The following is a 71,810-nucleotide window of genomic DNA, read 5'->3' as shown; positions in this document are numbered from 1 at the left end:
CCAGCTGGCCACCCTTGCCAGGTTCTCACGTAATCATAAAATGCACCCGGTGAAGACAATTAGGGAAACTGTGCGGCATGCACCCAGGTAGTTAATAAGACAGTCTGACTTATTAACCACCAAAGTGCATGCAGACCTGGTCCACCTATCATAGTGATAGCCATGATGTTGATATAAAGTCAGCAAAGTATAGTAGTAATTGTTGTCCATATAGATATACACACATTAGCATATTTATACTCTAGGTGGCAGCAAAGGCTTATTTTTCTATGACCCTAGTCTCCAATTCTGTATATATAGATAGGACAAAGTTAGTATTATTCTTGCCTTTCTTATCATTTATATTATAAGACCTTCAATCTACAGGGTACACTGCAATCTTTCTTGTGTTTACCTTCACAACAACCTTTCTGAGGTCGATCACCATTGTTCCCATTTTGCAGGTGGGGTACTAGGGCTGGAATGGCTTGCCCAGACTGGTCCAGGATAGAGGTGAAAGTTCATAGAATCATAGAATAGCAGAGTTGGAAGGGGCCTACAAGGCCATCGAGTCCAACCCCCTGCTCAATGCAGGAATCCACCCTAAGGCATCCCTGACAGATGCTTGTCCAGCTGCCTCTTGAAGGCCTCTAGTGTGGGAGAGCCCAACCTAAGTGTCCCAAATCTCTATTAGCCAGACCACATGCCAGATATTTAAGCTGTGCAGCCTGTGCAGCATTCATGTTTTTCTGTTTTAATGTTCAGTGTTTATTTGAAAACTAAAAGGTGTTTTTAACCGTTAAGATATTTTAAAAACTATTTATTGTTAGCTACCTTGAACTCTTCGAAGGAAAGGTGGGGTATAAATGTTTTAAAGTACATTAATGACATGTTTCCTAAGAAGCGAGGCCTGCTTAGTTCCATGGTCCTCTACTCCCAAGTAAATATGTGTAGGACTGCAGCCCTAGTGTGATGCTCATATGTGTCTCTTTGCAATTACAGGTGTGCTATATACCTAGCCCCCATATAAAAAGAGAGACAGTTCATCTTCATCTTGTTGCAGAGGGATTGGACTGAGACAGAGTTCAGCCAGTAAAACTGTGTTCTGACAGGCAGCCAAGTCAACATGCAGTGTTTAGCTATATGTGATGCTAGCTGAGATGTCTCTTAGAATGCAGCTGGCATCCCCAAGATGCCATGAAATAGTGGAGCTAATTTCAAGCCAAAAGATGGAAGGGGGCCGTTTACTCTTCTCCCATCCATTCACCTTCTGCAACCCCCTCCCTCATGTTCTCTCCTGCTTGAGCTGGCTGGGAGAAAGGCAGCTGGGGCAAAGCAGTGCTGGGAGAAAAAGTAGGCAGGGGACAATTCAGCATTTCTTTTTGCCCACAGTTTGACTTGAAATTTTCCATCGGGTACCCACCCCATGCTCTGTTGCTTTACAACACTTTGGCGTGGCCCATATTCTCAGACATAGACTTCAGTGATTTCACTCTGGCACCGCATATGACTCACCTGGTTCTGCGATGGCACTGCCTCTAACCGACAGCAAAATAATAATAAAGAGACTTGTGGCACCTTAAAGACTGACATATTTATTTGGGCAAATGTTTTTGTAGACATTATTCACTTCATCAGATGCATGAGGTATTATCAAGAATTTCAGAGGTGTGTATGCTGCTGGGAGGCACTGGAAAACGTGTTCTGGCCTTCGGGAACACATCTCTACCAGCCTTTTCCCCGGTTAATTGGAGCTCAGTCCCGGTTGCCTGAGACCTCCATTCCCCCCCCCCCCCCAGGTTTCTGGGGTTTCCTGGTGCGAATGAATGAATGAATGAATGAATGAATGAATGAATGACCTTTATTGAATAAGTCTTCTGACCATTTCAAAAAAATCACATAATCATTAAGAACAAACAGACATTACTTAAAATTTATGATTTAAAATTTTAAAACAATATACAATTCGTATATGATATATTATATATGACTAACAGTTAATAAGACCCCTTGTATATTACAACATTTGATAAAAACTTATTAATTAATCCATTTTTTCTAATTCTTTTTTCCTTATGCTGGCTGCTTTAAGAGCGAAGAGAGCAACCCTCTGGGTCACAAAATAGTTAGAACCACGTAAGAGAAAGGACAATTTATCCTTGGCTCTCCAGTCTCTCATGCATATTAAAAACATAGATAATGTTCTCTATATTTTGAATATAAACAACATTCAAGTAAATAGTGGGCTAAATCTTCTATTTCAGGGTTGCCACATATACATAGTCTATCTTTCGATGGAATACCTTGGAATCTACCCTGTAACATCATTGTGTGCATCAGCTCAAATCGAAGCCGGGTAATGGACCCGTTTCATATCAAAGAACAAATATTTTTCTTCTTTAAAGTGGAATTTTGTTCTGGCTAGCTATTTCATGGCCCTTGATTTTAACACTGCAGCTATTATCAGTCTGACTTCTAATGTCTGAAATCCTAAGTTTAACGCATTTCTTATGTTGGTATAAGAAATTATACCCTAAATTAAACAAAGGAGGTATTGACAGTAACAATCACACTATTATCTGTGGCCATCCACAGTACATTTGCTGCTGATAGCCCAAACATCTTGGCAGAAGGTAAGCCAATTAGCACATGTACTGTGATAAAAACACACACAAAAACATTCCTTCATTCCGATTCAAGCCTCTGGCTACAGAATTGAACCTGTAGATGAATTCTGACTTGCAATCTCTCTTTCTAATCTCCCTTTGACGTTTCTCTGCTCCATAATGGCCACTTTAATGTTAATCAGATAGAATTCATCAACAGGTTCAATTCTATTGCCAGAGGCTTGAATGGGCTTAAAGGATCTTTCTTTCTCTTTAAAATATAACACTACATGTGTTAATTGGCTTACCTACTGCCAGGATGTTTGTGTTATTAGCAGCAGCTGTTTTTTTAATAGCCACATTTAATAATGTGATTGTCACTGTTAGTTCTTCATGCATATAATTTCCTTGTGACTTCACTGTTTACAGTTCTCTCCACACACACACACCATATACTATTTATACCTGACACTCTTGATAACACTTCATCCATTCTGATGAAATGGACTCCATAAAAGTTTATAGCATAATGAATTTGATAGTCTTTAAGATGCCACAATACTCTTTATTGCTTTTGCTGGAATAGACTAACTCAGCTACCCCTGTGGGTTCACCCTGGAACGTTTCCCTATGCCCTCCTCCACAGGGTAACCCTGTGCTGGAAAATCAAAAGTTGGTAGCCCCAACCATGCATCATGTATTTTTCAAGCCTGAAGAAGGTTTCAGTGTATTCTGAAAGCTTGCTTTCAGTACTCTAAAGACTTAATTGTTCATATAAGATACTGTCTCAGTGTCCCTGCATTTCTCATTCTCTAGGACTAATGAAGCTACTAAAATGCTGACATTCTCTATTAGGCATTTGTTATAGTTTTAGCTCCGTCATTGTTTTTGCTTTGAGTCCCAAAACTGGTAAAGGCCCCAGGGAGGATTTCAAATCCGTTCTGTTGTTAGGAGCCAAAATCCTCAGCACTTCTCAGACCTCACCAGCAAGTGTCACTGAATCCATGGGATATAAGAGGAAAACATTTCTTCTATTTGAAGCTTTTTATAAACAAACAAACAAAAAACTCCTGCTGTTGTTTTCTCTCTCTAGTGCAGATTTTATAGTTCCTTCAGTGTGTGCAAAATAATCTCCAACAACACAATAACAAACAAACAAAACCATGTAGAACTGATGTTTGTGCATGGGTGCTAAGTTAAACATTTACTGTTTTGCAGACAAGTATCTGTGTCTTAAACATGGCACACGACAAAAATGCTTGTTTGCAGAAAACCTATAGATTGCATACATCTCTGTCTCTCGTTGTGCTCCATCACACCTACTTCTTTTATCCAGTTTTCATCCGCGGTTTCCCAATTCATGTGTGCGCACTGTTGTGCTCTTTCAGCTCATGTATCTTTTTACCTGGAGCGCTACTATGCTGGTGAAATCTTCCGCCCCGCCCCCTATGTTCTCCTTTCCCCTGCAGTTAATTTTTTATATTTAAAAAATATTTATTTATTTCTGCCAAATACAAGAGTATAGCAGCCTGAAACTGCGCAATTATGATAAAACAACACCCTAAGCTCAGATTAAACAAACTCCAAGGAAGGGAGGCTGTTTGTTGGAAGCAGGAGAGAGGCATAGCCGAGACTGCCCCTTGGCTTGGGAAAGGTTTAGGGTGGGGGGGGGGGGGGGGGACTGGGACCTAGGTTTGTTTTGTTTTGCTCGTTTTAAAAGAAAAAGAGATCAAACTTGGCAGTGATAGCTCTTAAGTAGAGCTTTCAGCATGCCAAGTTTGAATCAGATTGGGTTCATCCCTTGATTTTTTTAAGGTTTTTTTTAAAAAAACCTCTTAAACCCTTTTCCTGATAGTCCACCAGTGCGAAATTCCACCTGTTTGCATTAGTGAAGGGTTGATTTTCCTTTGCTTTGATCATGCGAAACTGTGCATCTCCAGTTCATAAAATAGAGATATGGAGGTTCCCTTACTCAAGAGTAAATCCCATTGGTTTCAACTGCATTTACATCCAAGTCATACTAAAATCCCATGCATGCTTACCTTCTAGTAAACCCCATTGAACAGAGAGAGACTTACTTCTGAGTAAACAGAAGTAAGCATAGGGTTACAGAGCATTTCTTTCCAGTTTGCTGGTTTGGACTTCTTTTAAAAAAAGCTTCTGAGTGACCACACTGTTAAAAGTCAGTTCTATATGTAGGGAAGAGGTGAAATGAGCACAGGACAGGGATGACGTCATGTGCAAAACCACATACCAGGCATGGCAAATCTGTGATAAATCACTGGTTTGATGGATGTCTCTCTCTCTCATTTATTTATTTATTACATTTATATCCCTCCTTTTTTCCTCCAAGGAAGCCAAGGCAATGTACATAATCCTCCTCTCCACTTTATCCTCACAACCCTGTGAGGTAGAGAGTCTGTGACTGGCCCAAAGTCACCCAGTGGGTTTCCATGGCCGAGTGGAGACTAGAACCCGGATCTCCTGACTCCCAGTCCAACACCTTAGCCGCTACACCACACTGGCTGTCTCTTGAGAATATCCATTATACTAGCTCTGGATATCAGAGTCTGTGTTGGCAGTGTCATTTTGTTTGCTTGCTTCCTCCTCCCCCTTCTTCTAATATTGGATTTTATATTTCCATATTTGGTCCAAAATAACAACAACAACTTCAACTAGACTCACTTCCACTGGAGATTCTTGTTAGAAAAGTAAGTTTCAGATGACTATGATAAGGATTATGTGACTTTCCTTCTTTCTTTAAATTAAAAAACAAACCCATATTAACCCTCATGGTTGTTGGCATATGCTTGAAAACATAAAAAAAGTCCTGTATTCAAAACAGCATGGGGTTTTGACCTTTCATTATGCCTTTAGACAATTTTCTTTACCCCAGAGGTGGGGTACCTTTTGCCCTCCAGATGTTGTTGGGTTACAATGCTCATCAGCCCCAGTCAGTTTGGTCAATGGTCAAGGATGATGGGAGCTGAATCCAACAAAATCTGGCCACAGGTTTCCCACCCATGGCTTACCCCTATACCTCTCTATGGCCTTTCACTCATCCGTGCTTCTTTTTCTATCACCACAAATCTTTTCTTATAGAATCACAAATACATGGTTCAGAATAGAAAACCTGCACTTTATTTATTCCTTCAAGGGGCTCCTGACAGCATGCATGGGATTGCTCTTGTGCTAACCTCACAACAAGTCTCTGAGGTAGGTTTGACTGAGGGCTAACAACTTGCAAAGTGTGACTCATGGCTAAGGAAGAATTTAAAGCAGGGGTTTCAAACTTCTTTCAACCCGAGGGCCAAATTCAATTTTGGAGAAATCTAGCTTCACACCAGGGTTATACGGTGCAATCACTGTGAATTGTGTGCAAAGGACTCCAAAGTTTTCCAGTTTATAATCTGCTTTGACTGAAGTACTCCCATGCATCCTGCTTTAATTGTGCTTCTTAGCCAAAAGAACCGACCTATTTAACTACATCTTTAGGAGCAAATCTTTTGTTGTTCTCCAAGCGCATGAGAATGATTTGATATGTTTAAAGTACAAATTAAACAAATGCTTACATCTGTGAAAGTTTTAAAGATAAAGACATCAAAATTGGCACAGTAATAAATATTAAGGAGGGCTTTAAGCATACCAAATTTAAATCAGATTGAGTCATCCATTGATTTTTTAATGATTTTTTTCTGGTATGCAAAGGATTTTAGGAGCGCTGCCATTCGGGGTGTGATTTAGCTAACAACAACAACAACAATGACAGCTTTATGCTACGGGGATAATTCGAGGGAAACGGATGAAGCCCATTGTCAGAGATGACATTCCAGTTTGGGGCATGGCCAAAGGCAAAGGGGGCACATCCAAAATACCAACATATTTTAGCTTACTGGTTCAATCCTATCCAGGTACACAGCAGCCTCCGAATTTGGAGGCTGCCAAGTATCCAGTGCAGGGTGGGAGAAGAGTAGCGGCTCTGTGCTCCAGCCGTCTTGCATTTCTGTTAGATGGGTGATTTTGCCCATCTAGCAGTGGTGCCTCGGAGTTGGAGGGAAGGAGACTGGGACGGTCATAGGAAATGTGTAAGGCAGCCACCCTGGTCTCCTCCACTCCCTACTCCTGGGAATGCCCCCTTTTCCCCCAGCTCTGCTTTTCATTTTTCAAGTACAGAGAGGTAGCTGGCATGGTTCTCTGTGCTAGCTACAAGGGGGATAGGGAGGAGAAAGGGAGTGCAGTTTCCGGTCTCCAAACTATCCTATGCTCCCCCAGATGCTGTCCGGTGGGGTCTCTAAAGGTCGTACTGCCTGTAATTAAGCCTTAGGAGAGGCATTTCAACCTTCTAGGTCATCTATGTAGCCCCAGAGGGCTGGACGGGGACCCCAGGAGAGCCAGATTTGTCCCCTGGGCCTAAGGTTATACACCCCTGGTCTAAACCCAAATCTCCTCAGGCCAAGTTCCAATCATTATCCAATACGCTACACTGGCTTACATGGAGTGATTTCATGAGATGGAACCTCCACATTTACAGGAAGGATTTCCAGGTGCTGGGGACCATCTACAGGGAGGGTCATTGCCTTAATGCCCTGCTTGTACCCCTCCCAGGAGCACTTGTCCAGTGACCACTGTCAGATCAGGATGCTGCACTGAATGGACCTTTCTTCCAATCCGGTCGGACTCTCCTTATATCTTTATGACAATAAGGCCAATGTGTTTGCCGCGATAAAAACATTCTTATTCACAAGGGCTTATCTCTTTCACACAACCATGCCATCATGTGATAGGTGCCATTTTCTCCGGAAAAACAGCTGCTGTGCCTGCTCGTTTTTATGGCTTGTTTGCTTCTCTCTTGAACTTTTATCAGCTTTCTAAAGGGGAGGAGCCAAAGCCAGGCACTTTCTCACTCTCTCTTCCAGCCTGGGCATTTACAGGAAAGTTGGATCCCATTGCCCTGATAGTGACACCGCCGCTTCCTGGCGTTCTGTCTCCTTCGCAGGTGAGCCAGTGGCGTGGCCAGGAAGCCTGGCATATCCTCTTCTTGCGCTAAATTCACTTTCATTACTGTTTCTAGGAGATGTTGCATAAAGACTGACAGCACACAGACAGCCCCAGAGGAGGATCCGGCTGTGGCGCCGCTGCATTTGCCAAGGGCAAATCAGCCTCCGCTCCGGCACTGACTCATGAATGCAACCATCGATCTGGCGGGGCTGAGCGCCTCATTGATCCTACTGCCAGCTCGGGAGGAGTGCCTGGGAGCTCCAGCAGGCAGCTTTTGAAGCACTCCCTGGAGCCCCACGTATGTGGAGGCGGGTGGCTGGGAAGGGAGGAGGTTTCCCCAAGATGTACTGGATAACTTGAGAGGTCAGACAATGCAAATATATCAGCCATGAATATCCCCATCTCAAAAAAAAAAAAAACAGGGGAGAGAGAAGACTACTGGGAGGCCCCGTTCCCTCTGAGGTTTGAAGGAAAAACTGATGCTTTAACCAAATATAGTCATCATAGGCACCAAAGCCATCACAGCACATGATCCAGCCAATCTTAAGCAGTTCTACGACCCACAGATTTCAGTTGTAGGCCTTTGCATATTGTCACACTCACTCTACTACTCTGAGCAGGTAGTGAAAACCAGGGCCGGCATTTAAAGCACGCATGATTGAGCATCAATTGTAGGGTGATCATATGAAAAGGAGGACAGGGGCTTCTGTATCTTTAACAGTTGCATACAAAAGGGAATTTCAGCAGGTGTCGGTTGTATGCATGCAGCACCTGGTGAAATTCCCTCTTCATCACAACAGTTAAACCTGCAGGAGCCCCGCCTAGTGTGACCAGATTTAAAAGAGGGCGGGGATCCTGCAGCTTTAACTGTTGTGATGAAGAGGGAATTTCACCAGATGCCGCATGCATACAAATGACACCTGCTGAAATTCTCTTTTCAATACAACAGTTAAAGATACAGGAGCCCTGTCCTCCTTTCCATATGGTCACCCTAAAATGAGGATCCACATCCTGTCAGGGACCCACTGATAAGAACCCTGCAGTCGCTCCTCCATCTCACCATTGCAACCTGTTTGTTCACCCTCCTCTCGCTGTGGCCCGGACCACGGCGGCGGTGAGAAAGAGGAGCAGGAGATGCTATTGCTACAACCTACGTGGTCATTGGCTCCCTGCCCATCATGGAAGCAATTGGTAACAATGAGGAGAAGGAGGTTGAGGAACTAGAGCAAATGGTGACAATGGTGGCGAGAAGCAGGAAGACTTGTTGAGGGAGGGGGCCCACTGAAGGTCTCTTGCCCAAGGGCCCTAAAAAAATCTGGAGCTGGCACCAGGTGAGAAGTCCCAGGGGGTGCGGCACTCAACCAGGGTTGGCTTTCTTTGGAAAGCAGTCAGTCATTGGAGGTTTATGGCATTTTAAAATATTTGAGTTTATGTACAAATCTACAGGCTTAGCACTAATGGAAGGAGAGTTTAGGGATTGGGGGTGGGCTTTTTTGGCCCAAGGGCTGGATTCCTCTCTGTCCTCCCCCCTGTTCCCACCCTCTTGCTTGATCTCATACAGTTCATTGCTGCAGGCTTTTTTGTCCCAGTCTGCTCTGAAACTGAAAGTGAACATAAGCCATACCAAAACTCCAGGCCTGATCTCCTCCACTGAGAGACATACCGCAGCACCTCATCATGCCTAGAAGCGGTGAGATCAGCTGTCTTCAACAGAGCTGTTTTGGTTTAAGTTTGATCTTTGCAGCCTGTTTGTTTTATAATGGCACCTAAGAGACCAGGGTAACTGAAGACCAAACAGAGCCCAGATTCATTCATATTCACACACAAACCATAAGCAAAGGGAGGGACTGGCCCAAGGCAATCCAACATGTTTGTGTCAGAGAGGAAAGTCTTTTGTGTCCTTACTTGGGATGCTACGCACTAAACATTGCTGCATCCTTTCATTGGATGGAAATAATTATAGCCTTGGCTGACACCTTTTGCCTGGTTTCAGGGTGCGGCTGAAAATTTAAATGGCACATTTCATGGCTACACCCATAGTTAATTGCATCTGGTTTTTATAAATAGGAAAAAGCAGGCCATGCATGTCAAATTAGTTTTCACAATGGCTGTCCCAGCTCTAGCATTTTTTCTGTCTCTAGACTAGATAACAGATTAGATTCCTTGATACTTAGATTCTATACTGTGCAGCTTGGTGGTAGTGATTGTGGTGGGAAGGCAAGAGACTTAACTCAGAAGAAGAAGAAGAAGAAGAAGAAGAAGAAGAAGAAGAAGAAGAAGAAGAAGAAGAAGAAGAATCATTTTGGTGCAGCACAACTGAATATACAGAACAGCCATCCCAACCTGCTGCCCTCCAGTTGTTTTGGATGTTAACCACTGCCAACCCCATCCAGCATGACCAATGATCAGGAATGCTGGGAGTTGTAATCCAAAACATCTGGGGGGTACCAGGCTGGGGTAAAGAACTCTCTCTTTATCTCCCTCCCCAGTTTTTAAAAGGGTAACTATTGGAGATTAGATAGATAATAGCTAGACAGATAGATAGATAGATAGATAGATAGATAGATAGATAGATAGATAGATAGATAGATAGTCACTGGGTGACTTTGGGCCAGTCGCAGACTCTCAGCCCAACCTACCTCACAAGGTTGTTGTTGTGAGGATAAAATGGAGAGGAGGATGATTATGTACACCCCCTTGGGTTCCTTGGAGGGGGGAAAAGGTCAGATATAAATATAATAATAAAATAAAATTTTAAAAATGTGGAAATCAGAATGAAAATTTTACACTATATTCTTTCAGATGCCAGGTGAAGACCTTTTTATTCTCTCAGCATTTTGTCTATAAACTTAATTTTAACTTTGCTGTTTTAAATTTGTATTTTAAATTTGTATTTCTGCACTGCTGCTGATTTTATCCTGGTTGTGCTTTTATATTGTATTTTATATCATGTTTTTATACTGTTTGTTTTATACTTTGAATGGTTTTAATTTTTGTGAATGACCCAGGGAGCTTCGGCTATTGGGCGGTATAAAAATGTAATAAATAAATAAATAAATAAATAAATAAAATGTTTTGATACCCATTCACTCCTCTTTGTGCCAGGGACGATTCATGCTCTGTTACTAGACTTGAGTCATTACCTGCAAAGCATTGAGGAAGATCAAGAGTTGAAAAAATGTGTTCAGCTGGCATATGGATTGGACTGAGTGTATGATTTAAGAATCTTGTAATAGTTGTTTCAGAAAACTTTATCGCTTGTGAGAATTGGTGTAACAGTTTTTATTGGGTTTTTTTTTAAAAAAATGTGTATATAAATACCTTGCTATAGTAGTATGATTGTGGCTGAGGTTTTGAGGGCAATGGCCATGAGGCTAATTACAGACTTGGGAGGAAAGGCATGACTTTTGAAGAGCAGTGGTGCCTGTTTGGAAGCACCCATTCACTGTGTTCAGTACAAATGTAACTTTCTCCGTGGCTGAGCTTTGAAGAAACTGGTTCTATACATTTGGAGCAAAAGTCAGTTGTGGATAGCAGAAACTGGTTGGCGCCCATGATGACTCTAAGGCACGCCCTCGTTTGCTTCTGTTTTCAAGAGTTTCCATTTAAAAGAAGGGAGAAACTAGGGTGACCATATGAAAAGGAGGACAGGGCTTCTGCAGCTTTAACTGTTGTGATGAAGACGGGATTTCACCAGGTGCTGCATGCATACAAATAACACCTGTTGAAATTCCCTTTTCAGCACAACTCTTGAAGCTACAGGAGCCCTGTCCTCCTTTCCATATGGTCACCCAATTAGGCTAAACTTTGAACTGAATCAATATCTAAGTTATACTACAAAGAAAGGTAGGTAAGTCAGCCAGAAACTAGGGGAGAGGGGCTAAACAAATAGTTGACCCATCATTCAATTTGATAAACTGTACATTGTTATGCAAATAGAGAAACAAGCTAAGCTCTCACCATGGGTGAAGAACCCACTGCAGTTTCTTTTTAAATAAAGAAAACAACAGAACACCCTCTCTCACTTCTCTTTCCCAGCTTAAACAACTCCAACAACCATCAGTGATCTACAGCTCATCTCACAAGCATTGAGAGTAGGCCTGAACTTGCTTACAGACAGATCCTCAACCTAAAGCAGCTACTCCTCAGCAGCAAAGGACCACTTAACGAAGATAGAGACATGGGAACCAGACCCTGCGGCAGAACCAGATGCCAACTCCACGTACGCTGTTCATCTTCAACGTGATACATGACGTCATTCACTGCAAAATGGAAATGCCCTTCTGCATTCTACATAGGACCAACAGGCCAGACTCCACCCAAAAAAATAAATAGATAGAAATCTGATATTAGAAATGGCACAATTCAAAAAACAATGGGAGAATTAAATTTTGATTTCATTTATTTATTACTAACTTTTATAGACTGCTTTATCTGCTAAAAAGCCATCAAGGAGGTATGCTTAGATTATAGTGATGGGTGGGACTTAATGAAGTTGACAAGCACCATCCCCTGATTCATAAGAACATAGGAAGAGCCACCCTGGATCAGACCAAAGTCCTATCTTGTCCAGTATTCTGTTTCAACAGTGGCCAACCAGCTGCCTATGGGCGATAGCACCCTCCCGCTCATGTTCCCCAGCAATTGGTATGCAGAGGCATACTGAACTGGTTTACACGCAATGAGACACCACCGTGGGTGCATTTCCCCATGGAGCTTCTTGTTTCAGTGGGGACCATTTTGAACGTTCGAGCCACAACAGGGGCATACTGTAGCTTCTCACTGTGTATGAACCTGGTGAGGGTGGTTTCTTGACAAACCACCCACAGAACCTAGGGGCTGTTTGGGGATTGTGGCTTGTTAACTAGCCCAACAACCCACCTTTGCCGGGTTAGTACGTAATGAACACTTGGGTGCCCCCTCCCCAGGGCCAGTGCCAGACTACTTTGTGCCCTAGGCAAGGTGAGCTACTTTCACCGCCCCCCACCAAAAAAAATGCCAACTTTGATTTTTAAGAACATATGTTTCCTGGAAAAAATAAGAAGCACAAAACTTGAAACTGCTAAATTTATTTTAAAGTGCAAGAAATACGTCATGCCAATTGTAGCAAACAAATTGGAAAGGAACTTCTATGGGTCTAAAATGCATTATTTAATAGGAATATCACCTCCAAATCATTCCCCCCCAACTCACACACGTGCGCACACACACACACACACACACTCAGCATCACTCACTCCAAACAAACACATGCATGAACACATGCATTCACTCAAAGACCCCATGCACCCATACATTCTCTCTCTCTCTCTCTCTTCCGGGCATGTTCCAGAAGTCCGAACATGGAGCCACCCCACCCCACCCCTGGCTTCACTTCAGCTGAGCGGGTGTGGGGCGCCATCTCGCCCGCCCAGGCCCAGCTGAATCCCCAGGCCGGGTTGGCTCACAGCCAACCCGCGTGAGTGCTGTACTGTGCCCGGCGCCCCTCTTAGCTTGGCGCTCTAGGCGGCCGCCTGAGTGGCCTCTATGGTAGCACCGGCCCTGTCCCTCCCCCTGCTGCACCCTGCATATTCAGAAGGGCCACCGCTGTGATAAGCCCCGCAGGGCTACCAGTAATATATAGCCATAATGACTAGTAGGCACTGATAGCCTTGTCTTCCATGAAACTCCCGACAAATCCTGATTCCCTGTTAGCCTTTGAGAACAGCAGCTTTCACAAATGGCAAGAGGGCCAGCCCTCCTCTGGTGCCCCCTAATTTGATCACTGCATGTACCCCTTCTGAGCGTTAAATGGCATCCCACTCCTCTTTGAATGCAACCGGGACAGATCCACAATTAGAGACACAGGTCTGCTAGAGTGGTCATATGTAGTTTGGCCCTAGGCCTCCTTTGCCTTATATTGCCAGCATTTTGTGACTACACAGTGAATGTGAGACTGAACAGAACCACAAACAAATGAAAAAGGTAGTGTAAGAGGAGGAGAGAAAGAAGCTGACAAGGCAGTCCTAGCTGGTTTACAACTTTGGCTTGAGATCAAAGATGGAGACTCATCCCTTTCTCATTGAAGTCACTCCCCCTGGCGTCACTCCCATCCTGAAGATCAACATCACCACTGCACACTACTTGGAATCAGGAACTCTTTGGTGGTTTAACTTGTGTCTGCTTTTGTGCGTGGATTCTCAGGACAGAACGAATGAGGCCACCTGGCTCCATGGCTGCCAGCAATGATTAACATTTTGGAAGGGATGTGAATTTGAAGGAGGAACAGGAATGCCCAGCATCCGGAGAATACAGATTTTGTAGTACATTAGATGAAGAGACTTTACTTGGAAGCAGTAAAATGGGGGTGGGGGAAAGTAGCGGAAGATAGATATCCCTACATTAAAAAGTCAACTGCTCAAAGCGGCAAGACTTCCCACTCGCTTTGAAGATGTTTTTACTAGGGTTTTGAATATTCATATCAGAATGATGCTCCACAATGGACTTTTAAGTACACTTTATGGAGTGCTTCCTAAACTTTTGATATTTGCTCCCCAACCCTTCTGGATTAAAATTGAAGGCATACTTCACTTTTGGGTGGAGTCTACACTGGAGCCTCTTTCGTTTCTGAGGCATCACTGCGCTGGTATTTGTTGCAAATACAATTGCTGCTCTGTGGCCTCACGTCAATGAATACTGTGAAGTATCCTCTGTTTTTATAACGTCATTCTGTGCCACATGCCAATGTATGGGGTTGCAATTGTGGTGCAAATTGGAGGCGTGTACTAGATCACGTGTGCTGCATCATTTGTTTATAATGCAATTTCATGCCATGGAGGATAAAATGGAGAGGAGGAGGATTATGTATGCCACCTTGGGTTCCTTGGAGGAAAAAAGGTGGGATATAAATGCAATAATAAATATTGGAATATAGAGGCAGAAATCACGTGACTACAGCTTGGTGAGTGCAATGTGAGTGAGCCAGATGTTGCAGCAGTTAATAAAACCTAAGTGAAGATTGGCAGTTATACTTTAAAAAAAATCCAATCCAATCTCAGAACAATGGGAAGACATCCTCTTTGCAACTGTAGGTCAGCCCAGTTAATCATTGTCTTCTGTCCTTTGCCCAGTCACTCAGAGATCAAGGATGGGACTGTGCTTCCTGGGCAATAGTGATGCAATGGAAATTCCCCTGAAAGGGTTATTTGGATCCCAGGTTGTACTAGGGAATCCCAGTGCTTCCTTTGTAATGATGGGGTTGTCCATATATGGGCAGAGAGAAAGGGGGAACAGTCACACTTTAGTCTTTAGAAGTGCCTAGCACATGGTTTAAGAATCAAAGCTTAGAGTGTACTTTAGTAACCTTTAGTACACATATATGTTAGGGAATGCCTCCTCCTGTAACATTCCTTCCCTATGCTCTTAGACTAGGGAGTGAAACCTGGCTTTGCATACCATCTTTTAAGGAGGTTTGTTCTTATTCATTGGCATACAAAACTTAGCAACACCACTTGCTGGCTATTTTTCATTGGATGGCATAGAACTTTATTGTTTTTTTCATAGTTTTCACAGATTCACCTTTGGGTGGTTTCTTTTAGCCAGTCCTTGTGTTTTTATTCATCATTTCAATTTTTTAAATGTTATTTCAATCTATCTGTTCTTTATTGTGATTTGTTTGTTTTTTCTGGTGGGTCACCTTGAGCACCAGGTGGAAAGGTGACAGATAAACATGGTAAGTAAGCAAACAAAAGATGAGCCACTGCTGTGTAAGCACAGAGTTTTCTTTTCATCCAAGGGCAGTGCGATGTTTGCCCCAGGTTGCGTAGAGATATACATTAAAAAACAGGGTTGGCGCTCTCATGAGGCAAGGTTGAGACCCTTGGTTTAGGTGGATCTGTTGTATACTTTTATAGTTGTATGCTTTTCTATGGATGTATTTGTCATGGCCTTCGGCTAGCACAATGAACTGATGATGATGACTGGTTTAGGTGGATTGTGGGGGGACTGGAAAATGGGAATGGGACCCCCGCTAGGTTGCAGCCAATGCTACCAGCCACTGCCAGGTTCACAATCACATTTCAGCTGCCAGACACACCCTACCCTGCTGCCTTCCTGCCTACTTTCCATCACAACAAGGCCACCCTTTGCCCTTCCTGCACAGGGTTAGCCCCACTATTAAGCAGAGTGAAGCTACCGCTTCAGGCAGCAGAATTTGAGTGTCATGAAAGGGCAGAAAATGGTTATTTGCCTCAGGTACCAAAATAACTTGGCTGGCCATGGGTACTATGCACCTTGACTGCAAACGGAATTTACTAGCATTCATAGGACTGGCGTCAAGGGTAGGCATAGTTAGGCATCTGCCGAGGGCCCACACCTCAGCAGGGGCCCACTGAAAAGAGCCCCATGGAGTTGCCCCTCCTCTTCGCCATGGCAACCTCTTTGTTCATCTCCCTTTTGTTCTAGCCCAGACAACAGTGGTGAGAAGGAGGAGCAATAGATGCCATGGCCTATATGCTCACTGGCTCTTTGCCTGTCAAGCAAGCAAATGGAAGCAAGTCTGATGAAGAGGATGAGGAACAAGAGCAGCTGGTGGCAAATAAGGGAAGTAGTTAGACTCATTGGGGGTGTTTGGACAATCACCGGCGGGGGGGGGGGGGGTAAAAGAAGCCATTGTGGCTTCTCCCCCTGTGCTGTCTGCACAACCATAATTTGCATAATTACCGCAATGCGGCACAAACTGCTGTGTCATTTGAACCAGGCATGGTGTGTGGCAGGTGTGGCTTCTTACCGACACCACAAACCGTACTTCAAGTGAAGAAGCCACCCCCAACGACGCCCTGTGCCAGGTTCAGATGATACAGCAATCCACGCTGCGTCACGGTTAATGACGCAAGTTGCAGTCATATGTGTGGGAGTGGGGAAGAAGCCATGATGGCTTTTTTAAACCCCTGTGATCATCTGAACCCAAGAACTGACTGTGAGTGGCTTGTTAACCATGGCAATAGTACATTCTGGCTTCTTCTTCTTATTATTATTTATTTATATAGCACCATCAGTGTACATGGTGCTGTACAGAGTAAAACAATAAAATAGCCAAACCCTGCCGCATAGGCTTACATTCTAATAGAATCATAATAAAACAATAAGAAGGTGAAGAGAATGCCCCAAACAGGCACAGGGTAGAGTAAAACTAACAGTATAAAAGTAAAATCAAAATCAAGTTTTAAAAGCTTTAGAAAAAAGAAAAGTTTTTAGCTTTTCTGCCATCAGCAGGGGGATCCAGGGCCGCTGGGAGGCTGCTCCCCCTGCCTTCGAGGAAGAATATAATGGCAAGGGGGAGACCAACCTGGCCCCAAACATTAGTCAGTGAAGGAGCAGCTGCAGGGAGCTTGTTTCTGTCCTTACCAGAAAGAATATTGATGATGTCTTTGTACCTTAGAAGTAGAGCCTGAGTTTGCTTTTCTCCTCCTTCCTCCTAATCCCCTTTCCTTTAGTGTTGTGACTTTTAGGTTGCATGCCTGAGGGCAGGGACTGTCTTGTTAGCAATCTTTGTAAATTGCTCTAGGAGCCTTTTTCAACAAAAAAGTGGGATTAAAATGCTAGTGCTAACAATAACGCTGAGGCTGGTCATAAGTTAAATGGGTTTACTTTGGGGTTTAAATTGGCCTTCCTCAATCTGTTGTCCACGCTGGCTGGGAATTATGGGAGTTCCTGTCCTACACATCTGGAGGGGGCCAGGGTTGGGGGTGTCTGGTTTAAGCTTTCCATTAGGCTAGGAGGGATTTGCCAATGGGCAAATCATTTTAAAAAGACAGCTCCTTCAAGCACATGTTGAATGCCCCCCACCCACCCATTACAAACCAGCATCTCCTCGCTGGCGCAACCAATCTGGGATTAAGCATCGGAGCTTCAAGGGCCAGATAGCCTGATCTTCAGGCTGACTTAAGCCCTGGCACTGAAGGTTTTGAAATCAAGCACAAAGTGTAAACACCCCTTATCGTTTCCAGAAGCAAAGGCCTCCAAAGCTGTACGCTCCAACTTGTGGGCGGGCCTCTCTCTCACCCAGCCTCCTCTGTTTCTTCCCCCTTCAGTGCTTAGGGAAGAACACTTGGCTCCAGCAGATGGGGAAAGTTCATCCCACACCCCTTCTGTGCAGGGAGAAGATAAGGCGGCTGCATCCGTTCCTTTCCCATGCCCTCCCTTCCTGCTGATCAGAATGACAGAGTGGCTCATGCAGCTGCACCATCCTATTCCTAGCAGGGCTTCTATCCTCTGAAGGTTCTTCTCAAAATGGCTCCTATCAGTTGTTCCTGCTCAAACCACACAGTGAAGCAGCCAGCCCACAATTAAAACATTAAACTGAGAGCAGTGGGGGGTGGAGGAGTCCCCTCCCCTCCCTGCCTCCCTTATTTGCCTGCCATCAGCAACATAAGTCAGGCTGAAAACATCAAGCCAGTGTGCAGTCTGAACTGGGGGTTGGGGAGGGTCTAGGTAACCCATCTAAGGCAATCATTCCACATACTCAGGGCCAGCCCTACCATTGGGCAAAGTGAAGCAGCAGCTTCAGGCGGCAGAGGCTGGGAGATGGCAGCAAGGTATTTCAGGAGAGAAATGTGGCCTGCTCTGCACTCCTTCAGTCAGCCTGTTGCCTTCACATGTGGTGGAAGATGCTGTCCCATCATCAGCCTCAAAGACAGATTCTTCTACCAGTCCAGTCAGCTTTGGGGCATGGGATGGGAGGGGTGCCATCTCGTTTCCTGCCTCAGGCAGCAAAATATCTTGGGCCAGTCCTGCACACTGAACTGGACCTTTTGGGCTTGAGGTTATGACTGCCAAGTGCATCTATACTGCATTAAAACGTATGAGAAACCATAAGAATTCTGCCCCTGATGAAGAGCTCTGTTCAAACAAAGGCCACCCAAATGCCTCAGGATAAATCTGCAGTGCTTGTTCTTCTGTTGGTATTCCTTAGGACTGCGGAAGTAGACCTTCTGTTTTTGTTTTCAATGAAATGCTCATGAGTGGCAGATATGTCCATATATAGCGGGGGTGAATGCTGCATGTGTGAACGGGGACTGACTACTGACAAGGTATTGCAAACAAAACAAGTAAGTCTTTACATTTTCACAAGCCTCCACTTTTTCTTTTTTGATCCCAGTAGTTAAGAACCAATTCCAGGCTACGTGCGGCTGTGTCCCGCCGCTGACTGACCCCTCTTCTAATACTCTGCAGGGATACAATGCTGCAGCCTAATAACTTCCCTTATTTCAAACTGTTGATCTGGTAACCCTAGTGCCGGTGGACAAACACAAGCCTATGCCTGTCAGAGGAATCTGAGTAGGGTTGCCAAGCACATTCTCTGCCTGTATTTTGCTGCTGACGGCGTGCTGCTGTCTACGCCCTTCCCTCATGCTGAAAGGTAACATTATCAAACAGCTGCTTGAAATAGCCGAGCCCACCCAGTAGCTGCCGGGTTGCATCTGCACGCCTCTCTCTCTCTCTCTGGGCACGTCGGAGCAGCTCAGGTTGATAAACCACACCCCATGCGCAAGGCTCACTGGTGGTTTGTTAGAAGTCCTCAGCTTCCACACTAGGCCATCCTCCTCTCCACCCCGCCTGTCTCTGTGGGCTGGCTCAGCTTCAGGAGGGAGAGAAAAAGACGGAGACACTCTGGCTATTTCACATGGCTTTGCTGCCTTCCTTAGCAGACTCCCGCTGAGAATCATCAGTCCACTGAACTGAGATGCTGTTTCCTAGCAAGGGAGGGGATTGCAGTGGGCTTGCTTTATCCTTATGCAGACTAAGATGAGTTTACCCTTTAAATTTACTGCGAGGGCTGGTGGGAATTGTAGACCGAAAGATGGAGAGGGGCCACAAGTTGCCCAACCATGGTGTTGTAGGAGCTGCTTTTCCGTGGGTTCATCCCATAAGAAACATAGGAAGCTGCTTCATAACGGGTCACATTGTAGGTCCATCTAGGTCAGCATTTGGCTGGTCGCCCAGGGAGGAGATGCAGTTAGACTACAACTACAACATATTATTAATGCATCTCTCAGGGAGGGGAGTTTTCCACCATGTTTAAAAGAAGCAGTGGTACGGCCGCTTCTCAAAAAGCCCTCCCTGGATCCCCTGGACCTTAATAATTATAGACCAGTATCAAATCTTCCATTTTTGGGCAAGGTGATTGAGAGGGCAGTTGCCTTCCAACTCCAAGCAGTCTTGGATGATACAGATTTTCTAGACCCATTTCAAACTGGCTTTAGGGCAGGATACGGAGTTGAGACAGCTATGGTCGCCTTAGTGGATGATCTCCGCATGAGCATTGACAGGGGGAATGTGTCCCTGCTGGTACTTTTGGACCTTTCAGCAGCTTTCGATACCATCGACCATGGTATCCTTCTGGAACGCCTGAGGGGTTTGGGAATCAGGGGCACTGTGTTCCAGTGGTTCCGGTCCTACCTCTCAGGTAGATTCCAGATGGTGATGCTTGGGGATAGTTGCTCCTCAAAAAAGGAGCTGTTGTATGGCGTACCACAAGGTGCCATCCTATCCCCAATGCTGTTTAACATCTGCATGAAACTGCTGGGAGAGATCATCCGGAGGCATGGGGTGGGGTGCTATCAGTATGCTGATGACACCCAAATATATTTCTCTATGCCTTCAATAACAGCATCAGCTAAGGATAGTGTGTCTCCTCTGAATGAATGCTTGGAGGCAGTAATGGGCTGGATGAGGAAAAACAAACTGAAGCTGAATCCAGACAAAACAGAGGTGCTTGCTGTCAAGGGCTCTGACCTAGGTTTGGAGGTGTGTCAGCCAGTTCTGGATGGGGCTACACTCCCCCTGAAAGACTGTGTTCGCAGTTTGGGGGTGCTCCTGGATCCGTCACTCCAAATGACAGCCCAGATAGATGCGACAGCCAGGAGTGTCTACTATCAGCTTCGGCTGATACGCCAGCTGCGCCCCTTCTTAGAGTCAGAAGACCTAAAAACAGTAGTGCACGTGCTGGTAACCTCAAGTCTTGACTTCTGCAATGCGCTCTACATAGGGCTACCATTGTACCTAGTTCGGAAACTTCAACTAGTTCAAAATATGGCAGCCAGGTTGGTCACCGGTACACCTAGGGATGACCACATTACACCAACATTAAAATCACTCCACTGGCTGCCAATTAGTTTCCGGGCAAAGTACAAAGTGTTGGTCATTACCTTTAAAGCCCTAAATGGTTTGGGTCCAGGTTACTTGCGGGATAGCCTTCTCCCATATAGTCCGCCCCGCACACTCAGGTCCTCTGGGGTGAACTTACTTCAGTCGGCTAAAACTAGGCTGACATCAGTTTCCCAGAGGACATTTTCTTCTGTCGCCCCCAGATTGTGGAATGGCCTGCCAGAGGAGATTCGTAAAATTAACTCTATGTGTGACTTTAAGGCAGCTTTAAAGACTAGCCTTTTCTGGCAGGCCTATTCAGATCAATGTTAAATCATGAATTTTTAAGATGTATTGATTCCTGTTCTAATGTTGTTCCCCGCCTCGATCTAAAAGGAGAGGCGGGTAAGAAATAATTTATTATTATTATTATTATTATTGTTGTTGTTGTTGTTGTTGTTGTTGTTGTCCTGTGATTGGCAGTGGCTGTCCAATGTTTCAGGCTGGAGCCTTTCCCAGTTTGGAGGTCCAATTTCCAGAGGGGTAGCTGTGTTAGGCGGTTGTAGCGAAAGCAAGCAAGAAACCTGTTGTTGTTGTCTAAAAACAACAACAACAACCCAAGACACTCTGTCAATGACTTTAAGGGGACAAAGGAATTTCAAAGGCAGTTGTCAATGTGGAATTGGTAAAGTACTACTCAGCTCTATTTCATGTGGTTTTATTTTTAAATCTTTAAAGTTGCACTGCAAATGTTAATTGGCTCACCATTGCGATGATGTTATTACCCAACAATGTTTTCTCAATGGCAACCATTAACATAATCATCACTATTACTACTTTTTGCATTTCAATTCTCTCTGACAACACACTTTACATTCCTCTCTGTCTCCCCACAGCATAAATCTGTCAATCAGAAATTGACACTTCATGCATCTGATGACTAGACAGTGTCTCCAAAAGCTTATGCTAAAATAAATTTGCTAGTCTATGCCACAAGACTGTTGTTTTTCAAGATGCCTGTGACCTTTGACATGCAAGGCATGTGTTCATCCACTGAACTATGGCCCTTCCCATGTCACTGCTATAACTTTATGCGTCTATTCATAGATCACAACAGCCCACTGTGGCTTAATTTGCCTGCAGGAGTTGTCAAGTTACTCCAGGTGCCTATGAGCACCCATCTTCTCATGTCACGCAAACCCAGGCAGCAGGGGTTGTTTGAGGGTTAAAACAGACCATGGGTTACTTGAGGGTTGCTGAATCCTCAAACAAGCCCTGCCACCTGGGTTTGCATAACACAACATGCCATGACAAGCCAGGTTCCCACGTGTGTAAGCCTATGCGGCAGGGTCTTGCTATTTACTGTTTTACTCTGTACAGCACCATGTACATTGATGGTGCTATATAAATAAATAAATAAATAAATAAATAAATAATAATAATAATAATAAGAAGAAGAATGTCAAACCACTCAGGTACCACTCAATTGTGTGGGTCCTCATCACAAAATTATCACCCCCACGATTTGCCTAGATGGCATTTTCTGGCAAAGACCTTTACAATTGATTCCACTGATTGAGTACCTTTAAATGCTACAGCAGTGCCATGGGATGAATTCAAAGAAAAGTGGCTCCCATGGTTCAAAAACGTAACTATATGTTCACAGTGTTGGGGTTTCTCCCTTTTTAAAATAAAAAGTGGTATATCAATCCTAAGATAAATAAATTTAATGAAGAACCCGATTCCATTCTCACAATTTAGCCACCATTTCACAGCACAAGGTACACACATGAGATCATATTGTTTATTCTGGTTTAATTACTTTAAGTAACCACATCATGGAAGAAAACAAGATGTGTTAGATTCAGGAAGAGGCAAAACACTGGAGAATAAAGGTAATTTAGCTGAATGTGGTGAGATTCAGAATGAAAATCTGCAGTCTAGACATGCCTGCACCCAAATGTTATTTTATTTATTTATTACATTTCTATACTGTCCAATAGCTGAAGTTATAATTTTAGCACATTAGGCCGCAGTCCTATACACACACATGAGTAAGTCTCATTGAACTCAACGAAGCTTACTTTTGAGTAGAAATGGATGGGTTTCCACTGTCAGAGGATAATTCAAGTTGCTGTTCAATAAATTTGTAATTCACTCAGTATAGTTTTGTATTTTACATTTCATAGTTACCTTGCATAATTTCAAGCAGCTTCTGTTACTGGATTCAAGGGCTCCAAAATTTGTCAGCCTTTCTCACCCTCCTGACAGCAAACAGGATGCAGTCCCCTGATTCCCATTTCTTTTTCACTACATCCTTCCTCTTCTTCATGATAATAATTATTTAATGTAATAATAACAGTGGAAAGCAGCTTAGCTCTGCAACACATCCCCATGGAAGTATGGTTGTTGTAAAAGATGCTAGGTAAAAATCTGCATTTTCAGTAAATGGGCAACTACTTGCAATTATGATTTGTCAGCTCTAGACTAGTCAAACAAAAGCTTCTTAAAAGCAACCTAGATTACAAAATCCTCTCTATGGCTGCTACTCTCAAACTGGAGCTGGAAGCAGTTCTAGATTAGGAATGCCAGGTCCAGACCATGCCTGTGGGTTCATGAGGCAACAGAAGCAGCGTCTCCTCCAATCCTGGTGCTCATATGATCCATTCTGTCCCATCTACTTAACAAGCTGGAATCTAGTTGCAGCCAAGGCAAAAAACCTGGATGAAGATTACTTTGGGTTGTGACAGGTCCAGCCCAAAGCTAGGGATGGACAGACCAGCTATTGCAGCACGGCTGGCTCCAGATTTTTGAGGGCCCTTGGACACCCTCTTTTTCATAATTGATATCACTTTCTTGTTTAACAGGAAGTGAGATGTTGACCAAGTAGACGGTGGCATTTATTGCTGCTTCTCCTTCTCTCCACCATAATTGCCGGGCAAGAGGCAGGTGAACAAGCAAGTTGCTGTGGTGAAGAGGAGGAGCAATTCCAGGGAGCTTTTGTCAGTTGGCCCCTGCTGGGGTGTGGGCCCTGACCATGCCTACCCTTGACACCAGCCCTACATACAAGATACCAGACCTGGTGTACATGTTCTCCATTCCAGGAACCTGAAGTGCAGCAGGCAGAAATTTGCTCCTCATTGATCAGGCAAGAGTAGAAGGCCTAGTATTCATATCAGTCCAGTCCAACCCAAAGGCCTTGTACTACTTTCCAGCCACAGAGGCCGATATACCCCGTTCTGTATCCAAAGAAGGCTCTGGGACTGAAGCACACACGATCCTGGATCAAACTGTGGATCCCTAAACACCTTGTGGCAGTAGTACTGAAAGATATTAAAGGTCTTCCCAGTTCCCTCCTTCCCAAAACAACTTCCATGGGCATTTGATTCCTAGATATTTAAATCAGGAAATTGCCCCTACTAATCCTCCAACAATCAGCTGGTAGCTCAGAGTAGCCTGAAAAAAGAAAAGCAGACTTTCCTCCTGGAATCTTCCTTCATGAGGAATCTTCCATTTCTGGCTTGCACATTGCATGTTCAGTCACAAGCTCAGTCACTGAATCATAGACCTGGTTTGCATGACACAGCAGACCATCAAGTGTTAATTTACCATTGAGGAGCTGTCCACATGTCAATGGCCATTATGAATATGCAACCACCGTCCGGGTGTTGCTGTGTCATGCAAACCCAGACGGCAGGGGTTGAGGGTTAATCAAACTTTGCATAGAGTTGGAAGGTAATAAAAGGCCAGCTACCCAAGAGTCAACCCCTTCAGTACTCACCACACTCATCCTCTACCCAGCATACAAATGGGGAAGGCTCTTGTCACTGCTGGCCTGTAGATCCAGGCCTTTTGATTTGTCCAAAATGCAGTATGCCCACCTTGTCAAAGACCTCAGTGCTTGCTACAGTACCCTTTGATGGTCTTTCTGGGTTGGCCATAATAGCTCCTGCAGAATCCTGCCTTTCTCCACTTCGCTCTTGAATCATGCACCAGGATGAATATGAAACCAGACAGCGGAAGCAACAGCAGAACTGTTCATATCAACAATCCATATTGTTCCACATGTTACATGGCATTTTTGTCTAGTGGACTTTTTTCAAAACTTAAGCTAAGAAACCCTGCAATTTTGGCTCCCCTCTGATCTCCAGGAACGAAATGAATACAATTCCCACAGTTAGGAATGGGGGTGTGAGATCATGCTTGGTAAAAGCTGAATTTCCCAGCTGCCAATTTAACACGGACGGCATCTGCTCTCACGTTGCATTTGGGGCTTCCTACAAGAGGGTTTCCATTGAGAGGATGAGAGCAGAATTTTGCTCTTTGTCCTTCTCAAAGCATCCAAAATCAACAAGAGTTGGGGTAATCATTCTATCTCATCTGCATTAACAGAATTTTATGAGGTAGTGAGAGAATTATATTTTCTTATACTGCAGAGCACTATAAGATGAGAGCATTATTTCTTCAACATCGATTCACATGATTTTGATGTAGCGCAGCCATCTTATTACATTTGTTTACATGGATGCAATTGTAGTTTTGGGGGCTGTTTTCATGGTGCCGGGTTGGCACCTTCTCCCTCTGAAGCCCCACGTTTTCCCTCTCCTGGGGTGGTGTCAGGTAATCCCGATGCCGAGGAGCCCGGGGTTTCTGGACGTCCATCTGTGTACTTCCACCAAGCACCACCCCTGGATTGACCCCAGACCACCATACTGACATTGCTCTAATTGAAAATGCCGGGATAAATCCTTGACTTTTTCTATTTGCAACTTCGTGGGAAATTATTATTATTATTATTATTTATTTATATAAAGCCCCGCAGTGGCTGCGAAGCTGCGCTTGCATCTTCTAAGCGACTCAGCACAGATCCACAGCCACCGCGGGGCTTTCCCTGCGTATAGACCGCCACCGGGTTAGATATTTACTTCTCAGCCCAACACATCCTCCCTTCATTTGGTTGAGGAAATAACACTTGACCCTAATGACCTGGACTGAAAGAGACAGTGGGTCCAGAGAGAACCCACCCCGAGATTAACTCAGGATGACACCTGATCAATGTTCCTTTTAACTTGAGGAAAGAGGAAGGAAAGGGAGATAGTAAAATGAGATGACTCCTACTGAATTTCAAAATTATCTGACCAAGGTCAATGGCTATAAAGTTCTGCAAAGGGATGTTGACCTTAGAATATGGAATAAGAATCAATTGTGCCTTATCCTTGAGAATCTGGCAAGCCCAGTATGGCTGGGGCAGATGCAGTCTTCCTGCTTCAGAGAGCCCTGTAAGTATCAAGCTGGTGGGCCTTATAGGGACTTAACCTAGTAACTGGAAGCCCTATACCAAGCTGTAGATATGACTCGGCAGCAGTCACTTTGGGAGACTAGCAGCCCCTCTATCATCCCAATGCTCACCAAGGTTTCAGCTATTATAAATTGGGGGGCGCGGGGAGTGCAGTCAGGGAAACAAGCAGTTGTGTGGGTGTTCACTCTTGTTAGTGCTATTTGCATCTGTATTTCTTGAAGCAGCTCTGAAGATCCAGTGAGTAGCAGGCTGAAGCTCAAATGGAAATCCTGTTTGTCAGCACATATCTGAACTACTATGCTAACACATTTCCTGAATTGTACATTGAACATTAGTCCTTCTCTAAGGAGCAGAGCAGAATTCTGGGCCAGCCCCAGGTTAATGATGTCAACATGAATCCACCTTTGTACCATTTACTCCGATAGTGATCATATCCAGTAATTCCATATAAATGCAGAAGACTACGGAAACAAAATTATGGAATAATCATTTTACTCCGGTGGACTGCTATTAACATTTAATTATTTATTGTATTGAACCTGCTCACTGTTATTTCCAACTTAAAGAACTGATACTGAACGATAGTACGAAGAACTTGAATTCAGGTTTCTAAGACCCATGATGAGCTCTGTATCTATCAGATTGCTACCTTATTTACCCACTCCACACCATTTACAGCACAAGCCTATGTATATACTCAGAAGTCCTACTACGTTCAATAAGACTTACTCCCAGTTGAACGTGTATACAGTTGCAGTCTTACAGTGCAAGCCTGCCTACTCAGACACAAACCTTTAATTGAAGAGGGCCTGCTCCCAGGTAAGAGGGTACAAGATTGTAGTCTTAATCCAAGTTTGTATACTCCTGATCAAGATTGTTAAGGATGACAATGCAAAAGATCCTTCCAGCGCGTTTACTCAGAAGTGCCCACTCAGTGCTATTAATTACATACATTTCCCACCTTTCATCCAAGAAAAGCAAAATGATTCTATTTTATTCTCATGGTAAGTCTGACCAGTTAGGCTGAGAGATGTCGACTGGCCCTGGTTCATTCAGTAAGTTTCATGGCTGAGGAGGGTGTGTGTGGATTTGGACTGGAGTCTTCATAGTTGTAGTCTGACACTCTTTTAACTTCTACAATCTCGAAGCTTACAATTCTGACCACGCTTAAGGTTTATTGACCTCAGTGGGCCTTTCCCCCTGTGTAAACACATTTAGGATGGAAAAATATGGCTACAACTTCACGCACATTTAAACAGGAGTAACTTCCATTGAACCTAGCGGGGCTCGCTTCGAAATAAACATGCTTAGAACTGTGCTCTTTTAACTGGTTTTCGTAAGAAAAATAGAAATAAGGGAGAAGCTAGCTTGCCTTACGTGACCTCAAGAGATCCCTCCCTTTGAGCTGTGTCTTCGAGCATGTGCAGAGAGCTTCCCTGCTAAAGGATTTTTGAAATATTTGTTTTTAAAGTATGTTATAAACTTTATTCAAATAAAAAATAAATGACAGACAATTTCTCTTTGCCTTTTTTTTTCATCCTCCTTGTGCTGATAATTAGCAAGATTTAATTCTATTTAAATCGCAAAAATTAAGACCGGATGTAAGCACCCTTTCACCGATTCCCAAGAATGAAAAGTACCAGCGTCACTTCTCCTTACATAACTCCATCGTTAAATGGAGGAAAAAGGCGGGACATCGCCCTCTACGCCCGAACTAAAATGGCGCTAACATCCGTCGCCTTTTCCTAAAACCGACAGGGACCGCCGTTCCCATTGGCCAATTTTATAACGTCTGTTCTCCTCATTGGAGCAGACAGTTTTCCTCTTTTCTCTTCTTGTCTCTGTTTGGCAACTGTTTGATTACTCTAAATCGCATCCTCCCATCGCTGATCTCTCTGTGTAGGCTGATTGGCTATGTTTAATGTCATTTCCCACTTTATTCCCGCCTTCTCCTGCCTAATGAAACGCTCTTGAGGCCCGCCAGAGTTCTGATTGGATTAGAGGCAACTCAATAACGAGTCAAGTTGCGCAAGTTCATCATACGGGTTCAACCTCAGAAACCTCGCGCGATCATCGATTGGCCAACTGCAACGTCAATTATTAGTTTGGTCTCGCCCTTTCCTCGCCCGTCGCACTCGACACGCTAGTCAGAAGAACGCACGCCTCAAGCTCCTCCTCCAGCCATTGGGCGGAGCTTTTTTTAGAGGCGTTTCCCGAAAGGGGCGCCGCCGCGGAGCTTTTCGTAAACTGCTCCCACTCTCCTCGCTTTCTACCCCCTCCCGCGTGAGACCCCGCCTCTCTTTGCCTTAATGGTTGGAAGTCACGTCATTCCCACTCAGCCCCTCCTTCCACGGCTCCCTTGTGGCTCTGTGATTGGGCGGCGCGCCGAGAGGCGTGTTCTTGGGCTTGGGCCGTGTCGGCGCAGCTCCCTCCCCTCGCCAACCCTTTGGCGGTCACCGGTGGGGTTAGGCTGTCTCGTCACCGACTTCGCTGCCCCCGCCCCGCCCACCCCTCCGGCGCCACTTGGGTTCGCCTCCCCCTTCAGTCAACATGAGCGGTAAGGATGGGACCATGGTGGCCGGGCGGGGGGCGCCGCCTTCCTTCCCTCTTCCGCGCCCCGCCCAGCCCAACCCCCCGGGCGGAGGGACCCGAGCGGGGGAGGGGTAACGAGCCTGGGGAGGGGACGGGAAGGCACGCCGGGAGCCGAGGGAAGCCTTCGGGGGAGGGGCCCCGAGAAGGGGAGCGGGGCTTATGATTGGGGGTGGAGGAAGCCGGCGAGGGCAAGTCGCCTCAGCGGGAAGGAGGAGGAGGAGAAGGAACGCGGCGGGGAGGGGGGGCGGTCAAGGGCGGGACCAGGTGGGGACAGGGATGGCGTTGGGGTGGGAATTTCTCAGCGGGAAACGAGAAGCGGCGGAGCAGGACGGAGCCTCCGTCACTCCCACGGTGCGGCCCAAGGTTGGGAGGGCCACGCAGGACATTGTCGGGGAGTTGGGGATGGTTGGAAGAGGAAGTTAAGACGAAAGTTCGTGTGTGTATATACACGTGAACACCCACCAGTGGATTGTTTGAGCCAGAGTGGCCTGGGCTAGCAGTGAAGGGAGAGTAGTATTGAACGTGTGCAGCGTTCTTTTCCCTCACGATTGAGCCAATCTTCGCCAGGCCTCCCATATGTCTGAAGTGGGGGTGGGGGTGCTTGGACTCCAGGAAGGAGAATTGTGACTTCTAGGCAGGCTGGAGACGCAGCACCTCACTTCTGAGGCTCAAATCCCTGAGAGGACCCTCGGAAAGGGTCCAGTACGTTGCCACACATTAATCTCCTAAAACGTAGAAGGGCCCCCACAGTAACTTGGTGGTGGTTTCTCTTAAAAACAAAATGTATCACATGCATGCAGGGATCCAGAAATCCCCAGGCCTTCTTTCTAGCCTCCTTTCTCCCGTGTATTCTCTGTTTCTAGGCATGAAACAAGGGTATATAGTTCATGTTGGGCTAGGCCACGTAAGGACAATGTGGGCTACCAACTTTTAGGTGGAATTCTTCATTGGGATGAACTTACTCAGAAGTCACTATGTTTGGCAGGCTTTGCTTGGTGTACAGTGGTGCAGAACTCCTTGTTGGGCCAGCTGCAAGTCAGAAGTTTGCATACTCCTACGCCATTTGGGACTGACTCATGCAACTGTCTCCCCTCCCCCTATCAGATGGCTTTTGCAATTGCTTTATACTGAGATCAACTTTTCTCAATATCAGCATGGTGCTTCACTACCATACAAAGAGGTGTGCCTGTGAACAGGGGCACTAGATCTGTATGTTTTTTTTAGCAACATGCCAATGGAAAATTAATACTTTTGGTCGCCTCTGCAGTAGAGAAGCACCAGTAGAAAAGCACACTGAGAAAGCTGGCTTTGTGCATTGATCCAGTACTGGGTTGTATTCCCTATTAAGCTTTAAAAAATAAAATTGAAAAACCAGTTTCTTCGCTGCATGGTGATGAGGGATGTTTGTCAGGGCATTGCTTTCCACATGGATTTCTGCCTGAGTTGCTTGCCAGATCTGCTTTCTTTTTTGATGTACATCTCTGAAGTTTGAAAGCTTGTTTGGTTCTACGCTAAGACTATGAGGAAGTGGCCAGCAGGGCTTTGGTTATGACAGATCCAAACTCTGATATCCTCCCAGCATACCGAATGGTCTTGATCACTGTTCTCAGCCTAGCCTGATTCATATGACTGTTATGAATCTGTACACTGTAGCCATTAATAATAGTAAATGACACCTCAGTTTTGTGAAAAGAGGCCATCTTGCTTTCATATATATTATTCCAAACATTACAACAACTCTTCCTCCTACCACCATTTCCCAGCCTCCCTTCCCTCAATTAATTTTCCATTGATGACACAAGACACTGCCCTCTTTTGGTATGCTGGCTGATACCCTTTAAAAGTTAACCAGACTTTTATTTGTTGCATTTGTGTCTTGCCCTTTGTTCAAGTTGCTTGGAGCTGCTGTGGTGTAGTGGCTAAAGTGTTGGACTGGGAGTTGGGAGATCCGGGTTCTAGTCCCCTCTCAGCCATGGAAACCCACTGGGTGACTGAGCCTGTCACAGACTCTCAGCCCAGCCTACCTCACAGGGCTGTTGTGAGGATAAAATGGAGATGAGGATTATGTATGCTGCCTTGGGTTTCTTGGAGGTAAAAAGGTGGGATATATGGTAAATGTAATAATAACAAATACATTTATTTATTTATTTTATTTAAGGATTTTTATGCCGCCATTCAGCCAAAAAAGGCTCTCATGGCGGCTTACAAAAGTATTTCTTGACAGTCCCTGCCCACAGGCTTACAATCTAAAAGAATGATGTCGTCACTCTTTCCTTATCTTCTCAAGAATCTTGTGGGGTATGTTAGACTGAGACAGAGGCTTGCTCTGGGCTATTCATTGCTGATTAGAAATTTGAACCTGGGACTTCCTAGACCAAGCTAAACAATATTCACTATACTATACTGGCTCTCTGTATTCCCAATCCCTTTTGTTTTGTTCCCTTGCTCTCTCTCTCTGTTCTCCCTGCCCTCCCCCCCCCCCCCACATATGGATCTTAAACTTGGGGATAGCTCTTCATGGTGCTAGGTGTTTTGGAGCATAAGCTCCAAAGGCAAGGTAGATATGCATCAATATCCAGTTTATAACCAAGGGTGCATAATAGGGTAACCAGAGTGCTTTGTTGGAGAAACTACTTGTTTTTGATGATTTATTTCATCATTCAGTTTTTCCTCTTTTTCCTCATGCCCCTCAATCCCATTCAGATCATGATATTTCAGAAGAAATGGTTATTATCAAGACTGAGAAGATAGACGAAGGCAGCAGTAATGATGGAGGAAACTGTGAGGGCCAGGTGAGTGTGGGTTCTAAAACAGGGAATGGGTGGGAACAGACAACATTTTTAGCGGGGGACGATTATCCCTGTGCCCTTATGGGTATTGTGATGGTACATTCTTGTATTTTGTTTCTTTGGGGAGAACGTGCTCTGAAATGTCAGTGTTTTTGCAGCTCTGCAAGCTTGGAGAGTTAGATTGAAAGAGTGGCAGTAACCATGTGGCTCTTGTGTTAGCAAAAGGCCAATTTTAGATGAGGGTGGGTTAATTAATAAAGGGCTTTTCCTCCAAGTTGTAACAGTGTTTTTGGTGAGCATTAGGATTTGAACTTCCTCAATTAAGACTTGTTCAACTGTAAAGCAGTCTAGCCGAAGCTTCCATTGGTTTGTAGGTTCATAGACTTGAACCTGTCGGAACAAATTTTAAAGCAGTTTTGAAACTCACCCTATGGTGAAAGATGTCTGTTTCGTTAGGGATCTTCTTATCTGTGACTTTCATCCTCTGTTGATCTGTACTATGCTTGTGAGTGCAATGTTTGCAGTTTTCTCCTTCTGGTTGTGGGTGGGTCACCTGTTTCTGATAGACATTTTGTGTGTATACTCCCTATTTTTATTTCCTGGATTTGTACAACCCATTGGACAGTCAAAAGGGTGCCTGACTCCTCCTTTCTCTGTCTGTGTTTCCTGTTAGGAATCTCAGCCTTCCCCTCTGGCTCTGCTGGCAGCCACATGTAGCAGAATCGAATCTCCCAATGAGAACACCGATGGCTCACAGGGACCACAGGGGGGCTCAAATGAACTGGACCTCTCTGCTGCTGCAACTCAAATCTCCCAGAATGCAAATGGCTGGCAAATAATTTCCACTCCCTCTGGGACTTCTGACTCCCCAAAAGACCAAGGGAGCCTTAGTAATGAGGAGAATGATTCATCGTCCAAAAGCCGGCCTGCTACCGCTGGACAATATGTGGTTACTACCACCCCCAACATGCAGAACCAGCATGTCCTGACAGGCTTGTCAGGAATGATACCCAACATTCAGTATCAGGTGATCCCACAGTTTCAAACCATGGATGGACAACAGTTGCAATTTGCTACCACCCCTACCCAAGTCAGTGTCCAGCAGGATGCCTCTGGCCAACTGCAGATCATTCCTGGGACAAACCAGCAGCTCATTGCAAATAGGTCTGGGACAGGCAATATCCTGGCTGCCATGCCAAATCTTTTGCAGCAGGCTGTCCCTATTCAGGGAGTGAGCGCTCTCTCAGGGCAGACTCAGTACGTCACAAATGTCCCACTGGCTCTGAATGGCAACATCACCTTGTTGCCTGTTAACAGCATTGCAGCCAGTTTAGCACCCACATCTCAGTCAGTTACTCTCAGCAGCTCTGGCTCTCAAGAGAGCAGCTCTCATCCAGTGACGTCTGGCACCTCCATCAGTTCCTGCAGCGTGGCCGCATCCCAAGCCAACTCCGCCTGTTTCTTTACCAATGCCAACAGCTACAATGCCACGACCACAACAGGTAACTTGGGCATCATGAATTTTTCCACCAGTGGCGCTGTGGGAACAAATGTTCAAGTGCAGGCACCTCAGAGGACAAGCAGTGCTCAAAACACTGATGCTCTGCAGGTTGCCGGAATTGCAGTCCAGCAAGGGCAACAGAAGGATACCGATCAAAACCAGCAACAGCAGCAGATCCTGGTGCAGCCTCAGCTTGTTCAAGGTGGGCAAGCTGGCCAGACTTTTACTACCCAAGATGCCTTGCAGAACTTGCAGATCCAGGCTCTCCCCAATGCTGGTCCCATCTTTATTCGAACACCCACTGTGGGGCCAAATGGACAGGTCAGCTGGCAGACTATTCAGCTGCAAAATCTTCAGGTTCAGAACCCGCAAGCTCAGACAATCGCTTTGGCTCCAGTGCAAGGAGTGTCGCTGGGGCAGACCGGGAGCACCAACACAACGCTCACACCAATAGCTTCTGCCTCCTTGCCCAGTGGTACTGTCACTGTAAATGCCGCTCAGCTATCCTCTGTACCAGGCCTTCAGACCATTAACCTTGGGGCTCTGGGATCTGGAATCCAGGTTCATCAGCTGCAAGGGCTTCCACTCACTATAGCGAATGCCACAGGTAAGTGAGAGATTTTAGTAATGCATATTATTGCCTTGAGATCAGCTTCCACTCTTAAAAGGGCAAGATTCTGACCCTCATTACTGGAGGCATACACTGGGACATATAAAGGCAAGCATGCTAAAAGACTGGAAATGAGGATGCTAGCTAAAAAATTGTTACACCGACATCGCAGCTGCACGGAATCATGCCGTAGAGAAATAGCTTTTACACAGTTGCAGGTATATGTGAAAGGGGCCATATGACTCGATGTGAAGGAGGGCCTAAAGGAGCTCTTCTCCCCCCCCCCCCCCCAAGACTGACAGAGATGAATTTAAGTCTAAGGTAGGGCTGGGCAACTGGTGACCCTCCAGGTGTTTTGTCCTGCAACTCCCATCAGCCCTATCCAGCATAGCCAGTGGAGAGGGATGATGGAAGCTATCTGCCAAAACATCTGGAGGGCCACAAGTCGACTACTGATGTATGCCATGTTTGGAGGGTCTGAGGGCATAGGGGAAAAATATGCTACAAATGATTGACTCTCCAGGTGGTTACATTAACCACAGAGTGATTTTTGTTTTAAGACGCTCCCTGAGTATAGTTGTCTGAATTTCAAATGTCCCTCTGGTCTTCATGGTCACACATGAAGATAAATGTGTGCAAGATAAATACAGCTACTGATTTAGTGACCAAGGCACTGTGTGGCCGCCTTCTGAGGTCATTGTTTTAAAAGTTCACTGAGGTTGATTTAAGCGCCATGAACTCTTCGATTGCTCAATGATATCTGTGCGTGGAAGAATGAATGTGCAAGTAAAACCCTTGTGACTTGGGAATTGAGGATTTCACATATGGAAGTAGAAAATAATAAGAAAAACATAAGCATAAGAGAAGGGATAAGGGAAGAGAACAAACATACTGAGTTGACTCACAAATGCCACTGACTTCAGAGTAACTCCCAAGTACATGTGTTTAGGGTCATGGCCTCAATGCATTGTATACACTCTCCTTAAATGATGCTGAATTAGAACCCAAACAAATTCAAAAGTATTGAGGAAGAAGGTAGTCTTTATATTGGCTTTTCATGAATATTAAGAAGAGCTCACTGGAGCCTGGGTGTTGTATGGGTCCTCATGTAGAATTTGTTTTCTGAACGATTAAATTGTGCATTGCTGACACAGGGCCAAACAGCGTGTTATGTTGGAACACAGTGTTTGAAATTCCCAACAAAAATTTATTTTTCTAAAAGCAGTTATAGAGGCTGCTGAGAGGCATTACATATTTTTCCGTTGTGCTGCAGCCCTGATCCAGATAATTCCCTGCCCCCCCCTCCCCTCCCCTCCCCTCCCCTGGTGGTATTGACTGATATTCAAGGCTAATAGCTCCAAGTGGGCAATTTGGATCAGGGCTATAGCTTGTGGGTGTGGCGAGAGAATGGTTAGATCCCCCTCCCTGTGCTGGTGTCCTGATCTAAATTGGTAGAGGGGAGCTACTTTTACAGGAGGAAAATACCTTGGGAGAAGGGAGAGTCAAACACAGATTGTACATGAAACATGTTGCTTGACTCACTGTATTTAACATTTGTGCTGGAGCATCCTGACCTTGATAGTCATGTAGTTCAGGGTTGGCATGTTATCATAGTACAGGTTTTACTTGATGGAGAGTTCCTTCCTGAGTCTGCATTTATGGGAGCAAAATAATGTGTGAACCAATAGCTCATGATTCTTGGTTATGGCTACATTTCCAAAATAGCTTCCCCTTCCAGACAGGGTGGATAAAAATCAATGATTTTTTAAAATTTTAATCGGATTTTTAAAAATAAATCGGATTTTTAAAATAAAATGCTTTTTGAGGAAAAATCTATCTAAATATAGTTTTCTATTTAAGATACATTATAGTCCAAAGGTTATTAATCATGAAATAATTATGTAGCATGAGGCTGTATAATCATGCAATGTTTAAATTTTTTGGTAAATGAATTCCATTAATCCATTCACAATGTCATGCTCTTCCAGAGGTTTCTGTAAGGTTATTGGGCAATTTTTCTATCTAGAAGATATCACAGATGCTTGCTTTTACAATTCTCAAAACTGTGAATTTGTGTCTGCGGAGATGACAATCCCATTGCAAATCTATGTACACCGAATCAACCCCTTACCTCTTAAGTGCTAAGTTTCAAAAAATTCTATGAATAGATTGTTGGGAGTGGAATAGATCTGCACAAGAAGCTAAGATTAAAATTAATCTGAAAAGTTGTTATTCTAAAAATGAAACCTTCATCTGGTTGTAAGTATTAAGATTATACCAACGAGAATGAGTCTTTGGTAACTCTGAGTTGTGTAAAATATAGCGAGGAAGAGTGCGCTTTTGGGTGGGGGGAAGTCACATGATTAAATCGAGTCTTTGAGTAGTGATTTAAATCGTGATTTAAATTGATTTTAATCAAAGCTGCTCTGCTTCCAGATGTGTTGGATTGCAGGTCCCATCATTCATAGCCCCCCCTGGCCAATGCCCATGCTGGCTGGGAATGATGGGAGTCGCAGTCCAACACATCTGGAGGACAGCAGCTTGGGGAAAGCTGCTCCAAAACATAATAGGTCAGAGGTGTTGCTATTGCTAAATTGTGGCTGGTAACTGCATTGCTTCCATGGATGCAGATGACGCTCTTATTGTGATCCAACCCCTACTTGCTCATTTTATGAAATAAATGTTATACTGTGAGTGTTAAGCATGGCTTTTTCTGCCATGTGTCAGCAAGTGCAATTGTAGAAGCCGATGTTGAATTTTGCATCCGGAGAATTTTATTTTTTAAAAAACAGGAACACAGTGTTCTAGCCCTTGTGGTTAAGAAAAAAATGTAGTTGCAATAGATCTTTATACTTCCAGTAGTCTAGGGGTTGGTCCTAACCCCTGCAGTTTCCTTATCTTTTGGCCAGAAGTCTCTTAGCCATTTGGACCCAGGATAGTAAAGTGACTAAATTGAAATTTGAACTAGCACTGGCTTATACCTGAGACTTATTTCAGAGTAGATCCAATACTGATTATGAAAGTGATTCTGTTTAGAAAGCCTATCATGTTTGTTCTTGTTCCTGCTTCGCATTTGTTTCTGGGGATGATGCATATTTAAATGTTTTGTACTCCAATTGAAATCCAGTTTCTCCAGTGAGTTGGAGATCTTTAGCGTAACTTACGTGCTGCCTGGCTTTAATTTCTGTTTCCACCACAAAGAGTAATTAAGCTGCTTTGGAGAAGCTGTCTTAGTAGCGTGCTGAACTGCTTGTACATAGGTGAGGCTTCTGTTACTGGCACCTGTCCAGAAAGCTGCTTGTGTGCAAGTGTGTGCCTCATTAATAGTCATGGGTTAGTGTACATCCTTCTTCTGTCACGTCCTTTGTATTAGATTTTTGTACGGAGAGGGCTAGATCATACTGAGATTATTAAAAGGGTATTGCGTACTTGATGCTAAAAAAATCCATGTTGACGCAGTCTGAATTCTAAACCAAGAAAAGTGAAATTCTGCGGCTTACATAAACTACGTATTTATTTAATTTATCATTGTTTAGCAGTTCCCATTTTGCATAATTTTGAAAATCGTGGGTTAGTGGCAAGGCTGTCTTCAGGACACTGAAGTCCTGCTTTTGACCACAGGAAATCTTATTTAGCAGTTCCTCTGACTGCTGAGATTTCAGCAAGCCTTGTCCACACACTTCAAACATCTATTCACAGCCATGAGGCCTAGAAATATACTGTTTTTTAAAAAGGAAGCTGAGATTTCTACAAAGTTGAATTATGTGCCCTATGCCACATTTTATATCTTTTTTGTATCCCTGCATACACACAGCCCTAGTAATGATGATCCCTTCAACTGCATGTTGTGTTCCCTATTTTAAGTCTGTTCAGTGTGTAGGGTGGATGGGGGAGGGCGATGGTTGTGTCATACCTCCGGTAGATGCAGTACTGCATGTTTCTCAATGTTTGTTTTGACTTAGAATTTTAAATTAGAGATGCCTTTAATGGTTCATTTCTCTTCCTCCCCCCCTCCCCCTGCATTCTCTAATTTTGGAAGTGTAGATATCCTGTATGTTCCAAATTAGGGAAGCCTGACATTTTTATAAAAGTTCAGGCAGGTCTATGCTACAAACTGTCTTAATTATCCCAGCTTCTCTTTTCCTCCATGCCCCCTTTCATCTAACTATCATTATTTGGGGAAGCTGAGAATTCTTGATTAGTAGTTTCCAGGATTCCATGGCAGAAGCCGTGGCAGTTAAAACATTTCTCTTTTCAGTGTAGATATAGCAGGGTGGATAAAGATCAATGATTTTTTTTAAAAATAAAATAAAAATTGATTTTTTTTATTTAAATTGGATTTTTTTAATTTAAATTGGACTTCTTTTAATAAAATGCTTTTTGAGGAAAAATCTATCTAAAGATAGTTTTCTATTTAAGATACATTATAGTCCAAAGGTCTATAAAGTCCTCATGAAATAAGGATTCATTTTTAATTATGTAGCATGAAGCTGTTTAAATTTTTTGGTAAATGAATTCCATTAATCCATTCACAATGTCATGCTCCTCCAGGTTTCTTTCAGATTATTTTTCTCCTTCCAATAAAGTACAGCAGAAAAGTTGTCCAAATATGAATGATTAACCTATTAAACTGGAGATAGTTCACCTCGCAAAAAAAATCATAATTATCTGTCTATGATGAGTTTCTAATAGTATAACCAAATCAGTATTTTTTGATATAACTGTAAAACTAATCTGAAAAGTTGCTATTCTAAAAATGAAGCCTTCGTCTGGCTGTAAATATTAAGAGTATACCAGCAGGAATGAGTCTTTGGTAACCCAAAGTTGTGTAAAATATAGCGAGGAAGAGTGCACTTTTTTGTGGGGGGGGGGGGGAGTCACATGATTAAATTGAGTCTTTCTGAGTAGTGATTTAAATCATGATTCAAATTGATTTAAATCAAATCCACCCTGAGATATAGCCTCTGCCTTAACTAAACAGGGCTAAATAGTGTGGTACAAACTTTAAAAAGTTTATGTTGAGACATTTAATGACATTGCTATTAGCAATGGTCAACACTGTTCCTTTTTCCACACAGCTATTTTCTACGTCATCAAATTAGGAAGTCAAACATGATGAAACTTTAACCCTTCCTGATATTATCAGATCTTTCCACTCAAGCTAGAACAGAGCCTCACAAAAACTTGTGCAAATGAGCATTGTAGTGAGAATCATATTTAGATTTTCCCTTTGCACTAGAATTCAACTGGTTCTGCTGCTTAACCTTTTAGTAGCTTGAACTATAATAGTGGCAAAGCTAAACCCAAACTGCATGGAATCAAGCAAGGTAGAATATAGGTCGACTCCCTCAGCCAAATTCAAATGGCTTGGAACTCTGGGTTTCTTTGAGTGTTTGTCTTCGAAATGTATCATTCATGATTTACAGCGTACTGCTAAAATTTGATTAGTTATGGGTTGGGAGCTAGTGAATTCCTAGTCTTACATCTGTGTACATCATAGCTCTTAATTATTGTTGAGTATTAAAAAACACCCTTGTGCTCAAAGAGGCAAATATTTCTGATTCTTACTTGTATTATTTAGAGTGAGGGAGGAAGCAGCAGCCAGGCACCTCTCCACCGTGCCTGGGTCCAGCTCCAGGTGAGAGCCCCCTCCCTCCTGCTACCAACTGTCACTGCAGAGGCCACCAGTGAGGGAGGAAGCAGCAGCCAGGCACCTCTCCACCGTGCCTGGGTCCAGCTCCAGCTGAGAGCCCCCTCCCTCCTGCTACCAACTGTCTCTGCAGAGGCCACCAGTGAGGGAGGAAGCAGCAGCCAGGCACCTCTCCACCGTGCCTGGGTCCAGCTCCAGCTGAGAGCCCCCTCCCTCCTGCTGTCAACTGTAACTGCTGAACTTTGCAACTAAGATTGTAGTGCCTGAATTTGCTTTCCTTTCCCCCTCCTCCTCCTCCCTCCCAATCCCTTTTCCTTTTGTGTCATGTCTTTTAGATTGTAAGCCTGTGGGCAGGGACTGTCAAGAAATACTTTTGTAAGCCGCCGTGAGAGCCTTTTTTGGCTGAATGGTGGCATAAAAATCCTTAAATAAATAAATAAATAAATTATTCATACTTACAGTGCCATTGGTACATATGCTGTTTTACAGCAAAAGCAGAAAAGACCCAATTGCTGCCCCAAAGAGCTTTAAACCTAAAAGTTTGGTGGACACAGGACAGAGTGTTGGCAAAAGGAGGGGAAGAGAATGCAAACAGGCACAGGGTAGGGTAAACAGGCACTGGGTAGGGTAAAACTAACAGTATAAAGTCAGAACAAAATCAAGTTTTAAAAGCTTTAGGAAAAAGAAAAGTTTTTAGCTGAGCTTTAAAAGCTGTGGTTGAACTTGTAGTTCTCAAATGTTCTGGAAGAGCGTTCCAGGCATAAGGGGCAGCAGAAGAAAATGGACGAAGCCGAGCAAGGGAAGGAGAGACCCTTGGGCAGGCGAGAAACATTGGTCCGGAAGCTCCAGCTGGTACAAAACAGGGCAGCCCGTTTACTAACAGGGACTGGCTGGCGAGATCACATTACGCCAGTTCTTTTACAACTTCATTGGCTGCCAGTCCAGGTCCGGGCCCGATTCAAAGTGCTGGTATTGACATTTAAAGCCCTAAACGGTTTGGGGCCAGGTTATTTGAAGGAATGCCTCCTCCCATATGTACCTGCCCGGACCTTAAGATCATCTACAGGGGCCCTTCTCCGTGAGCCCCTGCCAAAGGAAGTGAGGCAGGTGGCTACTAGGAGGAGGGCTTTCTCCGCCGTGGCACCCCGGTTGTGGAATGAGCTCCCCAGAGAGGTCCGCCTGGCTCCTACACTGTACTCCTTTCATCGCCAGCTGAAGACCTTTTTAGTCACTCAGTATTTTAACACTTAATTTTAACTCAAATTTAAATTATACTGTTTTAACTCTGTATTTTAACCTTATATCAATTGTGCTTCGTGGTTTTATCCTGGTTGTGCTTTTTATATTGTATTTTGTATTTGTATTTTTAACTTGTTGGTTGTTTTATGGTGGGTTTCATTTTTGTGAACCGCCCAGAGAGCTTCGGCTATTGGGCGGTATAAAAATGTAATAAATAAAGAAATAAATAAACATGGCATCAGAGGAGCGAAGAGCACGAGCGGGGCAATAGTGTGAGATGAGAGAGGAGAGATAGGAAGGAGCTAGACAGTGAAAAGCTTTGTAGGTCAACAGGAGAAGTTTATATTGGATTCTGAAGTGAATTGGAAGCCAATGAAGAGATTTCAGAAGTGGAGTTACATGGTCAGAGCGGCGAGCCAAGAAGATGATCTTAGTAGCAGAGTGGTGAACAGAAACCAACGGACTGATGTGAGAAGAAGGAAGGTCAGTCTCAAACAACCCGTGCCATCTGGGTTTCCATGACACAGCAAGCCACAACAAGCCTGGGTGCCTGTGGGCGAAATGCAAAGGTAGCATGCCCAGGTACCCAGAAGAATGTGACAGGCCCCATGGGTAAATTAAACCACAGTGAGCTACTATGTTATGCAAACCATGTCAGTGGAGCTATAGGCAGTACAGTGCAAGAGAAAGCTCTGGTTAACAACATTAAGACAGTTACTTAAATTAAATCCTCTGGGTGGCAAGTTTGAAAGGAGAACAGCTTGTTGGTTAAAGAAACAAAATTGAATAAACCGGTAAACGTGACCTTTAATCAATTTAACTCAACTAGAGTACAAATCGAAGATTTTCAAAAGGGATCATTCAGGGTAGTTGTATGTGAGAGTAACTGTTTTTGGGGAGGGGTGGAACTGCAAGGAGAGCATATCCGTGAGCTGCATTTCTGTCGAACTTGTGAAAGTATTAACTTATGCAGATTACTTGTGCCTAAATGTGTAGATGACTTGTGGCCCCTGTTCACAATTCTTTTTAGCCTACCTCTTGCTGTGAAACAGGCTGCCCAGCCCTGTTTTGGAGAATGGTAAACTTGTAAAATCAAGTGTTTGCTCAAGTACTAACGCTACAGCTTTCAAGTTGCTTGTGTTACCTTGTGTCTGTGGTGGGATGCAGGGTTCCTGCCTGCCTTAGTGCACAAGATGTTGAATATGTGGCATGTTTTTAAATAAGGAAAGGGTGTGGGGGGCATAGTCTGGGCCCCTAAACAACTTGGTTCTTTCAATGTGATGTTCAGCAAAACATGTATTATAAAACCAATGGAAAAGACCATAAATTGAAACGTCACAAGTTTTTTTTACACATTTGGATGCTTTATTCCTTTAACATTGGAGTTAACTTTGAAAAACTAAAATGGCATTAGAGTGAGGAACTTGTAAGCAGTTCATTATTTTTCCTGAAGATGCAATAATGTCCAGAATCACGTAGTTAGTCCTGATGCTTCTAGAGACAAGATTGCAACCTACCAAACTTGATGGGGCCTTCTTATATGTAACAAATACATGTTTTTGAATGGGGTGTGTGCGACTTATGGCATAGATAATTAACGTAAGCATTTAACGGAAGTGTCTAAATCACATAGATAAGCACCTGGTTCACACATAATCACATCCCATGGGTTGTTGGGGCTGTGAGCATGCTGCCTCCTGCCTGCTCACCGCTTCCACTTTGCATCCAGTTGTTGAGGGGAAAGCAACTGAGAACTTTAACCCATAGTTCGTTGCTGGATTAAAATTCCAAGTTGTTTCCCCCTCAACCCAGGTTTCCAGGCTCACACGTCATACTGAACAACCCAGGAACAGAGCATCTGTTTCCACAAAGCAGCTAGTGGTAGGAAGGAACAGGGCATTGCTGGATTGTTTCCTCAAAGCAGCAGCAGAGAGGCAAACCCACTCACTTGCTCCTGCATGGTCCCAACAACCCATGATTAGTCATTAATGCAAACAGGATCAGTATTGAAATGAGGACCATACAGGGCCTTCCTTATAGAATCATAGAATCATAGAATAGTAGAGTTGGAAGGGGCCTAAAAGGCCATTGAGTCCAATCCCCTGCTCAATGCAGGAATACATCCTTGATTGTCTTGATAGTCCAGCAGTATCAATTTAATTGTAAAATGACTGTGCAAGAGCACAATTAAAAAACAACTACCTCTCTCAGCATTGATGTTTGCTTCTTTAAGGAAACATCCTTGGGGTGTGTTCAACAATAGGAGGCCAATCTGTGGCATAGCTACCAGAAGTGGTGCAAGCAAAGGAGGTTTATGGTTCCTCTTGACTGGAGTGTAGGAGAAATGCCCAAGAGCCTGGCAGTGACACAGAGCCATCCCGGTGTGCTTGTCTTCTGTCCTCTTAGCTACTCTGTAGCTCATCATGGGGAGCAGTGGGGCGGAAAGCAAATATAATACAGCTAGCAGTAGAGTGGTGCTTTTGTACTCAGGGCAGTGTGCCAAATGAGTTGGCCACCACTGCATTAAACTAATGGGTGGGCAACTTCTGGGGCTTGAGGGAGGGTCACATTGGCCCCTGGGAACCCTTTGGGGGCCTCCCTCCTATTGCCTGGAGTGGCTGCTGTTGCCGAAATCCCAGCTACTCTGCTGGAAAACACAACACTTGGGGAGTGCATGCCTTGTTTCTGAACAGAATAATGCTCCTACAGCTATTTTGGGGGCTGACAGGAGCCTGATGCTGCTGTCCCCATGCACCTTGTTTCCCAGCAGAATAACTGGGATTTCAGGGGAGATGACACAGACCAGGTGGAAAATGCAGAAATGGCTGTGGTGGGCCATATTTTACTAACCCGTGAACTACAAGGTGAGGAAACAATAAAAACACTTATTAAATGAGGACCGAAGAACCTGTGGTCCTCAAGATATTGTTGGATTCCAACTCCTATAACTCCGAGCCAGAATGGTTGATGGGAATTGTCCAACATCATCTGGAGGGCTACCTCTGCTGTGTAAAAAAATCCCCTGTTTTTAATCCTTCCTCCTACCTTTCTGTACTCTGCCTTAGATCAGACTTCAGATATGGAGCGATAATAGCTTCTCTTTTTCTTGTACCACTCCAGTCTGTTTCGTGTATGTGTGTGTATATATATATATGCTAGTTGGCACGAGCCCAAAATAAAGTAGCAGAGCAAGATCTCGTTCTATTTTATTTCTTTATATTTAAAGGAGAGGTTCTTAAGACATCTAGCCATTTGGCACTGCATTGGCAGATTTTTGACTTTTAGGCCCTAGTTACTAAATTTGATACTTAACTAGAACAATTTCTATTGACTTGGACAGCTTTTAGGTTTGATGTGGAGCACTTCAGGCAGAATGAAATATTAACGATACAGGGGTGTACAAAGTAGCGTTCAGCTAATTTGTGAACCCTGACTAGGGATTCTTATTAGCACATAGCAAAATTCCATGCTTTAGCTTTCCCCTTGAGGGATAATAAACTGGGAAAGATGCTGTTAGAGAGGCAGTGTGTGGCTGAAATAGGTATCTTGGCTTGAGTGTTATCCAGTCCCAACTTGCTCCACAAAGAAAAGTACCTCAGTGAGAAGAAGTGGAAGTTGCTTGTCCCTTAACTGCCTAAGCGAGCAGCTTCAGCCCTCAAGATTTCTAGGTGCAACCCTCACCCTTTGGCTGCTTCTAGAGACAGCCTTTTGAGATATAAAATCAGCCATTCATAAGCCCCACACCACCCTTAAGAGGTCAGTGAATGCTCAGGCTCTCTTGGATTTTAGTTTCCTGCTTCTCTGCCAGCTCCAAGAGTTTGAATGTAGCTTCTGGACAAGTAGCCAATAGCTGATCCTCTACTGTTTAGCCTAACTAGAGTGTTAACTAGCCAAAACTGATCAATGACCTGGTTGTTGGAAAAGACTACCCTGGCCTTGGTAGCCATTTCAGTATTTTACAGCTTCTTTATTGTTTGAACATTTTAGAAGGTAAATAATGATGTCTGCTCATTTTTGTCTGATTGTACAGATAATTCAAGGTTGATGCAGAAAATCTGTTGCTATCTGTTTATTACAGCTATCTTTCAGTTATAGGATGGATCTCAAAAAGCCCATGAATTGGCTTGTGCTGTGGTATTTAAAGGACTTGGGCAAAGTCATATATTCAAAGTGGTAATTTGGGAGCATGTGAAATTCAGCGAAGTGTTAAATCACCATAGTTTCCCCTTTCCCATTTGTTTATAAATTTTAGCTGGGTTTTTGGATAGTGTTGTCAACTGAATAATTTTTAATTTAGCATCAATTTTTAATTCATCAATTAGACTTGCATATTAGCAGCTCTGCAATATAGGTTCCTTTTGAAGTATTAAAGGAAGGGCATTGGGAATTTTGTTAGGGTGGAAAGGAGGATTTTTAATATTTTCTCTTCCATTCTATTTAACAGTAATGCAATCTATCTAAAATTGTCTCAAGAAATAAAGAATGTGTGCTCTTAACTCTCAGACCCATTGATTTAAAATGGCCATTGCTTATGAATCAGCTAAAGATTTAACTATGCTACTGATAAATGTCATGTTTTCGCCTCATCTCTGCTATTTGCCATGAAATTGAACTGAATTGTGTTTTTGGATAGGATTTGGTAACCTTTGCTCCCATGTTGGACCATAGTCCTGTCCATTGGCCATGCTGGCTGGGGCAGATGGGAGATGGAGTCCATGTAGGATCACAGTGCACCATCTTGGCTTTGCATCCTTTGGTTCTAATAATAGAAGTAATTTGCTGTTTGAGTAGATTATCAAGAGTTTGAATCTTGTGAAAGTGTGTATTATCCAGATGTAGAGACATTCAGAGTAAAAGTCAAAGTAACAAATATCTGATAACAGACCACTAATTGTTCTACTTCAGTGCTAGAAGTTAAGTGACAAAATAGGGATGCAACATTTTCCTTATTCCTATTTGCATAGCAAATACTGAGGCTTGGAGATAGGAACAAGGCATGCTGGTGCTTGTTCAGAATCTTATGTTTTGTTCCTTGGTTGCAAGAGCCATCACTGTTTACTTTTAGCCATTGCATTAAGATAAGCTTGTAGCAATCTAGGAGTAATGTGCAAGAAATAAGTGAAGATCTGCCAAGGAGTAACTGCCATCTACACCTAGGATAATTTGGGGACAAAAAAGCAATGCAAATGATAACATGCATCCTGTTTATTAGCTGTTAGCAGCAGACTGGGCTGGTGTTGGTGGAGAATCCAGAATCCTAGGAGCTGGCTTCAGGTTCTCGGGATTCCAGTTGCTGTACATTTTTTCAGTCTTTTCCTGTTATTACAGATATAATGGGGGAATCTTGGGTAATTTACAGCCCTATCTGCAAGCAAATGAAGGCAAGAGTATTTGGATATAAGCAGACTTATTGTAAGGAAAGAAACTACTTAAAATTAAGTATTAGAAGGTCTGTGCCTTATCTAAATTCTAACAGTTTTTGAAGATTGACATGCTGGTTTCACTGCCATTGATAGGACTCTTAATTTGAATCTAATTGTCTAAAATGTTCAGTAACTATATCGAAGTATTGTATTCTTGTTCATAGCTGTGTACTTGTTTCGATGGAAATCAAGATGTTTCAATGGCTATAACCCACCCTCTCCCCCAAAAGAGTAGGTGCCATATATGTGTTTAAGCAAACAACTGAACAAATGAAAAATTTGAACTAGGTCATATAAATAAAGACAGACTACTTAAAATCTGTTTGTAAACTGAGTGCCTCATACTTTGTGAATCTGCACTTTGGGGCTGTAGCAGGCGTAAAATAGATTTGAACTCTTACTCATTCAGGGATGTGTTTGCTTCTTTCCCGCTGTAGCTAGCTGAGTGTGTCTGAAGTTGAATGTGTAATTGCTGCCTGGCATGGCCTACTCTCCATTTACCTTTGCATGGTGTAATAGTGTAATGCCTGAGGTGTCCAGTCACAAGTGGACAGTGCACTGAGACTGGTGAAAGGTGTGGCATAAGAATCCCATCCTCTCCTCTCAGTTAATGACTTGTCTCTAGAGTTCATTTGACCTTCATGGAAGGCAGGGGAAGCAGCCATGGTGTTTTTTTTGGCTAGGATTTAGCCTGGTACTCTCAGTATTACAGATGGTGGGGTAAGCTGAAGTCCCAAGAAGTCACTAAGGCTTGGTTTACCCAGACAGCAGAATGAGGTGGTAAGAGGTTTGAAGTAGAAGGGTGTACTATGCCACTTCAGGAATCCCATTTTTAACACTTCCGTTTGTGGCAAAAGCATCTGCAGCTAGAAAGCTAATGCAGCGGGGAGCTGTCTAGGATAGAACCCCTTTCCTTGTTATGGTAGGGTTGTGTGGTTTTAAGCATAGGGGAGAATTCAGAAGTTTGGTTTCCCTCCTCTACCACCTGTAGTCTGAAGTAGTACAGTCCATTCAACCAGCTCGTTCCAATTTTGTTCTACTCCTTATGTAGGACATAGGAAATTTGCTTGTTAGAACAAAGCTCCTCCCCACTTTGAGCGATGAAACAGGCTGTAGCTCTTGAGTGCCTTTACCTGCTGTACTAAGTGGGTCACTTACACCCCAAGGCAGGACATTTATGCTGGACCTGGTATTGGTATATGCCCTCCTTCCAAACGTATGTGCCTGTATGTAGACATGCATATGTGCGTACACACACACACACACACACAGATGTGCTTTCTTTTCTCCCAACTAAAACTGGGGTGGAGGCTGGGGGCAGGGGCAAGGTGAGACTTAGCTTTTATGTAACAGTAAAACGTGAGAGGTTGGCAGGTTTTTGTTTCTGTCGCTTAGAATCCTAGAATAGTAGAGTTGGAAGGGGCCTGTAAGGCCATCGAGTCCAACCTCCTGCTCAATGCAAGAATCCACCTTAAAGCATCCCTCACAGATGGCTGTCCAGCTGCCTCTTGAATGCCTGCTGCTCTTAAATTCAGGAAGTTTTTCCTGATGTCCAGCTGGAATCTGGCTTCCTGTAACTTAACTTGAGCCCATTAGTCTGTGTCCTGCAGTTTGGGATGATTGAGAAAAGATCCTGGCCCTCCTCTGTATGACAACCTTTCAAGTATTTGAAGAGTGGCTGAGAAAAATCTGGTGCTTGGGCATGTAAGTCAAACTAGATTTGAAGGTCATTGTTGCCACTTTTTACAGGCAGCATACAGAGAATAGAATGAACATTTAGCCAGGAAAAAGTAGCTGTTGACTTTATGTAGACCCTTCACATCATCGGCACTTGACTGAAAAAATTGCCTGTTAAAATCACATTTCTTTTGTTTGCTTACAGCAGCCTTCTCCAATCTGGTGCCTTTCAGATATGCTGGACTACAACTCCCATTGTCCCCAGACTGAGAATGATGGGAGCTGTAGTCTAGAACATCTGGGGTGCATCAGTTCTGGTAGTTTCTACATAGAGCTGGAATTTTCTGTAGAGTGATGAAGTGATGCAGCAAAACGTTGTTACTTCTACAGTAAACAATTCAGACATACTGGTTTTACAAGTCTGGTGTTTGTGCAACCATCCGGCATTATTTACATCAGAACTTCCTTGTATGCCATGTGAGTGCTCAGTACATGTTTGTTAACAAGGAGGCTAGAGCATATTACTCAGATATAATGAAGCAAAGATTATTTATTTACAATAGGGAATGCTATTAAATTGGTAGTCTAAATTCCCCTCTACACTAGGATATGTTGTTTGTTTTGCTGTTGAAAACAACAGAACAATTAAAGGATATTGGAAGTTACATATTCATGTCATTAAGTACAATTACTCTGCTGCAGTCCCAAACTTCATGTCTATCACATTTCTCCTGTGTCAGGTATTCTCCCCCGATCCAAATGGTCCCCAAAACAAGTGTCATCTCTCACCAGTGGCTATGTTGGCTAGGGCTGATGGGAATTGTAGGCCAAACACCTGGAGGGCCACAAGTTGCCCACCTCTGTGAGAAGGGAATCCAAGTCCTGCCCCCAAATAAAAGCTGAACTCAGCAACCTGTAAAAAAAATGCACACGTTTTTAGAATTTCTTTTGCATAAACCTGCAATTTTAATGTATTCTTCTCCATGTCTTAGCAGTGGGTCAGTATCCCACTGTCAACCTCAGAAATGATTGGGATTTTGCAAGCATCCCCTGAGAGTACTCACTAAACCTTGAAGGCTTTTGTGAGCACTCAAAAAAAATTCTGCCCCCCAAAATTAATCTCCCTCCCTTTCCTTTTGCAACCTAAGGTTTGAGTGGGGGCGGGGAGGATGTGCAAGCCTCCTTATCTTTGATTGTGAAAGGAGGTAACTGGCAGTAGGATGGAGGCTATTTCACAGGGCAGTGGGTGTTTGCCTTGGTTGCAACCCCTCAAAGCAGCCACTGTACAGTGGGGATATTAAAAAAGCAAAGATAATTGTGGTAGTCCTTGAGGAAAAGAAATATCCACAGTTGGGCAATACCTTTATAGGTCCAACCAAAATTCCACAAAAATGTGGAACCTTTCGAGTTGTCCAGAATTCTTCAGCAGGCTAAATAGTGCAAAAAGAAACAGAAAAGTCCAGAAATTTGGGCAAATGTGTGGGCCACATTGCACCTTTAGATAGGCCCAGCCTCAAAACAGAGATTCCAAACTGAATAAATTAGTTAGTGGTAGTTCTTGCAGGTATTGGATTACATGTAGCCATGCATTTTGGGACAGAGGAGTAGTTTTATTTACAAGAATGTGAAAGGGTGATCATATAGTCAAGTACTCCTGTTCAAATTCATGTCCCATTCTTCATTAGTTTGGATTTCTGTAGCATCTTTACAAGATCTCCTCAAGGTAGGACAAGGCTGAGGCTGGAATAAGAATAGTTTATTATCTAAACTACCTAGAAAGTTTGCAGCTGAGAGGAGCATTCCAGTTCACGCTTCTGGTATATAATATTCTAGTTCTTCATGAAGGTTTTCCTGGATCCAGCCAATTCGCCGCCAATGTATTGGACGTGTTGTCTTGTGTCACCTGCATGGTACTTAGCCATGCAGTCCACAATAACCACATGAATGGAAGACGTGCATGTTACTGGAATAGCAGAGGAGGCGGCAGCTATGCTGCTGTAGGTGATTCTGTAAACTGAGCTGAAGGGAGACTGGGGGAAGTTCATCTTGATTTGGGTTATGCTTAACTGCTGGTGTAGTGCGGTTGCAAAAGAATTTCAGCTGCAAATTAGGAAGGCCTTGATTTAAATCTCACCTTGGCCATATGCTCACCATGAGATTTTAGGCGAGCTGCTCTTTCTCAGTCTTGGCCTTATTACCCCTTTTGCAATGTGGAGAAAATAATATACTATGATAATAGCCTTGGCCTATACCAGCCTTTCCCAAGCTTGTCCCCTCCAGACATTTTGAACTACAACTCTTGGCATTCCTGACTGTTGACCATGCTGGCTGGGGCTGCTGGGAGTCAAAGTCCAAAATATCTGGAGGGCACCTGGTTGGGAAAGGCAGGCCTATACAGTGTGGTATAAGATTCCTGAAATAACTGATGTGAATACTATATGAAGCGCTATCTAAACATGGTACGTTTCTGACCTGGGACTAAGGTGTGTGCTAAAGGTAGCTCACAGTGCACTGACCCCAAATGGGCCCTGAGGATCATTCCCATATAGAATAATGCTGCGACTTTGTCCCATACTCTGAGCCCTGTGACGGAATTTGCACGGCAAGCTAATGACTGCATTGACTTTAAGGAGCGATTGTGTATCTTCTTATAAATAGGAGCCATGTTGCAGTGCTAACTATGCAATAACTATTGTAGGCTCCTAAGGGTTTTATGCAGGCCTCCGCCCAATGGAAAGCTGGACTGTCCTCCTGGCATATGCTAATTGCCTCTGAAAACAGATTGCTTAGCCTGCTGCATTTTGCATCTGTTACTATTTGTGCCAAACACCTCCCCCCCTCGGTGCGTGGAAATAATCAAGCAGCGTAGCTTATAGGGGAATAAACTATTTGGGAAGTATAGCTGGGAGTTATGGAAGAAGCAATTAGACAACATCATAAGCATGGCTCAATAAAATGGAAACGAAAATTGATAGGCTTGAAAGCTTCCCACTCCTCCAGTGGACCCCTCCCTTTACGAAATGTTTTATATCCTCGGCTGCATTTGAAAACTCATCAGTGCTGCGCTATAATTCCTATGGTTTTTTTTAATTGGATATTGGCTTTGGAGAAAGAGAAAGAGAATATGGTGCATCGGCTGGTAACAGATGATTTTTCAAGTTTATGTATCCTTTCTGTGATCACAGTAATTAGCCAGCAAGTTGGCTCCCAAAAAACCCCTGATACCTTCCTTAGGAGAAAGCACTACTTAAACTATTGTCTCTCCCAGCCTGCTGTATTTATTGCTTTTCCTTGTTTTATTGTTGGGGTGGTTCACATCTGCTTTGCAGATTAGCTCTCCGGGTGCTACTGCAATCATTTCCAGCTAAACAGATTCTTTAAAAAAGAAAAAAAAACCACTTTCTGTTAATCCCAGCATTTTGCAACTTCCTAAACAAAGAAACTTGAACAAAACAATAATGTGTAAAACAAACAGAAAAGCTTTGCAATCCATAAGAATCTAGGCCCCAGTACAACCTACCATAGTGGTGGGGATCTAGTTGAAATATATTCCCCAAATGTAGGAAAATATATTTCAACTAGAGCTTGAAATATATTTTAGATTCTTAGTAAGGATTTATTGTAAGTTAACTGTGGGTTGTTTAACCTATGATTAATCTATAGTGTCTGGGTTATGTAGCAGAACACCCCCGGCATCAGTTTTAACCACATAGCCCTTTTTTAGGTAGGTTGTGTGTACTTTTGTTGTTTGGTCGCCATTTTCACAGTGGTAAAAACCCAAAATGTTTTCCTGCAGGTGATCATAGCACCCACCTCAGCCTTCATGGTACTGGCGGTGATGGGCTAGCTGATGATGGCACCACCCTGGAAGAAGGGGAGACTAGTCCAGATGCCCAGCCACAGCAAGGCCGAAGAATGCGTAGAGAAGCATGCACTTGCCCCTACTGCAAAGATAATGAAGGAAGGTAAGATTGTGAATGCATAGCATGCTGCAAATTCAAAGTGTGCAGTTGTGCAAAGGTCAGTAAATGAGAAATAGACTTGTAGTTCTTGGGTAGCTTTTTGCATCCAGAATTTCCATAGTAGCTAATCCATTCTGTTGGGGAAGTTAGTCTTAATGTTAGAAGCCTGAAATTCTTAAACTTTGGGGCTCTTTAATATATAACCCCACAAAATGGCTCCTGAAAGAAACCTGAGAATTGCATTTTGTGGAGGGGGAGAAATCTCTGCTGGAGGTAGCTAGCCCCACTTCCTTTCCCTGAACTACAGTTTCCAGGTTCTTTGGGAAGAGGGATTGACTTCATACTGTGTGGTGTAGAAGTGCAGTGAGTGTCTCAGGACAGATGTTATTCATCCAGGCTGTAGCTGTATCCACTCTGCTGCAAGATGACAGCGTGTTAAGATGTCTGGGTGAGGTGCCAGCAATCTCAGGTGAAGTGGTGCGTTTTATAGCCCTGTCCTCTTCTGTAGGTAAAACTTTGTGAGGCTTACATAGTGCATTGATACTTCCTGTGGGCTACAGTCAGGCTGTGTTGACTTCCCTATTAATTGCAATACTAAAACCAACAAACCAACAACTTTCCTTGCTACTCTAGGAACCAATGGGTATGCCTCCAGGAATAGCTGTGGATGGTTAAGTATTCTCTCTCCCACCTTTTGCCATATATGTTGCATACTTTACCCTCCACATTCAGTTTTCCAAAGCAAGGTTAATACAGCACCTGCTCTCATCATCCAATAAATGAGCATAGTTAACAGTGCTGCAGATTTCCTTATTGTGGAAAATTCACTTTTTTGTTGTATCGCGCAAGTTTCATGTCCTAGTCACAGGCAGTTGGTAGTATATGTAGCTTTACTTTGAAGATGCGGATGGAGGTGGCAATTGGCAATAGTTAGACAGTTTGTCATCTGTTAGATATCTAGAGCACAGCTACTTAAATTTATTTATGACATCGAGAATTTCACTTTTTAGTCTCTAGTTTCTCAAAATGCCTTCATATTAAAATAATCAAGCACAACTTTTAAAAACTGCATAACTGCCACCTAAAATAGCATTAACAATTTAGATTTAGAGTGCTAGCATTTGAGATCAGGAGCTTCTCCTCGTAGTTGTAGAAGCTATTGATATTCTCCTTGAACCCTTGAAATAGGTTGGTCTTTAAATCTATATAAGTGAATTTTAAAAAATAACCTGTCCACTGATTTGAGAGCCTGAGTGGGAACTATAAACCTGGCAAGTGATCCTCTCTTCGGTGGCTTGATTAGTTGTGTAGCTGTAGACAGTGGCTCAGACACACACATTGTATGGAGATGGAGGATTACCTCCGGCGAGAGCACAAGGGCTCAAGGGCTCTCGGCCTGAGGCTCTCCGCCGTGGGCGCGAAGCCAGTCAAACGGAACTTCTACTCCAGAGGAAAACCCCAGCCGCGGTCCAGTCGCTGCCACTTTCTGATTCAGGACACAATCTTCTCATTTTCTCCTCTCAGTTCTTTTCTCCTCATATCTGTTCCTTATGGCTTGTTCCAATTTCGTCTCTCTTAACTTAGTTCCTATTCGGTGTCTCCCCTCTTCTCAGCTGCCTTTTTCGTGTTCCTTATGGAACTGTCGCTCTGTTGCTTCTAAGGCCCCTGTCATTCAGGACTTGTTTATCTCTAGGTCTCTCCACGTCCTTGCTCTTACTGAAACCTGGCTTCCCGCCCATGATACCGCCATCTCTGCTGCCCTCTCTCTTGGAGGACTCTCTTTCTCTCACACTAGTCGCCCAGAGGGTCGGGGTGGTGGTGTGGGTCTTTTATTATCTAGTTTGTGCCAGTTCCAGCCTCTCTCCATTCCACCATCACATTGTTTCTCCTCCTTTGAGGCACATGTGGTGAGGCTTTTCGCTCCATTGCGACTGCGGATTGCAGTTCTGTATCGACCCCCAGGCTCGTCCTCAAAATTTATCTCTGATTTTGATTCGTGGTTGTCCTTTTTCCTCTCTGATAACTGTCCTACTCTTATTTTGGGTGATTTCAATATTCATGTGGATGACCCTCAAGACGCTGCAGCTCTACGATTTCACTCATTATCTTCCTCTTATGATCTTAAGCTTTGGTCTGATGTACCCACACATTCCCTTGGACACTGTCTGGATCTTGTTCTCACTCGGAATTGCTCTGTTTTGGACTTTTCTATTGCTCACTTTCCGTCGTCAGATCATCACCTAGTTTCTTTCAATATTACTCATAATCCTCCTCCTTCACGTCCCGCTTCTCGCTCTTGTCGTGACTTGCAATCTATCAATTATGAGGCTTTTTCTCAGTCTCTAGCCTCCTCTCTTCCTTCTGTCTTTTCGGCTGTCTCCTTGGACTCAGCTGTCTCCTTCTTTAATTCCTCCTTATCTTCAACTCTTGATAATCTTGCTCCATCTACAACTCGGATAGTCCGCCCTTCTCAACCCCAACCGTGGCTCACCTCTTTCCTCCGCTACCTTCGCTCTTGTTCCCGGGCAGCTGAACGCCTTTGGCGTAGGACCAGGGACTGGGCGGACTTTGTCCATTACAAATTTGTACTCTCCTCTTTCTCTTCTGCCATTTCATTGGCCAAACAGCAGTATTACTCAACGTTGATCCAGTCAAATGCTAGGCATCCTCAGCGGCTCTTTGCGTCCTTCAATTCTCTTCTGAAGCCTAATCCACCATCTCTCCCCGCCTCTCTGTCTGCTAATAACTTTGCCTCTTTTTTCAATGCTAAAATCCAAACTATTCGCTCTGATCTAGCCAGCTCTGCTCCTCTTCCAGTTCCTGTTCCTCATCTGTCAGTTCCTCCTGCAAATTTCTCTGCGTTTCCTTCGGTCTCAGCTGATGAACTGTCTACAATACTGCGCTCTTCGAAGCCTTCCACTTGTTCTCGTGATCCGATTCCTTCTCGCGTCTTTATTAATCTTATCCCTGCTATCCTCCCTTCCTTGCTTCATATTATTAATTTTTCTCTGGTTCATTTCCTTCTGCTTTTAAACACGCTACAGTCTCTCCTATTCTCAAGAAACCTACTCTTGATAGGCTATCTCTGTCTAACTACCGATCTGTCTCTTTGTTGCCGTTTGTTTCAAAGATCCTGGAGCGTGTGGTCTACTCTCGTTGTCTTGATTTTCTTTCTAGTAACTCTGCTCTGGATCCTTTTCAATCTGGATTCCGTCCTTTGCATTCCACTGAAACAGCCCTTACTAAGATCACCAATGATCTTCTTACTGCCAAGTCTAAAGGCCATTATTCCGTTCTTATTCTCCTTGATCTAACTGCAGCCTTTGACACGGTTGATCATGATCTTCTTTTAGATTTCCTTCATGACCTTGGATTTTGTGGCTCTGTCTATAACTGGTTTGCCTCTTATCTAGCGGGTCGCTCTTTCAACGTGTTGGCTAATGGCAGCTCGTCTTCTTCTTTTCCCCTTTCAGTAGGGGTTCCGCAAGGCTCGGTGCTTGGTCCGTTGTTGTTTTCTTTATACATGTTGCCCTTGGGTAATCTTATTCAATCTCATGGCCTCCAATATCATCTGTATGCCGATGATACACAATTATATCTTTCATCTCCGGATCTTTCTTCTGATGTTCACGATCGTATCTCGGCATGTCTTTCAGATATCTCAGCTTGGTTGCTTCATCGTCGTTTGAAACTTAATATGGCAAAGACTGAATTGCTTGTTTTTCCTCCTAAACCTTCTCCTCATCTCTCATTCTCTCTTACTGTCAATGATGTTACACTTACTCCAGTCAAGGAAGCTCGTAGTCTTGGCTTTATATTTGATTCCTCGCTCTCCTTTATTCCTCATATTGAGGCAGTAGCTAAATCCTGTCGTTTTTTCCTGTATAATATTGCCAGGATTCGATCATTTTTGTCTGTCTCTTCTGCCAAGACTCTTGTTCATGCATTGGTTATTTCTCGGTTGGACTACTGCAACCTTCTTCTCACTGGCCTTCCTTCTTCTCACATCAGTCCGTTGGTTTCTGTTCACCACTCTGCTGCTAAGATCATCTTCTTGGCTCGCCGCTCTGACCATGTAACTCCACTTCTGAAATCTCTTCATTGGCTTCCAATTCACTTCAGAATCCAATATAAACTTCTCCTGTTGACCTACAAAGCTTTTCACTGTCTAGCTCCTTCCTATCTCTCCTCTCTCATCTCACACTATTGCCCCGCTCGTGCTCTTCGCTCCTCTGATGCCATGTTTCTCGCCTGCCCAAGGGTCTCTCCTTCCCTTGCTCGGCTTCGTCCATTTTCTTCTGCTGCCCCTTACGCCTGGAACGCTCTTCCAGAACATTTGAGAACTACAAGTTCAACCACAGCTTTTAAAGCTCAGCTAAAAACTTTTCTTTTTCCTAAAGCTTTTAAAACTTGATTTTGTTCTGACTTTATACTGTTAGTTTTACCCTACCCAGTGCCTGTTTACCCTACCCTGTGCCTGTTTGCATTCCCTTCCCCTCCTTATTGCTTTACTATGATTTTAGTAGAATGTAAGCCTATGCGGCAGGGCCTTGCTATTTACTGTTTTCTCTGTACAGCACCATGTACATTGATGGTGCTATATAAATAAATAAATAAAAATAATAATAATAAAACACAGTGCTGGACTCAATGTAAGGGCTGTCATATTGTGAAAGGGGTTGAGATAAGAGATCAGGAACGCAGATTCCCCATGAGGAAAGCCTGGTGTGAGTGGGAATTATTTGCTTAGAAGTAAATTCAAGGGAGATATGTTGAGTGCCCTTCAAAAATATTAAAAAGGATGCCAGGAAAAGAACAAGTCTGTTGGAAACATGGCAGTTGTTTGTATTGCATGAAGGCAGACAGGCTAAATGCAAAGCAAAAGCAATTCACCAATGGAATGTGCTGTTAAGTAAAATTTTGGTATCTTCCATTATTGAAAGCTTTCAAGAAAAGGCCAGGCAGCCATCTGTCAGGGATGCTTTAGGTTGAGCTCCATATGTCTTCTCATCTAATAGATGATTCACACTTGTTTGAGAGTCTTTCTCCACTTTCATTGGAATCCTCTGGAAGAGAGCAGACTTCTTTCCACCAGTACAGTTTGTAGGGAAGGAGGCACCTAGAAAGGCTTAGCCACTTGCTTTGCGGCATAAAAAGTAGCTGCCACCTATCCATCCTTGTCTTGTCTAGCAGCTGTAGCACTGTGTTTTTTGAAAGCAGCCATGCCTTGCTTTTTCTGGAAGCAACTGCTCTCCTTAGGAGACGAAAGCAGCTGTTCTCAGAGTAAGCAAGCCATGACTATGTTCAAAAAGTGGGAGTGAAAGAGGGGTGTACAAAAAAACCCAAAAAACCCAGAAGAGCAAAGGGAGAGGTAGGCCTTAAATAGGTGCTTGAGCAATTTTGTCTGTTTTGATCAGGGGTCTTCCTTGGGCAAAGTGTTTTCAGATGTCTGGTGCCCTAGATCAGGGGTGGGCAGAAGGTAGACCTCTGGGTGATTTGAAGATTTTGGTAAGGATATGTGTGGCTACCAATTGTTTAACAACAGCAGCAACAAAACTGCTTCCCCCATCCCTCTTTCCTAAATTAGACTGCTTAAATGAAGAAAGCTGGTGTTTGTGTAACCAGGAATGGTTTTTTGTGTGGAAGGTTTGTGAGCTCAGTTCAGTTCTGGTACTCAAAAAACAACAACAACATAAAAACCCTTGGCTTGGAATTCTTTAATTCAGATTTATTGTCTTTTGCTCCTGGCTCTGGCTAGTGGATCTGGTTTTTAAAAAAAGTAGATTTCACAACTGTGAAGTCTACTCAACCCTGTCTTAAGTAAAACGACTCATTCAAGAACATACTCTGAGAGATAAAAACAACTCGCATATGAAATACACTTCCACTCAGTGAAAAAATATTTTTGAGCAAATTATTGTTGGGTGGAGGGGTAAAACACACAAAGAGCTTTTACCCCTGAAGGAGACTATTCATTGAAACACAACTTACCTTTACATAATAATATATTTTCCAAGCGCCAGCTTGAAGCCTGCCTTTCCCTTTGCTGTTTGACTTTAAAAGCAAGCAAACTATACTGCAGCAACCATTCATGAAGACAGTGGATCAGTGCGTATGATGGAAGCTCCTTTTTGCCCTAGGACAAGGCAGACCAGCCTGTCTAGCTCTGACTGTCTGTACGTTACTCTTTTTAGAGGCTCTGGGGATCCAGGAAAAAAGAAGCAGCATATCTGCCACATGGCAGGCTGTGGGAAAGTGTATGGGAAGACATCTCATCTGCGAGCTCATCTTCGGTGGCATACTGGGGAACGGCCATTTGTGTGCTCTTGGATGTATTGCGGCAAGCGCTTCACACGCAGTGACGAACTGCAGCGGCACAAGCGGACCCACACAGGTATGTGCAAGGATCTGGCATGGCTTGAACAAGCAGTGTGAGTAGCTTGGGGTGAGGTATTAGTTCAGCACTGATTCAAAGGTGCACTAGGTATAGGTGGTACAGTGCTTCCTGGTTTAGTATAATTTCAAAATGCCCTAGGATGTGTGTGTGAATTGCATGTCTGAATTCTTTCCCAAGTGAATTAACTCCTCCCTGCTTATGAAAAACTTAGCATGTCAGGGAGAAGGGTTTTAGCTCATGCTTCTTCCTACACCCTGACTTTCTGAATACAGAAGGGTTTTTTAAACATGGGAAAGTATTAAATCAGGAACTCTCCCTCATCTGGTGTCTGAACTGGCACAGTTGAGGAACAGCTGTATCATCTGGCCTTTTGTACATTTGAATTTGCACTTGGGCTCCTTACTCAACTGCTAGCTAGTTCAGTTACATTGCTTTTCCAGAAAGCTACAATTTCTGCAAGCTTTTTAAAATTGTGGGTACAGAGCCAAGGCATGCCTTCACAGAACAAGTAACTACTGGTACAAGCAGCTCTGCTCTTGGGAAAACCACATATACAGCCCCTCTGGTGCCAATTTTGGGAGGTGGAACTAATGCTTCCCTGGCTCAGAGGAGTTCCAGTGGTGGAATACATTGCTGTAAAATGCAATGGCATGTAGAGATAGAAAGCACTCCGGAAAGAATGTATTTGCGGAATTGATTGATCTGCCTTTCTAAAGGCAGAACCATACTCAAGGCAGCTCACAGTAAGATATGTAAAAATACAGTAAAAGCAAACTGATATTAAGGAAACAAGGATAGAAAAACAAAACAAGCAATGTGGGCAGGCTTGTCTGTATGATGAATCCAGGAATAAATATACTTGATTGCATTGAAGCGCTCAAGGACTACAAAAGCTCCCTATGATGCCAAAAATGAGCTCTGGTTCGTATAATTGTAAGTTTGCTCTGTAGCCATGTCATGCTGTTACACTCAGTTTAAAAGGCATATAAATGAGCCTTGATTGGAAAAGTGAGACAGACAGGGGACAGTGTAATAACCACATGTATGAGAGAGGGTGGGTCAACCACATTACCATATTCTTCAGCTTAAAAACCTCACTAGCTGTTAGCCTAGCGAGCAAGGTTTTGTTTTAGTGCTCTGCCTTTATCAGGCTGAGAATTGTTTATGCCAGGTAAAAACTTCTTTGAGTCCTCTGTAGGAGGGTCATGCAAAGCTAAGTGGTTTTTGTATGCAAGCTATCTGTGCGGACAAGACTCTTTTGCACCAATCGCCCTTTTCAAGGCTGATCTCATTCAGGGAAATAGGAGGAGTAGAGAGGATATCCCAGAACTCCTTAATGATGGGTTTCTTGCACATTCTTGGCTTGCCACTCTCTACCCATACATGGAAAGTAACTGCTTTTGGCCCCATTCAGAAAACACCTTAAACCACAGGTTTAACCACAGTGGTTAAGCCAGAAAGCCTGGCTTTGTTCAGAAGACACCATAAAACACAGCTTTAACCATGGTGAATAAAGCAAAAAGCCTTACTCACCATGGTTAAAGTCGTGTTTTAAGGTGTCTTCTGAACACAGACTGGCTTTTTGGCTTAACCACCATGGTTGGGCCCATTTAGTCCTTCTAGAGGGCAAGCAGCCTCCCCCTTGACAATGGAGATAGGCACCCAGTAAAGCTAAGCAATGAGATGTCCTTTTCATAGCATGTATTCTCACTCCTGCACTCTCCACATTTGTATTTAATAATAATAGAAATGGAATTAAAAATAGATTAAGAGTTAATTTAAGTGGGGTAGCTTCAGTGTGAAGAAGCTGTATTCAGGCACTTGGTGTTTGAAACGATGCACTCCACACTTTTGTTCAGAAGCCTCTCTTTCAGAAATTTATCATATGTAAAACAAATTTAGTTGCCTTTCCAATATTTGCTCAAGGCAAAACAAATGACAGTAAAAACTAAAATACATGACAATCAAAACCTATTTCATAGAATGGTAAAAGCAAGTTACCATACACCAGCAAGTATACTTGAGCAATTTTGGAAAAGTGATTAAAATACTTCTGGAAAATAAACACATAGAGAGATGATGTAAGACAGACATCCCTGTTCAATTTATTTTATTTTATTTATTTTTATTTTAAAACATTTTTATAGTGCCACCTCGCCATTTCTGGCATTGTGGTGCTTTACAATAACACATAAAACAATTTCCATTAAAAACCCTCAACCCCCTCCCCCAAACTCTTGTGAAAGTAAAAACGCCTTACAGAGGCGTTTAAAACAATTGACAGTAGGAGCCTGTCTAATCTCTGGTGGCAAACTGTTCAAGGCTGCTCTACAAAATAGGTGCGTCAACAAAGAAGGCTACCACATAGGGCAGGGGTAGGCAGTCTGGTGCCCTCCTGATGTTTTAGATTCCCAACTCACATTGGCTCCAGCCAGCATGGCCAGTGGTTAAGAATTAGGGAGGGTACTATGTTGCCAGCCCCTGCCATAGGGCATGGCCTATCTCAGTTTGCATGTGGATGAGACCTGGAGCAAAGCCTTCTCTGCAGATCTTAAGAAGTGAGGAGGTTTGCATGGATGAAGGCTTCTCTTGAAATACATTGGTCTTCAGGCATTTACGGCTTTAAAGGTAAATAGCCAGCACTTGACTTGGGCGCAGAAACAAATAGGTAGCTATTGTATCTGAGCTAGAATAGCTGTAATAAGCCCTTTGCAGTTAGATATTGTTAGTCCTTGTGCTCTGCAGTATCTGAAGCTTTTGAGCCATCTTCAAGGGCAACCCTGTGTACAGCCAATTTCCAATAATTCATACTGGAGATTCTTAGATTAGGAAAATAGTGGCTGGGTTCCATTTGGCTTGGCACATTTCTTGCTGACTTTCTGTAAGCAAGCATTTCCTGGTGGAAGATGTCAGAGTGAGTGAGTCTGTAGAGTCTCATGTACATTTCCTTTCTTAGGAGAGAAGAAGTTTGCCTGCCCAGAGTGCCCCAAGCGCTTTATGAGGAGCGATCACCTCTCCAAGCACATCAAGACCCACCAAAACAAGAAGGGAGGTGCACCCAACAGTGTGGCCATGGATGTGTCTACCGTCTCCATGGATGCGGGTGCTTCTGCAGAGGGCGCTGGTGGGGCAACGCCGTCGGCCCTCATTGCGACCAACATGGTGGCCATGGAAGCCATCTGCTCTGAAGGCATTGCACGCCTTGCCAGCAGTGGCATCAATGTCATGCAGGTGGCAGATCTCCAGTCAATCAACATTAGTGGCAATGGATTCTGAGGCGCTGCGGACTGCATGGTAGCAGTGTTGTGCAAACATGGGATTCTCAAGGTAGCAATGGGTCCAAGCAATGAGGTCTTTCATTACACAAGTGGTGAAAGATGGGGACTCAGCTGCCCCACCCAGCCTTCAAACTCCATTTCAGTCTCCCAGGAATACTATGTGCAGAATAAGGCCTGCTTGCTGTTCAGGTCAGCTCTCTTAAAGCCTTATGTGAAAGCCTGGGGAAATGGGGACGGCCCAGAGCTGTTTGACTCATTTTGCTTCGCTTCCCCCGCCTTATAAAAGTCTCTCTGCCCCCCTTATTAGGTACCCTGGATCCCATCATGCCTTGGTTTTAAATGTATATGATCACTGAAATACTTTTTAGCAGAAAAAAATCTATATTATTATAATTATTATAATTATTATTGTAATTATATAAAACTATAAAATATGTTCATTTTGATGAGAGAAGTTAAAATTGCTGTGACCAAAGTTTTTGGTCTTCTTTCGAATGCCTTAACTTGGAACTCCTTGAGCTGTTAGGCGGCGCTCAGGCTTATGTTCAGATGCTATATTACATTTTACATTTGTATCTATAACAACATTTAGCTTTTTGTATGCTTGGCTTTTAAGTTTGTTTGTCTTCCCCACCCCACCCCCAGCTGCTCCATTGGGTAGGGGGGGAACCAGTTCCACCTCTTACTTTTTTAACTTGTTAATTTTCATTTTCTCCATTAGGAGAGAGGCATGTCTAAGTTCCCATCAACTATTTTTTCCCCAGAGTGATAGGGTCCATGACCCATAATGTGTTCTGATTTTGCGGCGGGAAGGGGGCACAGAGGAAAATGAATAATTGTGATTATGTTTGAGGGCGATATTAGGTCTGCAGTCACTTCTAGGTCTCCAAATGCTACGAATTTGGCACCAGCAGCAGGGAAGCCCTTTCAGTTCCCAATGTAAAGCAGTCAGAATCTCTTAGGATTCTCACAACTGAGGTCCAGGTAACTTGGCATGCAGGTGACGATGTGCCAAATATTTTGTGGGGAGCAGTGCTTTTTTAAAAAAGTGGGCTCTTTACATGTGTGTTGTTGGCTCAAGTAAGGAAATCTGTTGTATGGGGCAAATTGGATCCTGTTTGGGGTTTTGTCTCTCTAATAGGCAAATATGGCCGTGTAGTAAAAGAAGAACTTTGGGCGTTAGCTCAAGCTCTTGCTTTGTGATGAAACACTCTAGCATTTCTCCAGTTTTATTGAAACTGCCTTTGGCAGTATTCAGTTAGGTTGTGGGTCCAAATAACCCAACCCTTGGCCTTGCTGCCCTTCCTCGAGAACTAATTCTCATTTGTAATTGCTCTTCAGCACCTTAGTCCTTCCCAACCAACTTGTTCCCTCCATTAATTTGTGCGCACAACGTCACGAGGAAGTGCAGCTGAGTGGTGGTGGCTGGCGGTCAACACAAGCAGTGGAGAAATGTGTGAGGGCCAATGTTGATGGCAAAGGAAGAGACAGAATGCTAGGAGGGATGCTTGGAGAGGCTTTGCAGGCCCCCTTTTGAGGCAAAGGACTGTGATCTGTGCATTAACAAGCCTCTCAACAGTTTAGGTCCACCTTCTCCAACCAATGTGTTGGAGTGGAGCTCCCATGATTCTCTGCCAGCATGGCCAAAGATCATACTGGCTGGCAATTATGGGAGTTGCAGTCCGGCACATCTCCAGGGCACCAGGTTGGGGAAGGATGGTTTAAGTATTTTCCCCAGTGCCCTCTAGCATTCAGCCTATGGAGCTGGTCATTCTCTCCAGTACCATAGTTGGCCATACCTTTGGTGCCATATCTTTTCTCTTTCCTCTACCTCTTTTCAGCTGTTAATTAAAGCAAGGCAGCTCTTTCCCAAATGTGTTATTGGGACAACTCACCTTCACTTAGTATTGTGGAAAAATAGTAAATATTGAATTTCTGGAACGTGGCAGCTTTTGCTAAACAGACCTCATGAGGTCTGCCTTTAACCTTCTTCATTAGCAGATACAGATGTTTGCCTCTGTGTGCAGGCCACCCTTCCTTGCCTTGAAGTGCTCACAACAGGTCCATAAATTGTGGCTGGGCTCGGCAGTCACCATTTTGTTTTATTGCCCTTGCTTTGCCCCCAAGTCCCGCCATAACTGCACTCCTCAATAGCAACAGCACCAGGTCACATCTTTTCTCTCTGGCTTCCCCCTACTACTCCAATCTCTCGTGCCCCCGCTGCTCCTCCTCCCATGTCCTGCTACCTCCATTTGCCAGCTTTCCTTCTTTGGGCCATCACCCCCTGACAGTAGCTGAACTCGACAACATGTCCTTAATCCTGTCCTGGGAACAGCCTTGCTAAAGCAGAGGTGGAGGAAATGGCTCTTCATCTCACTTAGGAGATTGCTGGAATGAAACATAACAGTCACCACTGCTGCCTGGCAGCTGTGTCTGTGGACTCCTGGTGTTTGCTTGGCTTGTGTGGAGTTGTGCTTTTATGATCTGTGATTTCAGATTACCTAAGCAAATCTGCTTGGTGTACAATATTTGTTGAAATGAGGGGGAATGGAAACCTTTCTTTAGGTCAAAGGTAGTCACCGAAGTTGTGTTCAGGTTTTCTTCAGTTCTCAAAATCAAAACTTCAGCAACAGGAAAATGTAATGTAAAAGACAAACTGTGGTGTGAGTTGGGTCTGTGGTGTGTGCAGTGTAGGCTAATGATCGGTCTGAGTTGGTCATCTTTTCATTGAGGCAATAAGATGAGCCCCTCTTGCTATGAAAGGGGAGGGAAACGTGTCGTTTTGTGACACTCAGTCCTGACTCCCCTTTCTCACTGTGCTCTTGGTTCAATTGGCACAACTTGTCATGCATATATTGAGATGGAAAGACCAGGGCTACATCAGTACAAGCCATTCATAATGAATTAATAGCTAGACTGGCAAGTGAAAAGTGGTGTGCCTGTGTGTGTGTGTGTGTGTGTGTGTGTGTGTGTGTGTGTGTGTGTTTCATGATCCTTATTAAAATCGAACTTCCTGTATCAGCAAAGAAAGGGACACCCTTGCATCCAGATGTCTTGTGTTCTCCCTATTACTGATGAAAAGTTTTGAGTAAGTGTTCATTTACATGTGTACACTAAATCCCCAAAGATACGTTGATATCCAAAAGAATTAATGACCCTGGGCAACAGACTATTCAATAAAACCTATTTAATAAAATCTGGAATTGCACCTGTAAAAGCTGACCCTCTCCAAGCAAAAGTAAAGAGGATTATTGCTTTATGCACACTATATGCATTTCAGTCACTTATAGAGAAACTAGTGAAATTTATAGTGGCAAACGTGGGAAGGGTTGTTCATCTTATTGTAGTCCTGTGAGAAGACTCACAGGACTAAAATTAGTCCTGGGGGAAAACTCCTCCTTGAGGATGTATCTCTGCTAGACCAGATCTGTAAACAGTGTGCCCTTCTTAATGCAAGATCAACTTGTTGGCAAAACAAGGGATGATTTGGCGGATGTGTCTTCTCTGAACCAGAGTCAAGAGGGGTTTCTGCGCAACTGGGCTTTAGGGTCATTCTGACCAGAGCTGGGCATTCCAAAGAAGCAAGTATTTTAGAAGAATGAGTGACTCTGTTAATTTTGAGCATTTAAGTCTGCTTTTACAATGGCAGATCTCAGACTTCTATCAAAAACAAGGTAGCAATACTGTTACTGAAATGAACTGAATGCATGCATCCTTTTGGGATGGTGGAGGAAGTAGATGTTTTAGGTAAACATATGCCATATGAATGGCAAGCAGCAATGCAAAACTACTCCAAAATACAATTTGGTGGTTTCTTACTCCTTTAATCTTAGTGCTTCACATTTATCTTGACAGTTTCTCTAAATATTCCTTTTTTCTTGTCTCCTTGAATGCCAGAAACTGTTAATTTGTAATTAAATGTCCTCAGTGTTAACTTTCTAAGAAATGAATTGACCTCTGAAATGTTTGGGGAAAGGATATTCCTGCAATCTATCTCAGTCATACTTTTTGTGGGCTGTAGACCATAAGTGTTCACCCAGTGCCTTGTCCATCTGCACAAAAATGTCTATTCATATTTCTTATACACATTTTCGGTAGTTTGAAAACATGATACACTTTCCAGGGGATAGCCGTGTTAGTCTATTACACAAAAAGCAACCCACAGTCTTGTGGCACCTTAAAGTCTAGCAAATTTATTCCGGCATAAGCTTCTGCAGTGGACAATGTCCACAAAAGTTTATGGCAGAATAAATTTGTTCATCTTTAAAGTGCCTCAAGACTATATTCTTTATATCCATAGGATGCCTTCTTCATTCAAAGTGTTGCGTGTTCACTCACAGGATCAGTGTGGCAAGGGGAAGGAACCCATCTACAGCCTGTGGCTAGAACTCTTTTATCACGTCAGTGATACCAGGGCTGTTGTGCAACAGATTTTCCATCCCAAATATCTATTGGTCTCTCACTGAATCTTCGGGTTTGTTTTCTAAAGAGCAATATTTTTCAGCTTTGAGTTACCACAAGGGGCCGCAAAACAGAAATTGGTGTTTCCAGCCAGTGATTGAAATCCAACACAAGGAAGGGAAGAAGTTGTTGGTATAAATCTCTCTCCTTTAGTTCTTTCCACCTTTTTTGGTGGCAGTGGGGATATATTTTTATATAAAGAGAGTGAAAACATTTGTATTTTTATAACAATCTATAAAACATTAGTAGCTATGGCTGCATCAGAAGAGTTATGCCTGGGAATATTGGTGATTTTAGATCCCTTGGTAGAGTGCAGTATTTATTTTATTCCAAGGTGTTTTTTTTTTTTGTTTTTTTTTTGTAAACGGTGCCTCTCTGAGATACCCCAGTGGCAGCTGCTGTTGTGCCTGCTTGCTGTATGCTACTGGTTCTTTCTATGTACCTTTTTGGGAGAATTGAAGTCCAAATGAGCCCAAGGTGTCTCTGCATTGTCCAAAGCCACTTATCTGCAGTATTATGCTAAATGTTTAGTAGAGCACTAGAGCGTGTTCTCTTCGCAAAGATTGTGTCTTACCATACTTACAATTTCTTTCCCAAGTAACCTAACTCCCACCCACCCCAAAACCCAAGAATGCTCCTTTCCAATTTGGTTCTGATCCATAGAGAGGAAATCCTACATGTTCAATGTAGGCAGTATTTTTTGCCCTGATTATAAATACTTTCTCTGAAATGGGTTCTCTTGTCCCATGATCGAGCCAAACAGCAGCAATGGAAACTTTGTTGCGGGGGGACAGGGGAGCCAGTGAGTGCCTTTTGGAGGGGTTCTAAAACAAGTCTCCAGTTTAAGATCTAAATTTTCCTGTGGAAATTACCCTTAAGTTGAGACAGCCCTCTGCTGCCTCTGTTTGGCAGACTCGCTTGTGACGCTGTTTAACAGCCCTGTGCTATGGTTACAATCCTGCATGCAATTTGAGCTCCTATTTGGAGCTGGCGTATGTGTGTGGCTGGGACGTGGACTGCCATCTGTATCTTCAGCATCTCTCATGTTCTTCCTCTGTTTGCGAAGATGGATTTGGCATTTGTCTGTTTCGCTGTAGCCCAGTACACAAGCAAGGGCTCTGATCCCTGAAGTCTTAAATTCCTAGTCCAACAACTCCTCGCCCCCGTCTGCTTACACAGCCCAGTCGTCTGATGCAAAGTGTGTGAGTTACTGAGGATCCCTGCTCCCCCCTCACCACAGTGATGTCTCTTAATGTAGCAGAAGCCCCATCCCTCTTTATTGGGTGGGGAAGTAAGGAAGGCACTGCCAAAAGCTCCTGGTGTGGAAAGAGCCGATCTTAAAATCCACCCTGGGGTTTCAAAAAGGGAGTTGTCCACACTGCTGAGCAGATGCAGCCCCCACTTGGCGCTCTCTCTGCCTGTCTGCTTTATCGGTTTTGCTTCACAACAAGTTCTGCGGTGGTGCAGCCTTGTGCCCTTGCCAGGATGGCACTGTGACTCTTGGTATCTGCAGCTTGAGATGGACTCTGTATACATACACACACTGCCCAGTTTTAAACATGAAAACTGAGATAGAAGCATCCTTCGCTATGTATAAAAGGCTCAGCTATTTGTGTTGTCAACGCAATTGGCAGGTTCAAGTGGTTAAAAAAGCAACGTTTTTTTTCCCTGGGCTGCTACTTTAGGGTGGGTGTGGTTACCTTATTGAGTGTTCCTCACATTTGATCAGGTGGGGTCAGTCACTCGATACATTTAGGAAACTAGCATGTCCAGGAGAGACGTCCAGACTACCCTTTTCCTTGACATGCTGTGTGTGTGTGTGTGTGTGTGAGAGAGAGAGAGGGGTGGGTGGGAGGGGGAGGGGGGTGCATTCATGGGGAATCATTCAGATATGCAGGTGTTAGCTAAGTCTCGGGAAAGCTTTACCACTTGAGCCTGCTCATTGTATAAACTGGCCCTTAACTCAAATGGGCAAACAAAATAAAAGAAACACATGGTATAATCTTTAATATCTTAATATCTTACTTGCAATGCTCATATTTGGGGGTGGGGGGAGGGGGAATCAAATGTGCCTTTTCTTTTATATACAAGGATTGTATCTATAGCCAAGCCAGTGCCATCAGCCTTAAGAGACTCTTCTCTAGCATTCTGTGCCTTGAAACAGCCTTTTCTAGCTTTAATCTTGTCACAGTCCAGTTTAAATGGGCAACAGGACTTCAGTAATTAACTTATTTTTCCCCCTACCCCATCTGGCAAAAGGATGAGTGCTTGCTTTCTGCATGTTTTGCAATGGAAAGTGGGGGGTGGGGGGAAGGTTTCTGCCCAGTTGCCGTTCAGTCATTCACAGACTTTGCTAATGTTTAATAAGCATTTTTCATGATCTCCGATAGCTTGTAATCCTCTTCCGTAGTAACATGGCTGCCTCTATATCCTCTCCCAGGAAGGGGGATAGTGATGTAAGTCTTCTTTTTGGTGCTTACAGCACAACTCTGCAGACACTTAAGCCACCTGTAACACTGGCAATAAAATAATTCTTGTCTATCTGTGTAAAAGACTGTTTGTTTTATCTTGTAATAATGTATGTGCTTTTTTTTTTTTAAAAAAAAAACAATTAGCGATGTAATGATGTCTGAAAACACTTTTTAAAAGTGCTATTTTTGTATAAAGATTAAAATAGTTTGGCTCCTTTGTATACTGATTACAATTTTTTAAATGAAAGGAATAAAGCAAGTATCTACAGAATTTGTATTTAATCTAGATTACCACATGGACTGTGTATATGTCTTATCCCCACACCAGTACTTTGTGATGTGTGTTTTGGCCCTAAAACTACCCTCCCGATGGAAGGGTTTGCAACGCTAAGCCACTTCTGCAAATAAGCTTCACGATATGGGTTGTTCACAGAACGCCCGACAGACAATCAAGCTTGCCCCCACTTGTTTCCCACCCACCCAGCCCTTCTTCCACTTCGGTCCTCCAGCCAGTTCCATCCTGTCTCTCACTCCAATCACTACCCATTTTTGTTCCCTATCTTTTTTTTTTAGTTTTAGTTTTTGCTGCCTCAAAAATTCAATTGGGATGTAATTATTATGGTTTTTGTCAGTCTTTCGTAGTTGTACAAGTTCACACTTATGACTTGTCCCATATATAGAGTCTTCCCTGGTCATTTTCCTTGTCTGTTTCAGCTAGCAAGTAGGTAACATACAAGGAAATTGACAAGACAGGGTTGCCTATTGGCTAATTTGCCCATAGGTGTGAAGCACTAAGGGAGAAAGGGGTGGTTTAATATCTCCCCCTTGGCGATATAAACCTCTTGAAGTGTTGGACTGACACATCTCAGTGTCTTCTACCTTTTCAATACTTTCCAGGCTCTCCAGCTGTTTCAGAAAGGGGAGATCTCTCCGCCCCCCCTTTCATGGCTCCTTTTTGGAGCATTTACAGTACTGCTGCAGCTACTGTGGTTCCCGGACAGTTTTAAAAATCTCAAAAATCTATGCATATTTATTGGCTAGGAAGTTAATGGAAGGGATATTCATGCAAATTTAAGGACTGGTAAATGGAGGGGAAATCTGTGCACTTGCAGTGATGGAGCAGGTACTTCAGTTGTCCAAATTTACCCTCCATTAACTTATCAGCCATTAAATGTGCATGTTTTTCCCTTCCATTTCCCAGTCTGAAAAAGATCTGGAAAATTCCCCAACTTAAACACACCCGTGGAAAGTGGTGAAATGGGAAGGAGCAGCTGGGGTGCCAGCACCAGCAATATTTACACACACAAGGTCCCATTCACTCCCATCTAATTCAGCTGCCTTCTAATGGTTTCTTTATGAACTGTCAAGCAACTGCAGCAAAAAGTGCTCTGAAAAGACATGGGTGGGTGTCAAGATCTCCCTTTTCTGGAGCAGATGGAGACTCGGAGGTGTTGAAAAGTAGGGGCACAGAACTGTCAGTCCAGCTCATAAAAACCAGAGGATCACATCACCACATGGGAGACATTGTCGCCTCACTTTTGGTACACTTAACTCTCCCCTGCTTCTGAATTGCAGCACCGGGTCTGTCTTTCCCCCTTAGTATTATTTCTCCCCTAGTCCTTCACAAATTAGCTACTAGGCAACCTTGTGTCAATTTCCTTGGGCCTGTTCAGACATCATGCTAAGCCACAATAGTTAAGCGTTTTGAGCTAACCCGGATGGCTTAGCATGTCGTGTGTTCCCTAACCACGGTAGCTGCATAATCACAGTTCAATTGCCTACGCTAAACAAACGCTGCAAAAGGGTTAGTGGCCCTAACCATGGCTTAGCATGTTGTCAGGCCCCTGTGATTAACTGAGCAGTGCCATTAGAGGCGTGAATAATCTTGCTTAACTGGTGGCTATGTGGCCGTCATTTCTGTAAAAGGCTTTTTACGCAGAATAATGTGCCTTTTTTTATGCCTAATGGCTTGCTAAGGGGTTATTTGGATGTGCAGTGCTCCCTGGGTGCTTGCCAAGCTGTCCAGTGGCTTGCATAGCACGGTGGACAGAGGTGAGGGGTCATAGACTGCAGTCTGGCAGGCTGAGCAAGGGGGAATCTATCCAACTCCACCCCTGCATTGGATGCCCACGACATCCCTAGCAGGGAACAAAGATGTTTTCAATCCCATGCCATTGTTAGCACAGTGACCTGAAGCGCTCCCAAGCACAAACAGCTCTGGCTGCCCAAGAGGCACAAAAACCTCTGCCCATGGTTCTCCAAGCAGTTACAGAAGGTTGGCTACTCCCACACTGTGCAGCAGTGCAAGAAGAAGCTACACGTGCTCAAGGAGGGTGGATAGGCAGCTTGGTTAGTGTATGTGTGGTGGGAGCACTCCATGTGGTTACAGCTGAACAGCGTCCTACTCCCCTTTGCAGCTGAAACAGACAAGGAAGTTGACCAGGCAATACTCCACTTATCAGACAGCTGTAAGAACTCACTTGTGAAATACAGACAAAAATAATAATTTCAAAATTACGACCCCAACTGCTGAGTTGGTGTTAAGCAAGAGACACAGGCTTTCTTGTTGCGCTTGTCAAACAACTTTGTAGGCAATTGCCACAACCGAAAATAAAATTGCTCTGCTTGGGTGACATGACATAGTGGGCTTCTCATGGTGACTTGTCTTATTACACGGACCCAGTCTAAATAACTACATTCTTTAATCTTTTCTCGGTTGCTGATCTCATTTCTGGGCGGTTCACAAAAATTTACCAGCAATTTACCAGCAATTCTTGAAAAATGTAAGGAGGCCTGCCAGGAGAAGTGTGGAGTATTTTATATTGAGTCACTTGTGTTTGAGATGTATAGCTGGGAGGAAAATGTTGTTTTACCAGTAAATGTTAACAATTAGCATGACATTTGGACTTGAAAGCCTCCATTTGCTTTGGGTATTGCTAGTAACTACCAGATTTTTTTGACATTGCACATCTTGCTCGTAAATATCAACATTCATCCTTTTTTATGAGAACTCAACATAAACTCTTTCCAAAAACATTTGTATATAACCAGTTATTTCCTTTTCATAACATGTATACAGGACTCGAGTATATCCTGTACTTTACAGCATCCAAATTTTGCAGGACTTCGCGTTCTTGAATTCTGCAGCATATTTGCAAATTAGGCCTGCATAATGGTTTATTTTGCTTAGGTCCGTTCACTGCAAGGCATAACAGTGTAAATAGAATGTGCTAATTGTTCCTGTATCCCCACAGAAAGCAAGCTCTTAAGTCTTCAAGGGAAGTGCCACCTAGAGCAGGCTTTCCCAACCTGGTGCTCTCCAGATGTGTTGGATACAGCTCCCATCAACCCTCAGCTAGCATGGTCAATGGTTAGGGATGATGGGAGTTGTAGTCAAAATTGCCTGGACACTACCAGGTTGGGGAAGGCTACCCTAGAGGGTATTGACAATGATCTATATGAAGCTGCTTTCTGTAGCATCAGATAATTGGTCCACATTGTCTACTGGCAACTCTCCCAAGGTCTCGGGCTGGAGTCTTTCCTATCATCGGCTAGCTTTTAGCTGGAGATGCCTGGGCTGGAACCTGGGACCTTCTACATGCAAAGCCGGTGCTCTACCACTGACCGATGCCTCCTTTCTAGGCAGTAGTTACAATCTGAGGGTGGAGTGGGTCAGTGAGAGTGCATGTGCAGATGGTGGCTTTTTCACCAGATAAAGCTGATGAGAAGCAGTGCTGCAACAATGCATCTAGG

General features: G+C 43.7%; 1 protein-coding gene and 1 long non-coding RNA gene across 4 annotated transcripts; both read left to right on the top strand.

Moving 5' to 3' along the window:
* Positions 1 to 7,497: 7,497 nt before the first annotated feature.
* Positions 7,498 to 14,505, top strand: LOC134396595 (uncharacterized). The gene is made up of 3 exons (XR_010025284.1): positions 7,498 to 7,581; positions 7,657 to 7,881; positions 11,622 to 14,505. It is a non-coding gene; the product is annotated as an uncharacterized LOC134396595 (long non-coding RNA).
* Positions 14,506 to 28,486: 13,981 nt separating this feature from the next.
* On the top strand, positions 28,487 to 65,307 carry SP1 (Sp1 transcription factor). 3 transcript variants are annotated; one of them, XM_063119659.1, is made up of 6 exons: positions 28,487 to 28,564; positions 31,303 to 31,391; positions 32,062 to 33,496; positions 51,285 to 51,453; positions 57,645 to 57,844; positions 60,804 to 65,307. In XM_063119659.1, exons 1-6 carry the CDS (start codon positions 28,558 to 28,560, stop codon positions 61,121 to 61,123), a joined length of 2,220 nt encoding a protein of 739 aa, XP_062975729.1. In that variant the 5' UTR covers positions 28,487 to 28,557; the 3' UTR covers positions 61,124 to 65,307. The 3 variants fall into 3 exon arrangements, with proteins under 3 accessions (XP_062975729.1, XP_062975731.1, XP_062975730.1); XM_063119661.1 differs by lacking the exon at positions 28,487 to 28,564 and adding an exon at positions 28,638 to 28,670; XM_063119660.1 differs by lacking the exon at positions 28,487 to 28,564 and adding an exon at positions 28,893 to 28,950.
* Positions 65,308 to 71,810: the final 6,503 nt, after the last annotated feature.

Source organism: Elgaria multicarinata, chromosome 3 (genome assembly GCF_023053635.1).
Source record: "Elgaria multicarinata webbii isolate HBS135686 ecotype San Diego chromosome 3, rElgMul1.1.pri, whole genome shotgun sequence".
Lineage (NCBI taxonomy): Eukaryota > Metazoa > Chordata > Lepidosauria > Squamata > Anguidae > Elgaria > Elgaria multicarinata.
This window is presented reverse-complemented; position numbering and strand designations above follow the sequence as displayed.

Excerpts from the sequence above, each read along its gene's own strand:
- SP1 (XM_063119659.1), top strand. Across the intron at positions 33,497-51,284 it reads CACTATAGCGAATGCCACAG|GTGATCATAGCACCCACCTC; the intron begins GTAAGTGAGAGA and ends GTTTTCCTGCAG. Across the intron at positions 51,454-57,644 it reads TGCAAAGATAATGAAGGAAG|AGGCTCTGGGGATCCAGGAA; the intron begins GTAAGATTGTGA and ends TACTCTTTTTAG.